Raw genomic sequence first — 72,089 nt, forward strand, 5'->3', positions numbered from 1 at the left:
GAAAGCATTTGCTGAGTAGGAACCACCCAACTGTGCTTCATTAGTTTGTTTGGCTGCATTTGAAAAGCTGCATTCTGCCTGGGTTACAGAAAGGATAAACCTTGATTCCTATCCATTTTAAATATTGGTTAGACTCAGCAGTGTCATTGTTCACTGGGTGAACACTCAGAGTGAAGTGAGAAGTGAACACTCACTGGAAGTCAAGAGTAAGATTTTTGGAATTAGGGAGCCCTGGGTGAAAGACCAGGCTCTGCCACTCTATTAGCCTTGTGATGGGAAAGCCTTCATTTCCCCTTTTGTAAAATGGGGGTAAGAGTGGTACTTATCTCACAGGTTGTTCAAGTGAGATACAGGTGTAAGTTGCTTTCAGCACAGTGCCTGGCATGCAGGAAGTTTGTAAATCATGACAGCTATTATTACATCATTTTTTTGGGTAAAGTTGCAAGGTCTCTGCTGATAGGACTTTTGGGAGAGGGGGAGCCAGGAAAGGGATGATGAAGGACAAGAAAGATATCCCTGCCGGCCACCTGCCCATGACTGTGGTTCATGTGATCAGTGACATGAAGCTACTGCAATGAAGCAAGTGACTGCAGATGGACAGGGGTCTTTCCACTGCAGCCAAGTGGGTTTCTTTAATTTTTTTTAAGATTTTTTTTTTTTTGACGTGGACCATTTTTAAAGTCTTTATTGAGTTTGTTACAATATTGCTGCTGTTGTATGTTTTGGTTTTTTGACCTGGAGGCATGCCTGATCTTAGCTCTCTGACCAGGAATCAAACCCACACCCTCTGCACCCCCTGTGTTGGAAGGATAAATTTTTTTTTTTTTTAACTTTTTATTTTGTGATGGGGTATGGCTGATTAGCAAGGTTTTGGTAGTTTCAGCCCAACAGTGAAGGGACTCAGCCATACATGTACATGTATCTGTTCTCCACCAAACCACCCCTCCCATCCAGGCTGGCACATAACATTGAGCAGAGTTCCATGTGCTACACAATAGGTCTTTATTGGTTATCCATTTGAAACATAGCAGTGTGTACATGACCTTTCCAAAGTCCCTAACTACTCGTTCTCCCCCAGAAACCATAAGATCATTTTCTAAGTCTGTGAGTCTCTTTCTGTTTTGTAAGTTCATTTGCAACATTTCTTTTTAGATTCCATGTATAAGTAAGTTAGCCACCCAGTCGTGCCGGACTCTTTGTGACCCCATGGACTGCAGCCCCCGAGGCTCTACTGCCCATGAGATTTTCCAAGCAAGGATACTGGAGTGAGTTGCCATTTCCTTCTCCAGAGGATCTTCCCGACCCCAGGGATTGAACCTGGGTTTCTTGCACTGCAGGCAGATTCTTTACTGACTGAGCTACAAGGGAAGCCAATTCCACATATAAGGTATGTCTTATGATATTTCTCCTTCTCTGTCTGATTTAGTTCACTCAGTGTGATACTCTCTAGGCCCATCCATGTTGCTGCAAATGGTATTATTTCATTCTTTTAATGGCTGAGTAATATTCTATTGTTTATATGTACCACATCTTTACCCATTCCTCTGTCAATGGACATTTAGGTTGCTTATATATCTTGGCTATTGTAAATGGTGCTGCAATGAATATAAGGGTGCATACATCCTTTCAGATCATGCTTTTCTCTGGGTATACGCCCCGGAGTAAAATTGCAGGGTCATATGGTAGCTCTAGTTTTGGGTTTTTAAGGAACCGCCATACTGTTTTCAATAGTAGTTGTACCAATTTATATCCCCAACAACAGTGCAGGATGGTTCTCTTCTCTCCACACCCTCTGGAAGGAGACATCTTAACCGTTGGTCCAACAGGGAAGTCCCAGGAGGTGGGTTTCTAAGGCAGACACTTGGTTGCTAAGAGTTGAACAAGTTTCTGAGTTAGTACTAATATTTTTCCATTATTTAACCCTTAAGAAAGGATTAGTGCTAGAGAAAGGAGAGGAAAAAGGAGATGCAGCTTAGGGAATTTACTGTCTTTAGTGACTATAGGACCTTGGAAGGAGCATAGCAGGTTCACAATTTAATATCTTTACCTAAATTTTGGTTTTCTCATCTGCAGAGTGAAGACAACCAGCTCCACCTTACAGTGTTATTGCAAGAGTGAAATCAGAGAATGTGTATAAAATGTTCCATGCAATGACTGGCTTACTGTAAACAGCAATGAATGACACTTCTTTTTTTAATGGTGTGCTCTTGTCCTGCCAAACAGGGTGTATAATCTTTTTGGAGGAAACGAAGACTCTGACTAGAAAGAACAAAAAACATTATATAGATTCGTTACCTTGATAAGAGACAAATTTGTAGAGCATATTCCCTTATGGCTGAATTTTGGAACAGGATTTTCCAATCCGTGGGCTCTTTCCCCTATTCCTGGCAACATGGTACTCTAAAAAGTTTCACTTGCTCATCAGATTACTCATTAATTATGGCCTATTTAACTGGAAAGAGTCAGTAAAATGGTATTGCATTTCAGCTTAATTTAGTAGTTTGCAGTAATATTTTGAGGACTGTCACTTACTGTTTCTGCAGGTAAGTAAGCTTTAAAATGAAAGACAACAAAGTAGTTTTAATCACTCTGCTTTATTGAAACAGGTGCATTGGAATACCCTAGAGAGTTTGTTGAAGCACAAGATGGCTGAGTCCCACTCCCAGAGATTCTGGGGACCACAATCTGAGAACATCTGGTTTAAGCCAAGGCTGATTTCTCTGCACTTTCAGCTGTGATAGTAGTGGGGCTGAAAGATCCCTGCTTGGCTTACGATAAACTTTGTAGATTTTTTTTTAAGTTGCTCAAGCAGTAATTTATAGGTTCTTTATGTTAGGAACATTTTTTTTTTCTGCCTCAAGAAAAGTTACTCAGAAGGAGTGTAGGAAATAATGGACCATTGACCATATTTTGGGGCACATACAAAAAAATTGATGTCTGTGTTACACATTGGTTAAGAGCTTGGGCTTCGGAGTTGAGAAGACAAGGAACGAGACCAAGATCTACCACTTTCTGGCTCAGTGGCTCTCCACACTGTTTTCTCATCTGTGAAATGGGGTAAAAAATACCATATTCATCACAGAGAGCCAGGCTGAGCTCTGAGTGTTACATAGCAACTTTCCACTTGCTATCTGGGTGGGATGGGAAAGCGGGGGAGGCTTAAGAGGAAGGGGATATAATATGTAATAATAATATAATTATGACTGATATGCATTGTATGGTAAACACCAATACAACATTGTAAAGCACTTTTCTAACAATTAAAAAATAACAATTAAAAAATAAAATACCTATGTTTCTCCCAGGTTTAAAGAAGGAAATGTACATAAACTGCTTAAATAAATGTCAGCAGTTTTTTCAAAGGGATGTAAAAACTCAGTATTGCTTAAGACTGTGAGAGCCACTGTTTGTATTTGTTCATGGCACCCTTTGGAGAGCCTGAGCACAAGTGAATGCATTCTCTCTGAGGTCTAGGTCAGTTAGGTCTGTGAGTCTGGCTAGAGAGGGATTCCAAAGGAGTCTCTCACAAGTTATCATTCCATTTTTTCTAGAAAATTCAGATTGAAGAGTTTTGTTCTCTATAATAAAAAAAAACACAATAAACTCATTGGCTATTTGTTAATAGACTGTGTATGCTTTTAACTTAATGAGTAATTTGGGGTTTATCATTAGTTACTATTAATCCATGAGCAACTTTGCCTTGTTTAGAACATTTTAGGATGGATGCAAGAGCTTGAGAACTTTAGGGATCATCTGGTTTAATCCTTTCAGTTGACAGATGAGAAAATTGTGAGCCTTTGAGGTCAAGTGGATAATTTGGCTGAGGACACAACCACAAATTTAATTTCTACTGGATGCTACCTAAATGCTCTCAGAAAGAATGGCTTATGATGAACTATTCTAAAACCACAATTGTTTTAGTCTCCTGCAACATGCAATTTGTCTATATCTAACACACCCTACAAGAAGGTAAATTCATTTAATTTCCCAGGGTTACACTATGAAACAAATTTCACTCATCAGAAAATTTCATGGAATAAAATAGCCGTTTTATAAGTGCATTATTGAAACTGTTTCATAACCACAACATGCAATTGGTAGCACATGCTTTGAAGACTTCCAAGTCAAAATGATCATGGGGCTTCAACGTCTCATTTTTTTCCAGGTGTAAGTATACACTGGACTGTTTTCCGAGGAATATCTTGACCCTTTCTCCAAGTGCTCATTTTTGCACCATAAGTGTCATTTTCTCTACAGATTTTCAGTTGGTTAATTTTTGGTAAAAGCAATTTCAACTCATTTTTCATGTGATTGGTTAAAGTAAGGGATTTGTACTCCTATTCTCATAGGAGAGCTTAACTTCCAACCTTCAGCTGCCAATGTCTTATGAAAAGCTTGACAATGAGAAATATATATGGAGTTTTGCCTGAAGGTTATGTAGTTCACTCATTACTTTATAAATACTGATAGTGACGATGATGATGATAGAAATTGTTAAGAATATACTATGTGTATCTTCCCTGGTAGCTACACTGGTAAAGAATCTGCCTGCAATGCAGGAGACCCTGTTTCGATTCCTGGGTTAGGAAGATCCCTGGAGAACTCCAGTATTCTGGCCAGTTGTCCCCCAAGTTCAGCATGCAACACATCACTTGAGGGCTTGTTAAAATACCAGTTGTTTCTAATTCGGTAGTGATCTGAGAATTTACATCTCTAATAAATTCCTAGGTGATGCTGATTCTGCTGGTTTGGGTGTTCAAGAACTACTGCTTGCCATAAACATAGGAGGTCGGTGTTTCAATCTGTATTTGATAGATGAAGAAACAGGCATTGAAGTTATATAATTTGTTTAACACATAGCTAATAATTGGTGAGTTGGGATTTGCAAACTTGCCTCTTTGATTTCGAAGTCTGTAATCTTAATTTCTGTGCTAGTTGGTTTTGCAATAAGACTTTCTTTCTGGGCAGAATAGTAGGATAGGACTTGATTTCTCCCAATATTGAGGTTCAAATACATTAAAAAGTGTGGAAGTTTTGAGATGGTTCTCATTAAAACCAGACTGTTGGGCAGAATCATATGATCCCTAGAGGAAATTTATCAGGAAGGCAGAAATAACTAGATTGGTGAACATGTCCTTTATGTCATAGGCTATGGGACAAAGGGGAATCTTGGGTCCAGCTGAACAATGTGTCCAATCATGGAATTTGCCTTCACTAGTCTTCTTTATTGGGGCTGTTCTGACAGAACTGGATTCTGTGTATAATTTGAGAGTGATCTCGTGCTTAGGGACTTATGCTCTGAGATAGCCTCTATTGAACATAGAGAAATGGCATCTCATTATGTCATAGTACTCCGACTTCCATTTTCATCTGAGGAAGCAGTGATCAGGCGCTAGGGACTGTAGACAGTATTGATGAAAGGGATGGGGTTGGTAAGAAGCACAAGTGTCTGGGGAAGACTCTTGTCACCGTGAAACTGTACAAGCGAGGAAAACGGCTCTATTATGTAACTGGTGAAGTCCTTGAGTCATGAAGATCAACTTTACTGCCTACCATGAAAGTGAAAGTCACTTAGTCATGTCAGACTCTTTACAACCCCATGGACAATACAGTCCATGGGCTCTCCAGACCAGAATACTAGAGTGGGTAGCCGTTCCTTTCTCCAAGGGATCTTCCCAACTCCGGGATCAAACCCAGGTCTCTGGCATTGCAGGCAGATTCTTTACCAACTGAGCCACCAGTGAAGCCCAAGAATACTGGAGTGGGTTGCCTATCCCTTCTTCAGCGGATCTTCCCGACCCAGGAATCAAACCAGGGTCTCTTTACCAGCTGAGCTACCAGGTAAGCCCACCTAACCATGAAACGGAATTAATTAAAACAGCATTCCAAACCCACTTCTGTAGAAGGCTACCTCAGAGGCCATTAGTGATCTTCCAATTTTACCACCTTACAATCATCCCACTAAAACTCAGATTCACTGCAGTGGGCACAGAAAACTTTCAAGACAGCTGGGATAGGACTATGAGATGGGGTGGAGGGTCAAGCTGTCCTGGAATGAGGCTGAGAGGTGGCCCCTGAGTTCCCTCTCCACCAGCAGATAGAAGAGGATTCATTTATAGACATAAATATCCCCAGAGGTTGCTAGAAATATGTAGAGAAGGGGAAGCCTCCACTTTCTGATAATCTGAAAAGTGAAATCTCAGAATCACTCTATTTCAGGGTGTAAAGTGAATCATTTATTGTTTATTTCACTTTCAGGTTGATGGAGACTGCCATATAGCAGTCATGTAATGTTCAATCCCTGAAACAGGGCAAGAGTTCCAGCCTCTGAAGTTAATTCTGCTTTGGTGCTTAATGTTGTCTTCAGTACCCCATTTATGAGTGCCATTCTCTGAACGGCCAGCATGATTCTATAGTGCTGACCAGAAACTTTGTTCAGGTTTTTACGTAACAGCTTATAGAAAAACCAAAATGAAATTTTTGGCCAACGAAACATATGTGAATGGACAATTTGAAGTTTGATTCATCCTTCTTTGGTTTCTGGAGTCTGAGTCAGATTTGCCACTTGTGAATAGCAATTGAGCAAGATTTTTTTTATCATACCTTATTGAGCATGTTACCATTTTTCCTTTGTATATTTATATACCTTTCTTCTGTTATTTGGTGTACACTTTCCTACCCATATAACTATTTTGAAAGAAGAGGGAACATGTACAGAAATGGAAAAAAGGGAGGGTAGAAAATAGGTAGAGGAGAGGAGAAAGGAACATTACCTATTTTACAGAAGACGTTTACATAGAAAAGCTTAATGATGTATTAATAAATAACCCAGTCCTAACGTGAGGTGACATCCCAATTTAACATGAAATATAGATGAGATAGCTTTACCATCTGAGCCACCAGAGAAATGCAGACCTGGGTTCAATCCCTGGGTTGGGAAGATCCCTGGAGAAGGGAATGGCTACCCAGCCCAGTATTCTTCCCTGGAGAATTCCATGGACAAAGGAGCCTGGCAGGCTACAGTCCATGGGATTGCAAAGAGTTGGGCATGATTGAGCGACTAACATAGATATAGCTAATAAACTGTTGTTTTGCAAAATATACAGCAGTGATGAGCAGTGTATAAAATGAACCAAACTGAATCAATGGGAAATAATGATTGATCGATTTACTCTCAGAGAAAAGTAGATGTGCATTTTCTATGATACTGCTGTCCAAAGAGGGCAATGTTTCTTAGGGCAAAACACGTAACAGCACCAAGTATGGTCATTACCAGATCATTTGTTGAAATTAGAATGCTGTTAGCAGCAACCTTCAGAAGGTTGCTGAAAGTCAGCTTTAGGCTGACTTAGGGGACACGAAGCCCGTCCTTGAGCCCAGCTAGGTTACAGTTGAGTTACATTCATATATGTGAATAATTAATTCTGCCTGAGGGAATCCAGCATATCTTCATAGCAGAGGGAGCCTTTAAATTACTCTTAATGTGAAGGTCTTCAGGTAAGGCTGAATAGAGGAAGCTATATACAAAAGGCAGAGGCATCAAAGCACTCGGTTGTTGGGACAACCTTACAGCATTTCGTACCACTTCACTAGAACATGGAATTAGGCAGGAACATGTGCCCAGAACCCGAGGGCATCAGGCTTTCAGAAAAGTTGCTGATAGTAGTAGCTCTTCTTCTTTCACCTCATAATCAGTCACTTCTTTGTTCTCTCACAAACCTGAAGATTCCCATAGAGCCTTCCTCCCTTATACCTCCTCTTAAGTTCTCTTACTATTCACTTTATATTGACTGAGTAGTTCTAAGTTATAACCAACAAGCTAGATGCTAATTTCAATATAGCTGGTTCATCCAAATTTGAAAATGGGTTGGTTTGCTATGGGGTTTGTCTGCCATAATCACTGGAGTTGTTACCTTTGGGACATCTCTCTTTTGGAAATACTGCTGAGAAAATTTTGTAATTCAGATACTTCTCTAAATAAATGTTACTATGAATCAATCACTTTTGTGTTCTTATTCTGCGGATGTTATTGAGGCTTAACTGATTATCACTGTCTTTACTGAGCTGAGCTCTCTGTCAGGTTCTCACAGGTGGAAGACAAGCCATCCAAAGCAAAAAGGTCAGCTGTAGGCCAAAGATGGGCTTTCAGTCAGAAGGGGAAGACTGGCACGCCTGACATGTCCAGGTCACCATTTTAGAATGTTATGATTACCATTTTGATATACTGCCATAAAAGCATAGTAGTTGAAATGTTCTATTAACCACCTGTTGGGAGTTTTATATGATTAGGTTAAATGTGCGGAAAAAATGAGACATTCTTTAAGAAGTAATTTTGTAGGAAAAGTCAGATGTACAAGGCAATGTCCATTTATTGTGACACCTTTCACAAAAGGTTTTATTTGGCAAATGGCAGTACTACTCCACTGAGGTAGATAATAGCGACTGCTCTAAAAAACTCAGGTGGAAATTGTACTGTTATTATCTACTAGGTCCTAGGCATTCGTTCATAATATGGCTAATTCTTTTAAGCCTACAAGGTGGATTTTTATTATCCTCATTTCCACTGATGAGCAGACAGACTCAGAGGTTGACTGACACAAAGCCAGGCAACTGAAAGAAAAAGCCAATGTTCTGCCTCTTTCCAAAGTTTCTACTTTTCCCTATTATGTCGATGTTCCCTAAAAGCAACAATAGGCCTGCATCAAAGTTATCACAGGATTCTAGTCTGTTTAGGATTGTTCTCCTAACTCTGTCAGCAAAAGCCAGAAAGGTGGTAGTGCTTCCAGGAGACTAAATAAAAGCAAGGGGAAAGCCAGTACTACAAACATTCCCTGCTGCTGCTGCTAAGTCGCTTCAGTTGTGTCTGACTCTGTGTGACCCCATAGACGGCAGCCCACCAGGCTCCCCCGTCCCTGGGATTCTCCAGGCAAGAACACAGGAGTGGGTTGCCATTTCCTTCTCCAGTGCATGAAAGTGAAAAGTGAAAGTGAAGTCACTGAGTCATGTCCGACACTTAGCGACCCCATGGACTGCAGCCCACCAGGCTCCTCCATCCATGGGATTTTCCAGGCAAGAGTACTGGAGTGGGGTGCCATTGCCTTCTCCAACAAACATTTCCAAATACATAAGTATCCCAAAACACATAAAAGAAGGTAGAAGAATAAATGATGTCCTGTCAGAATAATTTAAGAGTGATCTTGGTTTTAATTTTGCAGGGTATTTTTATCTTCCTCTCACCCTTTACTTTTAAACTGAAGCTTCTAAAAACATTCAGTTGGAAGCCCTCCAAAAAGAAACAGTATTCTTTCTTATACTGCTGATTAAAGTATAACCTGGTAAGTTTTCTAAGGGCCAAAGTGGCAGTGACAAAAGCTTTTATAAACTGGCATACTCTACAAGAGCATTTCCACCTTCAAGAATTCACCTTAAGGAAATATTAAGAACACATAAAAGATTTAACAACACAATGTCCTTGAAAGCAGTTTATTAGTGAAAAATTGGAAACACCCTAAGAACAGCAGTTTAACAAAATGTGGCACAGGGGATGAAACACCATGCAGCCATTAAGAAAGATATAGAAACACATTCTGACACGGCAAGATAGTCATGGCACCGTCAAGTGAAAAAAAAGTTACAAAACAGTATGTACAACTTGATCCCATTTTTAAAAACCTACAAAAGCAGAGAAGAATCTCTAAGTCTATACACCTAGGTAACAGTAGCGCTCCCTGGATGGTGGAATTGTGATTTTTATCTTTATATCCTTTTTTCCCTCCTTTTTTATCAATGCACTTATGACTTGTATTTTTTAAAAAAGCACTTGCAATTCTTAGAAGGTCTCCTTTAAAATACAGAGAGCAGAGCTTAGCAGCCCGAGCACCAGGATGGTCATGTTAGTCTGATATGACTTTAATGACGTCAAACTGTGACAGTGCAGAGTGGAAATGTGGGTGGTGGTAATGCTTACCCTTCTTCAGACAAACACATCCATCCCTAGAAACCCTTCACATTAATCAAGTACAGGCATTCTAAGTAGTACTGTCCTTTCTTATAGGAAGGATACCTTATACCTTCACACCCACTTGTAATGCAGCCCAGAGCAAGGCTCCTCTACACTTGAGATAAACGTTGTTGGTATACAAAAGGCAGGGAGAATTTTCAAGTGATGTCAGATAGCAGGCCTGAAGGTAAAAGGCACATTATCTTTATTCTACTCAAGCCAGTCTCAAACTTAGGAGGGTAATCACCTAAACGGCCTGTAAAGACAGAATGCTGGGTCCTACTCCCAGAGTTGGTTTCAGTGGAACTTGGATAAGGCTTAAGAGTTGCATTTTTTTCTTTCTTTGACAAATATTGAGTATATACTCTGTGCCAGGTCTCATGCTGAGAGTTGGGAATTTAACTGTGATCCAAAGAATTAACAGTCTCAATCTCAGGAGCCTACATTCCAGAGTGACAGATACATACATACTAAACAAATAATTTAAAGTAACTAATTACAATTAGTACTAGAACACAGTAAAGATCAGAATTCAGTTTTTGTCTTGAAATGTATTTAAAAATGTTACATGGGAGAACTAAGACTAGTTTTATAGCCCCTTGAAGACAACATGTACCAAAAAAGGTACTTGGACATACAAATTAACATTTTTAGCAAGTTCCTCGGTGATGCTGATATTGCCTGTCCTGGGGAGTCTCACACTGGGAACCACTTCCCTACTGAGCAGTTTCCCATTAGGATGTGGGAGAAAGGGCATGTGTGCTGTGGACAAATACCACACCCCCACTTCAGTCTCACCACGAGGTAAGGGTCACTTAGCCATCTGGAGAAGGGGTTGAGGCAAAGTTGTGCGGTGCTAAGTCGCTACAGTTGTGTCCGACTCATTGCAACCATATGGAATGTAGCTTGCCAGGCTCTTCCGTCCATGCGATTCTCCAGGCAAGAGTACTGGAGTGGGTTACCGTGCCCTCCTCTAAAGGATCGTCCAGCCTGGGGATCGAACCCTTGCCTCTGATGTCTCCTGCACTGGCAGGCAGGTTCTTTACCACTAGCGCCACCTGGGAAGCCCCTGAGGTAAAGCTGGCTGTAGGTCACATTGCAGAGCCTCCTATTATTAAGGCTTCTCACTCAGACCTGAAGTGCTACATAATACGGAAACATATTTCAAACTTTCAGGTGTTTGGGAGCTAGGGAAGATATTTTTAAGGAATCATTTAAAAAAAGCATGGAGGCAAGCTGGACCTTCCTGGGTAAACAAAGCTGCTGCTTTTAGACCTGTGCTCTTTCATCTTCTCCATGTCCTCCCAAGACCAGCTCCTCCGTTTACATCCTGCTCCTTTGTTCTGGTGGAGAACAGCAGACTATGAGGATGAACTCCAACCCACTAGCGACCCTGGCCTCAGGTTTCCTATTTCTCACATTATTCAGAGTGAGGCACATTCCCATTTCTGAGACCTAGTCTCCTGCAATATGAATTCTTCTGATCAGCACCACAAAAACAATTTAATGCAATGACCTTTTTTGTTAATTACCTTCAGGACAAATAAAAGAGATAATCAGTTACTTCTGTTTGTAAAAAGAGCCTACGATTATTTCCAAGTTTACTATTTCATTCATATATGCATCCTTCACATTACTGTATCTTTAGATTAAGCTCAGGGCCACAGAGATTATTTAAGTAATTCTAAATTGCACCATGAATTAATAGGCTTCCCAAGGTTTTGTTCCATGCCTAAGAACCTACAGACCTTTACCTGAGTAAAAATTAAACCTATGACCTTATAAAATAAGCCCAAACCAAAATAAATCCAAAAGACTCCAAAGAACCAAACAAAACTCCACTAAACTAAAAAACAATAAACATAAAAATAAATTTACATATTGTGCTGGATTTGTGGTGGACAAAGGCACAAAAAAAACCTTTGAACTCTTAACATTATTGAAGGCTACTGTACATTATTGGGTTACAATAAGCAACATTCATTTGATGGAAAGCAGAAGGTTCTGATAAAAATGTACACTGACTGTGGCGAGGTTAAACCTAGATCTTGATCTGATTTAAAGAGGGTGCAAGATACAATCAATAAGGAATAGAACAGAGCATGGACAAAGAAGATGAATCTCTGATTCACAGTTGTAAACAAGGCCAACAGTCAGGAAGCTACAGAAGCTAACAAGGGGAAAAATTTTTACAGCACATTTCTACAGTGTGCCAAGCTTTTTCCCCCAAGTTATCTAACATACAAGATAGTTATAAAATCTACAGGTATAGGTTTTATAGATATTTTATTACTATTTTTAAAACTTTTTTTTTTTGCTATAAAATCCTCACAATAACCTTAAGGTGACATAATTATTATCCCCATTTTACTACCAAGGAAATGGCAGTTTACATGACATCTGAGCTGAAGCTCAAAGAGCACAGTATGTGAAGAAGACTGGATTTGAACCCAGGACAATTTCACTCCACTACTCATATTCTTTCCCTTTTACTACTCTACTTCCCATAAGCCTAATTTACAGTTGCTATTAAAGCTGACCTGATCTTTTTGTATGATCTTCTAAAAGCCTAAATCTGGATTTACATAATAGATGGTGCTCTGGGTTGGCCGTTGAGCTTCCTTTCTGGGGGGAAAAAGCTTCACCCAAGTGGTTTTATGGCTAACTAACCAGTGTGAGCAGCTCTGGGGATTAACAGTATGGAAATTCACAGGGTGAATCAAATCATCTTTCACAACTATAAAACTGCAGAGAAATTTGTCTCAGAATAGAAACGTAACAACTACTGTTAAAATTTGAACTGTAAACTGAATTATAAACATGTTCACCAAGCTCTCAAGAACTCTTAAACACCATTTTAAAACATCTTTTGTGCTTAATATTCATTTTTCAAAGTACCTAAACATGTAATTTTGACACATTAACATTTCCTAAAGAAATTAACTACACCTTTATACTTAACGTGTAAGCCAGATTGAACCACTCTGAGCTGACAGAATGTGCTACGTTCTCTCAGCTCCAGGCCTGGCGTAACTTTTTCCTCTGTCTGGAACACTTCCTCTCCAAACCATCTCCACTACCCAAATTTGAACGAGGTGACTCCCAAAGCTCCAAAGTATCACATTTTCCTTCTATCATGACATTGACTCTGTTATATGACCATTGCTTACTTATTTTTCTGTATCCTCTACCAGTCTTTAAGATCTGTAAGGGGAAGAACTTAGTGCATCTTGGTCAGGATCGTATTCCAAGCTGATCAGCATAGTGCCTAGCACCCAACAAATGTTTGATGAATGAATGAAAATGAGAGCAGAAGTCCTGACATGGTAACAATCTGCTGATTCCTAGCAATAGCCCACACAGCAATTTTCTGATTCCAAGTATATTACTAATTGTTTCATTAGTGTGTGAACTAGAGAGCCTGATCAGGATAACCTAAGTTCATTAGTAAATTTTTAAAATTTTATTTGTAGGCTTAAAGTAACCAAAAGTACACTGTTTGCATACAATTTACTCTATAACAAACACAGCTGTGCAAATCCATATTTTTATAAGGATTTCTTGTTGAATAAGAACAAATTCTCTTTACTGTACTATAACATCTTAACACATCCAATTCTGATTATGGATTAAATGGTGCCAACTGAACAATCTTAGAAACATTGGTTCAGTGAACTGAGTTTGTCCCAGATGATTTAGAATCTTAACTGCAAATGTATTAGAGAAATATGGTAATACTTCTTGAGGACTAGTTATTCTTAGAAGAAATCATTCAGTAGTGTTTAATAAAAAGCCCTCAAAATAGCTCACTGAAATAGAATACTGTCATCATTCAATGACTGCTGGAAAATAAGGTAAACATGGTGTAACTAAATTTTGTTTATGAAAACATTCAGAAACATTTTTCACAAAAGAGGTTTATATCCTAGAGCTCTTTTTAAACCAAGTTAAAAACAAATTTTAACTTTATTCTTTGGTTATTAATTATACCTAATAAATGAGTCACTGATACCAATTCACAATAAATTTATTTTACATAAAAGAAAAAGCTTGCCATTAATGAAAAATCCAGTAGAAAACAGTTCTTCTGCTTTAACTTGGGGCTCAAAAGTAGAAGCTACGTATTAGTGAAACCTCAGTAGAAAGAGAATTTTGTAACAAAACATTCTTGGCATGAAAGCTCTAACATAACTTTTGTAATGAAATATTCACCATGCGATTTTATTGGCAGAAAGGCCAGTTTCTGATGGCTGGTATTTTCTTTTCAGTTTTTTAAGACATTAACATGAAAGATACTTAAACCTGCTTTATTAAGAGTTAACTGTATATAAATATGGTATCTTTCAATAGTCCACCTATTTAATTGAGCAGTTCTAAGTAGGTAATTGGCACCCTGCCCTTCTGGTTTCCCCTTTCACCCATTAGCCAGTCTGAATCCATTCCAACGACACTGAAAACAGTGATTACCTACAAAATAAAACATTTCCAGTTATTAACTATATTAATAAATAAATACACAGAAAACTAATCATATTTAATTTGTTTAAGTTGTAAATTATTCACTATAAACATTTAAATATTATCATAAACAAACACATCACATTATAAACATTATCATCAATGTGAAAGATAAAGGGTTTTATTAGAGGCAGTTTTAGAAATCTAATTATTTAGCAGTTAAAAGCTTTAAATATTTCCGTGATGTTCTATTTTGTTAAAAAATAGTAGTTAAAAATTTATAAAATGTTAATACAATCATCTGCAATCTATAAAAACATTCATAATAAACTATTTCTAAATAAGTAATGATGAATTTGCATTTTGTTATACTGGAAGGTTAAGTCAAACTATGACACAGTTTTCTTTTTATATCCACATTACTCACCTCATCTGCCAGAAGTGATAATTCAGTACTGTTTGCAGCATCATAATCATAGAGAACCCTGGCCTTCCGGCTGCCACTGCACTCCTTCAGGTCAGTGAGGTTGGAAGGAGAGGTGATTACTAGGCTACTTGTTGAAGTCAAGGCAGAGGAACCAATCACATTTGATGAAGCAGATGGTATAGGTGCCACAGAAGTCTGGTTGTTGTTAGAATGATAATTGGATGGAAAACTGTTGAAAAGAAAATCTCCAATTATGTATACAGGGCCAAAGTTTCTGCATATCACCACTTGGTGGCAGTATTTACCTTCTACCAACCTCCACAGGCTAAAGATTTAAAAGATGTTAATCTTTTAATGATGAAGGGTGCTATTTAGATTACCCCTCTTGGGTCAATTACATTAGAGAAAATGCAGGTTATTTTTAAATATAAAATCCTTGAAAGTCTGTTTCAAAGTCATCTTTACAAGTATAAACTTTAAAAGGTTTTAAAAAAAGTATCTATTTTTCTCCAGAAAAATGATTCATAATACTTCAATTTTCTACTGTATGTTTTATTAACCTTTTCCTTCCTTTATGAATTTTTAAATTCAAAAACCAATGAAAAACTTACCTAAATGTCAGATACTACCACAGATTAAAGTTTTCAAGCTAATTCTTTGAGAAATATTTGACCAACAACTCTTTTTTTCATAAAATAGATTTTCACATTTTCCTGTTTATTCAAATATTTACTGAGTATCTCCTTGTCCAGCATCACTAGAACAAGCTGAGATATAAAGATGAAACAATACCATTCTTTTATGGATTGTAGACAGGTGAAGGGATAGACATTCAAATAATATGTTATGACTGATAACATAATGAATACTCAACAGAAGAATAGGGCGGATATCACAAATTCTTGTTTAAGGGGAAAAATAAAAGTTTTATTAGAAATTAGTGAAATCTTTTTATCAATGTGCTTACAAACACTTTAAAGATAATTCTAATTTTCAGTTTATTTTACGCTTACTGTTTCTCATACTAAATAGAAAAAAACGTAACATGACTGGCCAATAATCATTCTAATCCAACCACTTCTAAGGTTGAAAACAATCCTATTAAAATTCATTGCTTTTGTTCAGTTGCTAAGTTGTGTCCGACTCTTTGGGACCCCCATGAACTGCATGCAGCATGCTCTTCCCTGTCCTTCACTATCTCCCTGAAAGTGAGAGTGAAATTGCTCAGTTGTGTCCAACTCTTTGCAACCCCATGGACTGTAGCCTACCAGACTCCTTGTTCCATGAGATTTTCCAGGCAAGAATACTAGAGTGGGTTGCCATTTCCTTCTCTTTAGGATTAGTGTGGTTTGATCTCCTTGCTGTCCAAGGGACTCTAAAGCGTCTTTTCCAACACCACAGTTCAAAAGCATCAACTCTTCAGTGCTCAGCCTTCTTTATGGTCCAGCTCTCACATCCATATATGACTATTAGAAACAGCATAGCTTTGACTATAAGGACCACTGTCAGCAAAGTGATGTCTCTGCTTTTTAATACACTGTCTAGGTTTGTTATAGCTTTTCTTCCAAGGAGAAGCATCTTTTAATTTCGTGGCTGCAGTCACCATCCACATTGATTCTGGAGCCCAAGAATATGAAATCTGACACAGTTTCTACTTTTTCCTCATCTATTTGCCATGAAGTGATAAGACCAGGTGCCATGATCTTCACTTTTTGAAAGTTGAGTTGTAAGCCAGCTTTTTCACTCTCCTCTTTTTAATCAAGAGGCTCTTTAGTTTCTCTTTACTTTCTGCCGTTAAAGTGGTATCACTAGTTAAAATATAAAATGCTTCATCGGTAAAGGTAGGTGAAATTAATCTCTTCATAAAATGGAGTTTCCTTCTTTATGACTCCTGGGCCATCTAGAAATCAGTCAGCAAAATCCTTTCTCCTTAACCTCTTCTCTAAACCTTCCTTTTACCTCCTGATGCTGTGTTTATCTCCCACACTCCATGTATCATTGAGCCTAGAGGTGGAAGCTGTAGGAGTTGTATGCTCATTTCCATTCCTATATTCTTCTCCGTCACCAAGATTACTCCTACCAAAATTTTGAATTTCATGTTATTCAACTATCAACTATCTCTTGTTGCAATCATCTACAGTTGTCTTATTTTTTTTCATCTTTATCTCTAAATTTTAGTTTCTGGCTCACTGCCAGTATATCTTAATTCTTGGTGATTCTAAGAATTATTTGAACAATTCTTAGATTGTTCAAATAATTGTTAATCTAATTATTTGAACACTTTGGCCTATCAGAGCCATGGGCTCTTCTCTCCTAGTGATTCTGTGCCTGACCCTAATTCAGCCATCCATTACCAATGCCTCATCTAGACTTTATTAATTCCAAAAACTATAACCCTTATAATAATCGTATTTTCCAACATTCCATTCTCTGACCATCATCTTTTTCCCTAGTACTCTCATTTCAACAAGCCTATCTCAGATTCCAAGCTGGAATCAAGATTGCTGGGAGAAATATCAATAACCTCAGATATGCAGATAACACCACCCTTATGGCAGAAAGTAAAGAAGAACTAAAGAGCCTCTTGATGAAAGTGAAAGTGGAGAGTGAAAAAGTTGGCTTAAATCTCAACATTCAGAAAACTAAGATCATGGCATCTGGTCCCATCACTTCATGGCAAATAGATGGGGAAACAGTGGAAAGAGTGGCTGACTTTATTTTGGGGGGCTCCAAAATCACTGCAGATGGTGACTGCAGCCATGAAATTAAAAGATGCTTACTCCTTGGAAGGAAAGTTATGACCAACCTAGACAGCATACTAAAAAGCAGAGACATTACTTTGTCAACAAAGGTCTGTCGAGTCAAGGCTATGGTTTTTCTAGTAGTCATGAATGGATGTGAGAGTTGGACTATAAAGAGAGCTGAGTGCCAAAGAATTGATGCTTTTGAACTGTGGTGTTGGAGAAGACTCTTGAGAGTCCCTTGGACTGCAAGGAGATCCAACCAGTCCATCCTAAAGGAGATCAGTCCTGGGTGTTCACTGGAAGGACTGATGTTGAAACTGAAACTCCAATACTTTCGCCACCTGATGCGATGAGCTGACTCATTTGAAAAGACACTGATGCTGGGAAAGATTGAAGGCAGGAGGAGAAGGGAATGACAAGAGGATGCAATGGTTGGATGGCATCACTAACTTGATGGACATGAGTTTGGTAAACTCCTGGAGTTGGTGATGGACAGGGAGGCCTGGTGTGCTGCAGTCCATGGGGTTGCAAAGAGTCGGACACGACTGAGTGACTGAACTGAACTGATCTCGGATCTATAGTCCTACCACAGACCTACCATCTATTATCCTACCAGCATGCCATTTGTGTCCAAGGTAAATTATCAGAATCACCCCCCTTGCATATACCTTCAAATCCTATGTCCTTTACTTCATACTACTCATTTGGTAAAGATCTCCCTAATTATCTATTCAGTATCCATGTATCTATGACATGAAAAAATACAAAATCATAGTCCAGTCTCACACTCAGCGAGTTCAGTAGGAACAAGTGGGTCCACAATGCTGCCTGGCAACTACACATTTCTCTAAAATCTATCCACTTAACATTCTCCTGATGACTTTTCATGCCCCTTTATCCATCTGTAAAATTTCAGCAATTCTCCCTTAACCTTTATAATCAGCTGGTGAATTGCTTCCTTTTAATCTTAAGAGGAGAAAAAAACAATCAGGAAACTTCCACGCTTTTGGTCATCTTTCCTCGTACTACAGATGAGCTGTATCTATGCCCCTAAGATTATTTTAAGGTAAATTTTTCTACCTGGGTATAATATGGCCTCTCAAGGATATCACACTACCAATTCTTCCCTTTCTTTTCAATATAGTATTTTCTCCATTTAGTGTATCATTCTTATCAGAGTATAATCATGCTTTTATTTCTATCTTAAAAAAACAAGACAAAAATGGGCTAGACTCTACTTCCTCCTCTGGCTAGTGCTTCACTTCTCTATTCCTCTTTACAGTAAAACTACTTGAAAGACTTATCTAAACTTACTGTCAACAGTTTCTCTCCTTCCGCTGGCAAACAAGCTTTTGCCCACACTGTTCCATTAAAGCTACTCATCAAGGTCAGCAATGACTTCAATGTTTTAAATACAAAGGTCTACTAACAGCCCTCTTTTCACTTGAACTATCTACAGATCACAGTGAAACACTCCTCTTGCCTTTTACAGCTTAATCCAAGGCCACACATGTGGTTTCTGCACATGCACTTCTGTCCATGGAGATTCTCCAGGCAAGAATACTGGAGTGGATTGCCATGCCCTCCTCCAGAGGATCTTCCCAACCCAGGGATTGAACCCAGATCTCCCACATTGCAGGCAGATTCTTTACTATCTGAGCCACCAGGGAAGCCCATGAGTAATGAAGTAGGTAACCTATCCCTTCTCTAGGGGATCTTTCTGACCCAGGAATCAAACTGGGGTCACCTGCATTGCAGGTGTATTCTTCACCAGCACGCTACCAAGGAAGCCCCTCTCTCTATGTACTCCCTTGGTAAGTTCATCTAGTCTCACAGATTTAAATATCCTTGATATACTGACAAATGTCTAATTTATCTAATTCACTCCCCACCAATATCCAGACTTGCATATCCTGAAACTGATTATCTCCACTTGAGTGTTTCATTTCTCAAACTTAACACGTCTAAAATTGGGCTCCTGATATACCTGATGTGCCTTCCCCGCACCCAACCTGCTCCTCCTGGGGTATTCCCCACTTTAATGAACCAAAACTCTAATTCTTTCAGGTGCTCAGGCCAACACCGGCAGTAATTCTTGACACCTCTAGGTCTCATATATAGAACATTTATCAGCAAACCCTTGCTGTTTTTACCTTTAAAAACACACCCAGGGTTTGAGCACTTCTACCATATCTATCTCAATCCCCCCATCCAAGCTTCCATCATCTCCTGATTGGATTATTGACCAAGTTACTGCAATAGGCTCCCAATAGGCTTGTCAGCTCACACTCTTACCCTCTAACATCCTCAACAGGGCAGCAAGAATGATCTTGTTAAAAGCTAAAATCAAATCATGTCCCTCTTCAGCTCAAAATCCTCCAGACTTTATCTCCAAGTAAAGGTCAAAGTCCACAAAGAGTGTTTTCCAAAGCCTATATATCCTAGCTCCCTGTTTCCTTGATTAATCTTCAGCTAAGCTCTCTCTTTTGTTACCTGAACATACAGCCATGTTCCTGCTTCTGAGTTTTTGTACCTCCTCTCCTGGAGCATCTCTAATAATAATAAAGCTCGTGTGCTTTATTTTCTCACATCTTTCAAATCTGTCTTCCCTGACTATGTAAATCTCTACTTTCCTGCTCTATTTTTCTCCAGTGCATTTATCACCATCTAATATACTATGTAATTGATAAAACATATTGATTTTCTACTCCCCTCTACCCCTAAATAGAATGTAGGTTCCATGAAGGCAGGAGTATGATCTATTTTGTTTATACGCTATCCTTGAGGTCTAGAATAGTGCTTTTAAAAATTAAAAGCAAATGTTTCTCTGATGGGTAAAAGAGTTCTAATGATAAAAAGAACTAATTTCTAATTCAAGTTTCACTCTGAAGTTAAGAATACATTTCCGAGCATCCCTTCCTCAGTGAATGCAGCCTGTATATACATTTCTGGAGGGGGAAAAAAAAAAAAGATAAGCTCTCTCAACACAGATGTGTTTGTATATCCAGACAGGATTTTTTAAATGTTTAACCATGGAATTTTACTTTTAAACTTACCAGTATAATTAATTTTTGTTTAGCCACTGAGTTCTACTGATGTTAATTTTGGGGAATTAATGTAAAAAGAAAAACAACAAAACACCAAACAGAAAAACCCCGAAAGACCATCTTCACCTGCTAAGAACTTTTACTGCTAAATTAAAACAAAACTCTAAACCTCCTGCCACTGTAGCACAATACGTAAACTTTCCCACTATTAAAAATAAAATATATTTACTAATCTTATAACCAGTTCTTCTGATTCCTCATCTGTATGTGGATAATAGTACCTACCTCAGAGCATCAATGACTAGATTTTGTCTGAATGGCTGAGTTCCAAGCATTTGAATGGCTTTAAGGAGAATGCAAGGATGAATGATTTTAACAGCAACCCCTATGCTGCACTGCTAGAACATCAGGACAATATGAACAGGAAGTACTAGGCTCCTTGGGCTTAAAATTGGTTTTGTGGAAGTGACTAATTTTGTTCTATGCCTAGTTTTGAAGGATTACTATGCAGAAAGGAAAACCAAAGTGATGAGGGTTTTTAATTTTTTCTCCTTATTCCTTGAAATAAATTCTCTTGGTATTCCTCTTTCAAATGTTACATATGACTCCCCTGCTTTCATGGTTCCTCATTATATAAATCTCAAACTCCTCATTACTTAAAGGGCATTCATGAAATGACACTGCTTCATTATTCTAGCCTCATCTCAGTTCAGTTCAGTTTAGTTGCTCAGTCGTGTCCAACTGTGACTCCATGGACTGCAGCGTGCCAGGCTTCCCTGTCCATTACCAACTCCAGGAGTTTACTCAAGCTCATGTCCATTAAGTTGGTGATGCCATCCAACCATCTCATTCACTGTCATCCCCTTCCCCTCCTGCCTTCAATTTTTCTCAGCATCAGGGTCTTTTCAGATGAGTCAGTTCTTCGCATCAGGTGGCCAAAGTATGGGAGTTTCAGCTTCAGCATCAGTCCTTCTAATGAATATTCAGGGCTGATTTCCTTTAGGATGGACTGACTGGATTTCCTTGCAGTCCAAGGGACTCTCAAGAGACTTCTCCAATACCACAGTTCAAAAGCATCAATTCTTAGCTGTTCAGCTTTCTTTATAGTCCAACTCTCACATCCATAATGACTACTGGAAAAACCATTGCTTTGACTAGACAGACTTTTGTTGGCAAAGTAATGTCTCTGCTTTTTAATATGCTGTCTAGGTTGGTTATAGCTTTTCTTCCAAGGAGGAAGTGTCTTTTAATTTCATGGCTGCAGTCACCAGTATCATCTTTTAGGATTTGAAATAGCTCAACTGGAATTCCATTACCTCCACTAGCTTTCCCTGTAGTGATGCTTCCTAAAGCCCACTTGACTTCACATTCCAGGATGCCTGGCTCTAGGTGAGTGATCACACCATCATGGTTATCTGGGTCATTAAGATCTTTTTTCTGTAGCTCTTCTGTGTATTCTTGCCACCTCTTCTTAATATCTTCTGCTTCTGTTAGGTCCATACCATTTCTGTCCTTTATCGAGACCACCTTTGCATGAAATGTTCCCTTGGTATCTCTAATTTTCTTGAAGAGATCTCTAGTCTTTCCAATTCTATTGTTTTCCTCTATTTCTTTGCACTGATCACGGAAGAAGGCTTTCTTGTCTCTCCTTGCTTTTCTCTGGAACTCTGCATTCAAATGGGTATATCTTTCCTTTTCTTCTTTGCTTTTTGCTTTTCTTCTTTTCACAGCTATTTGTAAGGCCTCTTCAGGCAGCCATTTGGCTTTTTTACATTTTTTTCTTGGGGATGGTCTTGATCCCTGTCTCCTGTACAATGTCACGAACCTCCGTCCATAGTTCATCAGGCTGTCTATCAGATCTAATCCCTTGAGTCTATTTCTCACTTCCACTGTATAATCATAAGGGATTTGATTTAGGTCATACCTGAATGATCTAGTGGTTTTCCTACTTTTTTCAATTTAAGTCTGAATTTGGCAATAAGGAGTTCATGATCTGAGCCATAGTCAGCTCCCAGTCTTGTTTTTGCTGACTGTATAGAGCTTCTCCATCTTCGGCAGCAAAGAATATAATCAATCTGATTTCAGTATTGACCATCTGGTGTTGTCCGTGTGTAGAGTCATCTTTGTGTTGTTGGAAGAGGGTACTTGCTATGACCAGTGCATTCTCTTGGCAAAAGTCTTGTCAGCCTTTGCCCTGCTTCATTTTGTACACCAAGGCCAAATTTGTCTGTTACTCCTGGAATCTTTTTTTTTTTTTAAGTAAACGATCTCAAACTTTTGTTGTCTTCATAATAAAACAAAATATGAAGCTCAAAATTGGATCACTTGGCCCTTTCTCTTCTTATTGCCTCCCAACTCAAAATGTTTGCATCTCTTAATAGCCAGCATTCTATTTGATCTACAGTTGGGCTCAACATATTCAAGCCTCAGTACAATCTTCTTTGTAGTTTTAGCCTTTTTCCGGAAAATCAGCTTAGTCTGCCCACCACAGCCACTCTGCTTCCTGTCATAATGCCGCTTTCCCTGGGCATATAAAGAATACTTGCCCTTCTTGTACTGTGTCACTTTGTGGGGCTGGTGCTTCCCACACTTCTTACAGAAAGTCCGGCGGGTTTTTGGCACGTTCAACATGTTTGCAAGAGCGATACCAGCACAAAAAGCCTCCTGGAATCTTTTAACTTCCTACTTTTGCATTTATTTCAGTCCCCTATAATGAAAAGGACACCTTTTTTGGGTGTTAGTTCTAGAAGGTTTTGTGGTCTTCATAGAACCATCCAACTTTAGCTTCTTCAGCATTATTGGTTGGGGCATAGACTTGGATTACTGTGATACTGAATGGTTTGCCTTGGAAACGAACAGAGATTATTCTGTTGTTTTTCAGATTGCATCCAAGTACTGCATTTCAGACTCTTTTGTTGACTATGAGGGCTACGCCATTTCTTCTAAGGATTTTTTTACTTAACAGTGGTGGATATAATGGTCAACTCAGTTCAATCACCCATTCCAGTCCATTTTAGATCACAGATTCTTAAAATGTTGGTGTTCACTCTTGCCAGCTTTTGTCTGACCGTTGTCTAATTTACCTTAATTCATAGACCTAACATTCCAGGTTCCTGTGTGATACTTTTCTTTACAGCATTAGTCTTTACTTTCATCACCAGTCATATCCACAACTGGGTGGTGTTTTTGGTTTGGCTCCTTCTCCTCACTCTTTCTGGAGTTATTTCTCTGTTCTCCAGGAGCATAGTGGGCACCTACTGACCTGGGGAGTTCATCTTTCATGTCCTATCTTTTTGCCTCTTCACACTGTTCATGGGGTTCTCAAGGCAAGAATACTGAAGTGGTTTGCCACTTCCTTCTCCAGTGGACCATGTTTTGTCAGCCTCATCTACTAACCTTTTTTTTTTTTTTAAGGCTTCTTGATTTTTTTTATTACTAAAAAAAAAGCTTCGTTTTTAAATTTAACTTTCTGATTGTGCTTTCAACACTTTCACAACGATTTTCTGCTCAATAAGAACAGTGTGCTTGATTCTGTCATGGACACATATAACATACACGGAACCACCATAAGCCCAGCTGATAAATTCCTTCATTTTAGACAACCTGTTAAGAACTTTAGGTCACAGCGAATTCCTCGAAGTTGGCCCGGGCATATTCCACATGTAGATTCTGCTGCTTTCCCAACCTTCTTAGTATAAACAATTCTATTACCAGGGATTTGGGACAGCCTGGTTTTGTTAGAGGTGGTACTATAGGACAGCCTACAATGGTTATGTCAAATGCTGGCCCATTCTCAGTGCCTCTCAATACTGCCCCTGGAAGAGCGCCTATCCCATTGTTAACTTGAACACTGTGATCCAACCAGAATGAACTACTGTCAGTTCCCCGAGCCTGCCACACTTTCTTTCCTCTGGCTCTTTCACATACATATTCCCCCTTTGCCTAGGATATTCTTCCCTGCCCTTTTCTTCATCTAGATTATTCCTACTAAAATACTTTTATCTGTGAATCTTTGCTAGACTCACGAGTTACAGTTAGATGTCCCTTACAGTAATCTGAACTTCTCTATCTTTCCACTGATCACATGGCCTGTCCACCTATGGCCTATATACTTCTACCTAGACTTCGTTTGTTTTGAGAGCAGAGACGACGTCTGTCCTGAATACCATTTTATTTTCAGTGTCACCTTATAATGTGAGTTCCATAAACATAAGCAATTTCACCTGTTTTGTTTGCTGATATAATCCTAGAGTACAGAACAGTGCTTGGATATGACAGGTGTTCCATAAATGTTTAATAAATGATTGGGCTATGTGCTTTACATATGTGCTACAAAGAATAATACCACACTTAATGGTATCAATGGGTGTGAAGTCTTATAGAACACTCTAAAATTTTTTCTTTTTCAATGGTGAACAAGTAATGAAATATAAATTAGTTTATCTCTAAGGGCAACTAAAAATCAATAATTTTATTTTCCTCAACTACCTCCAAAGGTATACAAGAGAAAAGTGAACTTCAAATGCTTTTAAGCTCTCTTTACATAGCAATAAAAAGGTATTCCTCTTAAATTATCTTCTCATTCCTGTTAACATTCTTCTGTGCCAAAAGAGTTCAAAATGTTTTTATTTCAGAAGTATGATAAACATTTCCCTTAAAAAAAAAATCTGATTTTAAGTAAGCTAATAAAAGCCTTTAATTCTATTTTCACCTATTATTAGTTTAAATGAAAAAAATCCAAATTTCCTCTCTTATCAGGAGGTTCATGTATGAAAAGGAAATTACCACCTTCCCAGTTGTTTTTGAAGGTCTAACATGTATTGGTAACACTGTGCGTAGTAAGTCATCTGGGCTTCTACAAAGTCATTCAGACAGCGAAGGTGATGGGCCTGTAAAGGAAAGTTACAGTCACTTCTTAGCTCTAAAATCTACTTAAAAGTGGCAAATGCTAAGGGGAGACAGAGTACAACACTGTACTCAGGGTGAATCATCAGTATCTAGCATTTTACTATAATATGTAATAACAAACTGTTTAGCCAAAAAAAAAATAAAACAAACAAAAAACAAATGGATTTGATGATGGTGAGAAAACTAGGTGATAAGGTATAAAAAATTTTTTAAATATTTCTTCATACATCTTGAAAAATGCTACAATTTAAGTATCTTGATAAATGACTGAAAAGGAAGTTCAGTTTCTACTCCAAGAATTTCCCTAAGACTATCAAAGCCTTTTGCTCCAAATCAATTTCTAAGGAATGAACACTCACGTGTGTACTGCTGATTCCCTCCAGCAGAAGTCTGGTAATCTCTGCCTGACGATCAAATTCACTTTGAGTTATTCTTAATTCCTGTTCAGACTTAAATTGTAACACAGTTTTAGAATCTCATTAGAAGGCTTAGTCCATGCTATGCACACTCATTTAGACAGTTAAAAATCCCCCAAACAAACCCCAAAGTCTGGCAATTCCCTGATTCTACTTTGTAGCTAAACTGGTCCCTGGTTTCTAGACCTTATTTCTTCTCTATTACTTAATCTAGATAGAACTGATTCCTTACTGGTACTTAACTCAAAAGAATCAATGTCAAAGGTTAACGACATAAACATAAAAGCCTAGGAAAACTATGGGACAGTCAATATATTTTCAAACATTTTCTAGTATAAACTTTGGTAAATTTTACTGTTTTATGAAACCTTAAGATTACCAGTTAACATGTATAAAATATTTCAAAAAATTCTGTTACTACTATAGTTACTTGACTTTGAAGTTAAATATAGGTTTCATTCTCAAATGAAAAAACTTCAGGATGAAGTGAGGATTTTAACTTCTTTTGTTTAGTTATCAAGCATATACTTGATTCTAGGGACACAGTTCTAAGGTTCCTTCAAAGGATTCTTTGTCCTACATAAATGTCTTCTACGGTTTTCTTTCCAAACTTTGCATAAAATATGTTTTAAGCAGAAATATTATCTATAAGATATGCTAGGATTTTTTTGCAAGTTATGAGTGACCTTTAGTCAATAGTGTGCTAGTAACTGGCTCTTTACTGGTTGGGGGGGGTGGGCGAAGCGGGGGGAGGGAGGGGAGATTCTCTAATGTGCTGAGTTTCAATGGTATATATACTTCCACCACAGCTAATGTCAAGCTACCAAGATGAAGTAAATGACCTCAGAGCTAGAGAGAGATGTATACAACAGCATACCATTACCAGCTTTAACTATCTGATACAGGTTTAGTGCTGGGACAAAACAAGTCACTTAAAAAAATAAAATCTAAAAATAGTAAGTACTGGTAAAAAATATCCTCACAAATCTTTAGTCAGAGTTGGTCGGTAATGAGAATGAAGAGGAGAAAATAAAATCTTAAAGATCACTCAAAATAGCTTATTCCCCATGGGGAATTAGCATTGGTGATAATATCATTAAAATATTTTCTACTACCTCTCCAGGATAAATTGCTTACTCCCCCAACCAAATAATTACAGTATTTCCAAGACTGTAGTAAGTATTAAAAACAAGGTGCGAACTCTTTCCCTTTCACACCCTCTCCTTTACCCTCTGTGGTGGCAATACTTAACCCAGTGAAGCAGTCAACAATGAAGCAGCTGCAAAAGAGATAGCAGTTGCTATAATCATTCTTATCCCATTGCCAAAACACATGGCAGAGAGGACTAAGACTTGACCACTAGAGGAGACTTATGGAAATAAGCCTGAATTACTCAGTAAGTTGAGTTAAAATTAAATTTACTTGACCAAAACCAGAATACATGGTACTCTGATAACAGGGCTGAAGCAGTAAGTTTCCAGTATGTAGCAGAAAAATGTCACAGGAGAATAAAAAAGTCAATGTTCTTCCTAAAAGAAGTGTTAAGGAAAACCAATTACTTCAGTGTTACATTTGCACCATTTACTTTTCTACTTGGTCGAGAGGTTTTGACAGATAGAACCAAGGCACTTCAGAAATAAATGAGGCTTATTCCACATAGGTTTGACTGTGAAAATACAATCTGACAGCCTTTAGTAGAAATGGCAGGAAAGTCTACTAAATGGTAATGCTTCTGTACAAGGTGTAAGTAAGTAAGCTAGGTAGCAGGTTAAAAGTGACTAGGAAGCTTGAGTCTGAAATGGAAATGCTTTAAAGCTACAAACACTGAATAAAAAATATAAAATGATCTTAGGAAGGATGAAGAATCAGTCTCCTATGTTTTAACAAAATTTAATTATTTGTGAATAAAGCACCATATTATAAAGCCTAGGAAGTCATTCTTCAGTACAATCTAGACTTTATATTTTAGAAAAGGTAAATGACAGGAAGGAAACAAATCGTGTTTCTTGAACAAGTTGCAGTGTGTGTTTGGGGTAGCTGCAAACAGTCTAACGTCTCAAACCATCTCTACTTCTGACACATGTAATTGATTATAATAATTAGAGAGGTTGGCGTAACTGAAATTAGGTTCAGCACAAATAATTTACTTCGGAAGAAAATAATCCATATTAGAAAGAGACAGAAAAAGGGTTTACAGAAAGACAATGAGTTGAGAGTTTTTATTCTGTCCTCCAGAGGATCTCATTCTCCAACTTAATTTTATAATTAGGATAGAGTTCTAGCGAAAAGATCTTCTACTGCTTAGAATTACTGTTACTCGACTAACTGATCTAAAGCATAGCTTGGGTTAGAGAAGCAAGAAGAGTTCTTTTAGGATGTAAATTGGAAATAGGGCAAGAATGTGTTGGTTTGTTATATCAGGACTGGGTTACTTATTTTAAGCCAGAAATTCTGGTCAAGCTTCTAAGGCTATGAAGATTTGCTATGATTTGCTATGAAATCTTGGTCAGTGTTATCTACTTTTCCTAGGGGCTTAAACCTTAATATATTCCAGGAATATGAAGTTTTAAAATTACACATTTTTAAATTATAAAAATGACAGAAGTGAGAATATTTTTCAAAATCCATTTTGATGTTATTTTAAACTTTTTAAACATATACAAGCATAATAATGTAAATAATGTAAATACGTGTTTCATGAGTTTCTTGATATCATATCAACCATTTCCCAAATTTGTAGAGACTGCAAGATCAAATCTGCAAAAATTTTTTGATGTACCTGTATGTTAACCAAAGTGGAAGAGACCCTTTCTTGACCAAACTACTTTCTCTTCCATGTTATTCTGTCCTCTTTTCATGCTAGAGGTTCAGGAAGAGATCAGAGGCCAGGGTGTAACCATAACTAAGCTGATGAATGGATTCCATGAAAGGGAGTGAGGCCATGGGCGTTAGTCAACAATTTCACATTGGATTTCCAAGTCATGCTCCATAACCTATCCCTGAAACAAGACTGCATAGTCAGCAATCCTATAAAGTCAGAAAATAAGTTTAAGTTTATAAAACTATTTAATAGTCAGGGGCCCAATTAACACCTGGGCTCTATCCCCAGGATTGTCCTCATCTCAAGGTCAGATTCTAAACATGAGAAGTAAATGAAAAATGCTTCTGAAGACCTCAAATTGCACTTGAAATAAATCTGCACTAGTCATAATTTTATTTCTTAAACTTGCTTATTTGCTTTCCTAACCAAGAGAAGATTAGAAATGGTAGCAGAAGTAGAGAGACGGGCAGTAATGGTGATATGGACAGTGTCTAAAAGTGACCGTCTGACAATGAGGGAGGAGACAACATACTTTAAAAACAAAGAATCCAACTGTTGCACAGTACATAAAGCATGTTCATAATAATAAGCCTAACTGTAAGCAAAGTTAAATATATGTTATCCTGTATTTAATTTTTTATAAATATTTTCAACTCGAATGACAGAAAAATTAGCATAGGAGCTAGAGAAAACAAGCTTCAGTTACCTTGAAAATTCGTTTGTGTGACATGATATATTCACTTCTCTGAAGATACATAGTGTTAATTATAATTCACATAATTATCATATGAATAAACCAAGTATTTAAGAACTGTCTTCTGGTAAGGCACTGTAAGGATTACGCTTAATGTAACAGATACCTGATATTTATCAGAGTGTGTACAAACAACATCTCTGAAGCACTGTTCTACTACTCTGTGGAACTACTACTAGCCAAACAGATCTGAGCTTTTCACAATAATTTTCAGATTTTATAAGACATACTAACAAAGACTGTGATTGGCCCCATAGTTGTTGCCCAATATAGATTTACTGAATGAATGACATTTAAATTCTTGTTTCATAATTCTGTAGTTTAATAATTTACTTACTTTTGTCACTTCCTCTGCCCAAATCTAGCCAGCATTAAAAATTAGAGAAAAATATAGAGCATGAAAGAAAGTTGGAATTTAACATTTTCTACAGCTTAGTATAGAAAAATGTAATATTTTAATTCACATGGCATACTTTTTCCAGAGTCACATTAACAGCTTAAACAGTAATAGTTAAATCAATAAAGCTTAATATACTGTGAAAGTATGCCTTCATATGTATTAATAGTACTGATGTTTGAGTCTTATACTAATTCTAAATTAATAACAGGTTTCCAAAACTGGGAATATTTAACGCCTCTCAGTTCTAGTATTCTCATCAGTAAAATGAGACGTTTAGAGTATACGATTTCTAATTTCTCATTTAGGTTCAAAATTCTGCAATTTTAGGAAGTTAAAATAAAGCAAGGATAAATGGACACAAAATGTTGATAGAGCCATGAGGGGAGGCAAAATAAACTTGAGAAATGATGAACTTAAAGTTACCAGAGTTAAACATAAGTAGATGACATAAGTAGTAAAACAAATGCCTAATAAATGAAACAAAGTCTTGATAACTGTTCAGCATGATTTAAAATGACATATATACTAAACTACCAATGAGTGAAACAGTCTCCTACTTCTCATTTACCTACATATAAATAGGACAATGGAAATAAATGAATGCATTCTCTTGCTATCTAAGGAAAGCCCTAATTTAGCCAGGGCTTCAATAATTGCAGTAGTTTAAAAAACAAATGCATTTTACATATTCTGTATAATAATCTTTTCTATTACATGTTTTTCCCCCTCCTTTTAGTACAGTGCTAATGAAATAAAAATAGTCAATTGATTTAACAAATAAAAACTGCCAATTATTTACTACTTAACAGTGGATTCCATCTACTTCTATGCAGTAATACACCCAGGAGTATTATGACAAACACTGTACCTATAAATCTTTTCTGGCTAACACTTATGAGTTTTGGGACAATGTTTAGATTTTACTAATTTCTATCTTGCTAAAAAATTAAATATGCTTAACACCTCAAAAATTTCCTCAAATCAAGCTCAATAAAATATATAGGATACTACAGAATAATTCTCATTACTAATTCAAAGCTATCACTATTCAGCAACTCTCCTAAGTCAATTAACACATGGCTCAGTGGTAAAGAATCTTCCTGCAATGCAGGAGCTGCAGGAGACATGCGTTTGATCCCGGGGTCAGAAAGATCCCCTGGAGGAGGAAATGGCAACCCACCACTCCGGTATTCTTGCCTGGAGAATCCCATGGACAGCAGGCTACAGTCCATGGAGTCACGGAGAGTTAGACACGACTGAAGTGACTGAGCTTGCCTGCACAGTCCTCAACACTACAGAAATACCTAAACTACTAGGGTTTGTCTTGGCCTGGAATTACAAAGAAGAAATTAATTCTATGTTGAGTTTGGGTGAAAATTAAAGTAAACATTGAAGGTACTGTGAAGCAAAGTAAATTTGTATACCTTATACTTTTCTCTAAGTTAAGTAAATTTTGTTAATTTTGTCAATTAATATCTTTGAATAACTATGTCAGTCAACATAAAAAATTAACATCTTTTATTGTGTATAAAAGGCAATATATATTTATGTATAAATTCAGACTCTAAGATGTGAATTTGGTGGAGCTGAATTTGTCAACTAGAACACATAATTTTTGTTCTTCAAGTTCCAGTATTACTTCAGCTAGCATTCTCTATTTTTTGTTAGACTAATGAATGCATAGCTTCAACTATTTTGGACTTTTACATGTAGATAATAGCAAGAGAAGGCACTTTATTCAAGATGTAGAAAACACAGTAGGCCAACAAACCTTCAGCCATTTTACATGCAGGAGGTTGAGCATGTAAGAGAAATTTACCATAATGTTATCTCCTTCAAGGCGTGCTGAGTTTAGTTGCTTAAGTGCATAGGTAAGAGACAAAGAACACATTATACCAATGAACAAAGTGAAACAAAGTTACTTTTGCACAACACACAAACAAGTATTAAGAGCTGATAAAATGGCCTTCTACTTAAAAAAAAATCCAACTAAGTAAACTTTGTTTTGTCAATTAATATCTTTTAGTATCTATGTCAATTAACATAAAATTAACATCTTTTATTGTGTAATAAAAGGTACTATGTATTTATGTATAAATTCAGACTCTAAAATCTGAATTTGGTATAGCTGGATTTGGCAATTAGAACACATACTTTCATATTATGATAGCTATTCAATTTTTTTCAAAAGATTCAAGTTTTCAAAGATAAAAAAACATGGTTGATGCTTGATTTTAAATTGGAATTATTTGGGGAAGATGCATTACTTTAAAAACTGCCACAATCACCTAAATTTTTATTGAATTTTCACCTATGCAAGTCCTTCTGCCTACCCACAATTTCCCTATTCAAAGATCATTTCTATTTTATTAGTATATGATGCCTTCAACCACGTTCTCTTTCAATCAGCCTCAGCCAGGTCTTGGCATACCCTGAAGAAATATGAAAGGCAAGTCAATCCTTGTATTTTTAATAAACTTTAAATTCTAATATGTATACATTAAAGTTAGGATTATATGATGGTTCTATAAATTCACTTGGTTTTTACATTAAAGGCACATACTGCTGTAAATTGTGGAATTGATGCCTTTCAACTGTGGTGTTGGAGAAGACTCCTGAGAGTCCCTTAGACTCCAAGCAGATCAAACCAGTCAATCCTAAAGGAAATCAGCCCTGAATGTTCACGGGAAGGACTGATGCTGAAGCTGAAGCTTCACTACTTTGGTCACCTGATGTGAAGAACTGATTCACTGGAAAAGACCCTGATGCTGGGAAAGACTGAAGGAGGGAGGAGAAGGGGATGACAGAGGGTGAGACGGTTGGATGGCATCACAGACTTGATGGTCATGAGTTCGACCAAGCTCCGGGAGTTGGTGATGGACAGGGAAGCCTGGTGTGCTGCAGTCCATGGGATCGCAAAGAGTTGGACACAACTGAGCGACTGAAGTGAACTGGACTGCTGTGGAAATGATTAGATGGACAGAGGGACATATTCACTATGTTAGTGATAATGTATTTTCCATCATGTTTGGATACCTGAAAGCAGCAGACGTCTAAACCTCTCAGTATCAGAGAGCTTTGAAACCAGATGATTTTTTTCTTTCCATTAACAACACTCTAAAATGATTTTTTAAAAAGCTTATGCAGACTAAGATTAGGTTAATAATGTCAGTGCCTTATAACTTAGATGAAGAAGTTATTTGTTTTTGCTCCTCTGTTATAAAGTTTATACTATTTTCAAAGCTATACTTTTGTTCACTGTAAAATATTCAGGGAGGTTTTCTCTTTTCTGCTCATTGGTATATTTTTGAGAAATGTCTTTGATATTGCTTTACCATTCTTCAACGTATTAACTAATAAAACAGGTTAGTATAGTCACAATATTGAATACAGGCGTTAAATATTTTACTGGTAAGGCTAAATCACCAAAAAATTCAATCTACTATGCTAGATTGTAAACTGAGGGCAGCAGAGATTTTGCACTATTTATATACTAACTCCTTCTCAGCAAAGCAACTTGTACAAAATTAGCATTCAGTAAATTTAGAATTTAAAAACAGGTCACAAGAAACTAGGAAACAAATTTTTTAAAAAGTGCTGATATGCACAGGTCTCAAACCTTACTTACAGAGAAACTGATCACAAAACAATCTGAGGAAATTTATACAAGGAAGTAAAATCAAAGAAAGTCTGAGGTTAGAGTAACCTCCTTAGCCACCAACTAGGAAGCACGAAATGTGTCAAAGAAGGAAAAAAAAAAAAAAGCAAAACAAACTCCTAGTGGTTTCAATTTTTCTCTGTTCTTCAAGAAAGGGAAGAGAAACACAGGGAAAGGAAAAAAAAAGATCACAAAATACAGGTGTGCCTCAAGGTTTTATGTGATAATAAACTAAGAGGACTTTTCCTTTCCGAAGTATTTCAGACTTACTGCTAATAAAGTTTGAAGAAAAGCAAGTTAGTTATCTAGAGGGAAATAATACAAGTAAAATCAGGAAATGGGAATTTTCATCTAAACTAATAATTTTAATATTGAGCTACAGCTAAATTTTGTATCATGCATTATATAAATTCTAGAAAAGCTGTGTACAAACTAAATTGTTGAAAAAGTCATTTGTATAATTTTATTTTTAAATGCAAATTCTCCGAAAAAATTTTGTTCTCAACAATACAATGCACAGAGATATTGTCAGCATCTTTTCTGGATATATCAAAAGGAAATATACATTTTAATAACAGTGGTAAAATAATTTAGAATAATCATAGGACCTTGTTTACTGTTGAAACAATGAACTTTCTGGAACTTTTCCAAGTAAAAAGTAGACCATTGTTATCTTGTAATGGTGCTTGTTAAACAAAGTGCTGACATTTGACAATAGTTACTCCATCATCACTAGGCACATAAAGGCATTTCAAATAAAGATATTCTGTTCAAACATTTCATTCCAAATAAACCTTATTTAACATTTTTTTCTGATTATGAAATTAGTATCTTAAAAAACAATTCATATTTTACTATATAAGTTTATTATTAGCAACTTTAGAGAGGAATATCCTATTTTAGAGTCTCTTGCCATCTCTGGCATTTAGTTTTAAAGTTCTGATTCTGCAAAAAGCCTGTTCAGGGAAGTTAGGCTATTCTTTATGATGAGGTCATGTAAATTCTGAGGTGAACTAGCCAGTGATTTTGAAATTAATGTCTTGTCAAAGATAGTTCTCCAGCAGTAGCTAATTAAGAATCTTTAAAGGGCAACTGTCTAGAAGAAAATAATTTATTCTGCTCATACGAACTGTTGGGGTAAATTCTCTAAGACATCACTCTCCAATACCAAGTCACTAGTTTTAAATTTCACTCTAAGCCAAGTCTTTTCCAAAACAATAGAGCCACAACAGACTTCTACCAGCACCGTGGTAATATGCTCCTAGGCAGTGACTCTTGATGCCAGCAGTGGTAGTGAGCTGGGAACAGAAGGCAGTGGGAATGTCACGTCTCTTAACAAAACATATCCTTTTGCTCGTTAAGAATGAACTTGTTAGCTTCATCTAATAAATTCAAACTTGTTTATATTGTTCTACCCTAAAGGTGCCCTAATTCAAGTCTGATTAATCTCTTCGAACTTTGGAAGAGACAAACTATATTAAATTAGAGGCTTTATAAATAAAATCTTTTAAGAAAGTTTTACATATATATCTACTTATATGTTTTCACACATACATATATAAAATCAATGAACTACTTTATTTAACACATATCCCTTCACTCCTAAAAGACCACTATGAAGTTGCTTTTATGAAAAATATACCAGAATTTATTTATCTAAATGGGTTTCCTCTCCTTCAAAACAGCCACCTGGGAGGTCACGCTGCCACTGTCTGAATGTTTTTGGAACTATTCTTGGTGACAATTCCTTCAGTCAGTTTGAATCACATGTGGAAAGGTAGTCATATCTAATTTTTAAGGTACACATAAGCATTCACAAACTTGACTCATTCTCATCTTAATTACTATCTATTTTTGTCTTTCAAATATAATAAATCTATCTCCAAAAGACTTATTTTCCATTACCATTGAGGTTATTTGCAAAATATGACACAGCTTTTTAGGAGCTCTTGTAATTTTTATTTTTTTTTAGCAACAAGTGGATCACTAAAGTAAGTATACTGACATCTCTTGATATATGATTATTGTCACTGATTTGAATGTATTAAGCCCTGAAAAGTCCTGAAAAGTTTAAAAAATACAAAAATAATTTCCTAAAGTCCTATTCTAGTCTTAATGATAGACTGTAGCTTGCATAATATATAAGTAAAATCTTTGAAAAGACTTAATAATAGCTTAATAACTTAAGTTATTAACCTAAGATTTTTTTTATTTAAAAACAAAACAAAAACCAGTACTTACTGATGCTCTAGTTTCCGCGGCTTTTGCTTTTTTCAGTCTTGTTTTTGCAGCATCCAAATCCAGTCTCTTATTTTGTAATAGTTTCCTTTCTTTCTATAAATATAGGAAAGAAAATAAAGCCTAATGACATTAAAAATCCAGTTAGAGCACACACATTTAAAGTACTATTCTCCCATTAAACACACGAATCATCTGATGAACAAAGATCTATGATTCCTAAATTGGCCATGAAGTGACCTTTCAGGCGTCTGACACCATTTTCTGACTATCTGCAATCTAAAAACGATAGAGACATTCTAGATACCTGGGAAAGATGGCAGGTGGTGGTAGAAACAAAGGAATATTAGTTTTAATATTCTGTGATTTTGCTCTTATTTGAGGAATATTTGGCAATATCTTCTTGGTTGTCATAATCTGGGGACCGATGTTACTGGCATCCACTGGGTAGAAGCCAGAGACGTGGCTACGTATCTTACAATGTAGTACAGTTCTTATAACAGAGAATTACTCCACCTAAAATGTTAGTAGTGCTCAGCTTGAGACACTGTTTCAGCCTGTTACAGATAATCTAGGAAGTGCCTAAAGTGAAGAAGGTAGAGGCCCTGGGGCAAAGCTCCTTGCAACCCTGTGCTGTAGTACCAAAAGCAAATCTGCTATTCCGAAAACAGAATTTCATCTATTAGAACGAATCATGAACAAATGTTAGTATGGTATCTTAGAATTCCTCAGGGGAATGCCAAGCTTCATAATATGCTAGTTTACAAGAATTTACTGTTTGCTTTGTTAGTTCTTAGATTCCATGTATCAAATTTCATCCTGTTGACAATCTCTTTTCAATTATATTTCTCTTTGTGATTTTTCCTTTGTCTCAGGCCAAACACTTTTTATACACAGATTCACTGTAAACATACTGAGTTTCTATAATAAATTATATATATTAATAAATATATTTATTATATATATAATATATTTATATAAGTATAAATATATATAATAAAATAAATAAATGAAAATTAAGTTTGAAGTAGTATTTACAATAAAAACCTTAGGAAAAAAATATCCACCTAGGACACCACTCTCCATCATTTAAAACACTAAAACTTAAACTAAAAAAATAATAGACTAATAGATTAGGTTTGGGAAGTGATTTTTTTTCCCTTATATTTCAGCAATAAAACACACCTGTGTTAAAAGAAGATAATAGACTTCTAGGGATACAAAAAGACAGGAAGTCTAATAGCCAGAAATACAGCTTCCAGTCATGATGATTCTGGCTCCCAGTTTAAATGTATGGCTCTACTAAGAACATAATTTGTGCCACATTTTAATAATCATTCCAGGAACTTCTATCTAGATTTCAGTGCTGGTAGTGAACAAGAATGGATGTAAAGACATCTCAATAACACTACAGTGACATAGAAGTGGAGTTTGTATCATTAATAATCCTCTATTTTGGTTAGTTTTGTATTCTGTTGGAATATACATCTTGCTAGATTATTTAGTTCTTCTGATTATTTAATTCTTCTAATCTGCTATATCTACAAAGTCATTAAGAGGGCAACTGCTCATTAAAAACTGCAAGTTTTTACCTGTAAGTATACACCTAAATTGTTTTACTAAAAAAATGAACATTTTCCAACTCACAGCAATTGTTTTGTAATCGCCTTCTATAAAGTTTCTTAACGGAGTGAGAAAATTTAAGGCTGATGTTTGAATCAGCTCTCTGTCTGCTGTTCCAATTCGTTTTTGTGTTTCTCCACATTTAATAAGGGCGTTACCTGCAATGGAGAAAAAGTTTGTTTTTTTTTTTTAAACACTGTATGGTAATGTCAGAAAATCATGTTAAGATAAATCAGCTACCTGATCTGCCTTAAAGTTAGTTGTTACTTGTTTACTTAAGTAAAAATCAAATAAAATTAACTGTAGGTAAGATAGTTTTGGGCTTCCCAAGTGGTGCAGTGGTAAAGCAGCCACCTGCCAGTACAGGAGGTGTAAGAGACGCGTGTTCAAACTCTGGGTCAGGAAGATCCTCTGGAGGAGGAAATGGCAACCTGCTCACGATTCTTGCCTGGAAAATTCCACGGACAGAAGGAGTCTGGTGGGCTACAGTTCATGGGGGTCACAAAGAGTGAGACATGACTGAGTGACTGAACACACACACACATAAAAGGTAGTTTTATTTTGAAAGTAAATTTAAGATTATAAATATGTAAGTGAAAATGACAAAGATAAATTCTTTATCATATCATAGTTAACTGTACTAACTCTACCAATGGGACAAAAGAGGACAGATACACTTAAAAATATTTATGGTCACAGGTCAAATAGTACAGATATGCTTATAAAAGTATAATTCTTAAAATATATTAATAAGTAGACCAGGTAAAAATTCTTTTGTTTCTATATTTATGTACTTATTTCAAGTGTCTATAAATAATAGTATACATTTGTATCTTAAGTTTAAAAAAAATCTGTTCAGCAGCACACACTGCCTAGTATTTAAATAGGACAAATTCAGTGGAAAATAGAGAAAAAGAACTCCAAGGTTGGTTCTAACTGCAAGTAGGACCAATATACCTCTAATAAGCTTTAGTTCTGTGGATCTTTTTTTTTTTCCCCCCTGTGGATCTTAATTCCTTTATGTTCAGATGACATTAGATCTAATTTGTAAGAAAGGTAATAATATAACATGTAGTTAAGAGCTCAAATTCTGGATACAGATCTACATTTTAATTACTAGCTCTGTGTGATCATAGATGAATTATGTAACCTCTCTAAGACTTAGTTTCCTTGTCCTTACACAGAGATAACAGAATTTACAAGTAGGATTTAAGTGAGGATTTACTAAAATAATATTTATACAGTGCTTAGCCCAGTTCCTGGAGTATTCAATTGTTAGCTATTATTAATTACCAATAAATAGATTCACAAAGCCCAATTCCAATTATCAGGGTACATTCAATGGAATTATTAGAGGTATAAACAGGTAAAGCAGGTTAAAAAGGAAACAAATTTAGAAGGCTTTTGAATGTTTTTTGCTCTACTATACCTTCAGCTTGGTGAAGGAAACAGCTGGGTCCTTCATGTACCGTTATGACCCCTGCATCTAACTGAGTTTGGCATAAGAAGGCAATTAACAAATCTGATCAATATATATATAAAGTCTTCCTGAAATTTACAGTTAAAATTTAGAAGTAAAACTATAGAAATTTAAAGCATTTTCAGACTTCTGAAAGAATTATATTTTGAAGAACATAGTGTAAAAAAGTTTCAAAGTTGTACATCTGCAAGCTAGTTAACGGATTACCACCATTCAGTACTCAGTACTCAGGTCCTTCTGACATAAGGACTACTAAAACTATGTTCACTTAGTCTCAGAATTTATGTGCTATTATAAATCAGGTGGCTTTCCTAGGAGGTGCTAGCGGTAAAGAACCAGCCTGCCAATGCAGGAGACGTAAGAGACGCAGGTTTGATTCATGAGTCAGGAAGATCCCCTGGAGGAGAGCTTGGCGGCCCACTCTGGTATTCTTGTCTGGAAAATTCTATGTACAGAGGAGTCTGGTGGGCTATAGTCCATAGGGTCGCACAGAATCAGATATGACTGAAGCGACTTAGCACACATGCACACATAAATCAGGACTATATATGTAGAAAATCACTTAATTTACCTATCATTTCACAATCCAAATAAAGACCAATTTCTCGCAGAAGTCTTAACAAGCACTCAGGGATAACCACTGTTAACATTTTTGTGGTATTGACATTACTCGTGTAATAAAAGCACTAGTTTAAACACTTAGTTTGTGCCATGCACATTATAGAGATAAGTCCTCAGGAAAGCTTTAAAAAGAAAAATCAACTCGAGGAGACACAAACAGAAACTGCAATATATCACAAGAAGTACAACAAAGAAGTTGCAAGATTCAATGGGAATACCTATTTAGACCTAAAAAGATAATGTGAATTCTCAGAATATACGCTTAAATATATTAAATATTAAGTCATACTGTATATATTTGGTGGTTATGTTTATCACTTCATCTAAAATTTTAACACAAAATATTTGAAGTTAAAACTGATTCTACTAATACTAGATAAATATTAATGATGTCTCTAAGTAAGTAAAGATCTAAAAGTAAAGATATCTCTTGGCAGACATTTGCCTTTCACTTACCATATGCTGTTCCAGGGCCAAACTCAGTCCCTGCATCAATCATATATTGTCCCAAAAGTTCTGGGTTGTTTATACGACTTGGAGCTTTTCTATCCAGTTTTTCATAAACAAATTCTTCTATCCTGGCATCTAGAAAAAAAGTTTAAATTACCAACAATTTCAAAAAGCTATTTGAAAGACTGTTGTTCCCCTACTAGCCATTTATCACTTTGTAAAATAAATAAGAAATTAGTATGCTTTCAAGTATGTATCTTAATATATAATTTTTCATTTGCATGTTAGAGTATTATATAACTCTAAGAAACTTACATTTTAAAAATATGATAAAATATGTTGGCACAAAAACATTTAAAAATGAAGTGTGTTTCCCTGGTAGCTCAGACAGTAAAGAATCTGCTTACAATGCAGTAAACCTGGATTCAATTCCTAGGTCAGGAAGACTCCCTGGAGAAGGAAATGGCAACCTACTCCAGTATTCTTGCCTGGACAATCCCATGGACAGAGGAGCTTGGCGGGCTATAATCCATGGGGCTGTAGACAGTCAAATACAACTAAGTGACTAACACTTTGATTTTTCAAGACTATTATAAATATTTTATGGGATTTTAAGTTTCAGAAAGCGTTGGTATTCACTTAATATCTAGTGAAGCGGCCTTAGACCCATTCATAGTGTCTAATTTTTAATTTTTGAATATGTGTTTACAATTTTAAAATCAGGGATTTCCAGCTGTAAAAATATGGATATAACGTACCTAGACAAATTGAAGAGTTGTATACTTCTGCCACTGTTACTGTGCTTTAGTTTGCTTATATGCTCAATCTCCCTCTTAGAGGTTAAATACTGGGAGTTTAAGGAGTGGAATAGTCCAGACTTGGAATAGTTTACAGAGATCAGCAATACGATTTCTTGGCTTAATTTTATTTAATTATGTTTAAAGTATATAAATATCTGAGCATGTATTCATTCAAAAGATTTTATCATTAAAAAGAAGTTTAAAACACAAAAGGTTAAGAGCAGTAGTAGGAGTTAGCACAAATGAAAAGGAAAAAAAATAATTAAAATCTGAGTAAACACTTGGTTATCATATTTAAGAAATTCACATTGACATTGCTTCCAACAGTGAGATATTTCAGAGATAAATAAGAAAAAAGTAAAAGTTTCCAGAAAAAAAAATGCTTAAATATAAATTAAAATTATGATCCAAAAAGAAGTTAAATAGTTTCCTTCTAAGCACCTTACATAATTCCTCCACAAGCTTCACACAGTGCACTGAAAATTTCAAAAATAAGTTGAACCAATAACAGAAACACTTCAGAAGTTGGCAAAAGTGTTCATTTTAATACACAAAATATGCGGTTGGAACAATACTTGGATTTGTGGTAGACTCTGGTGCAGCATCAGAAGAGTTTTTAAGTAAGAATTTAAAAACCTTTAAATTAGTTAAAACCAAAAAGAGTCAGTTGAAAACAAAAACCCTTGGAAAATGTTAACTAAATCTCAGAATTTCATTTTCTGACTGTGAGAGTGATTCATATCTTTGCCACCTGTCTATCCACTTGGTCAAAAGTTTAAAGCTGAATCCCATTTGATTTCATTCAATTAAAAAAAAAACTGGTGTATTTTAAATAAATATTTCATTCAGGGTATCAAAAAGTCATAATAAAATCTTAACAAGAAATGCAGGCAATTCCACTATAATGCAATGTACACTTCTGAAAAATTCTAGGTTCTGGAAAATCATACACTAAAAATAACAGGGCTTACAGAAAAAAGATTCGGTCTAACCACTTAAAATCTGTGTAACTTTATAATGAGAGCACAAAATAAAACACAAAAACAACTGTTACTAAACACTGAAATAAAATTATGTGAGCTACGGTAGTTCTTTCTACTGATATCCTTTCCAACATTGTTGGAAATGTCCAACAATGTTGGTGACATTATTTGCCAACCACAAAAACATGCTGTAGGATAGACTACATACTGGAGGAACTATGGCTAGAGCTAAAAACAAGAGGAAAAATGTCCACTGCTTTTTTTTTTTTAGGTGCCATGGCATATTATTTAAGTAGCCTTAAATGAGGAAGAAATAACACACAGTGTCTAAAGACAATAGGCCTCAAACAATAAAAGGACTATTTTAAAGTCACCATAATTTAACTAAAATGGCACAGTATTATTAATATTTTGTATAGTGCTTGAGCTTCCCCAGTGGCTCAGCATTATAGAATCCACCTGCAACGCAGGAGATGTGGGTTCATTCCCTGGGTCTGGAAGATGTCCCGGAGAGGGAGATGGCAACCCACTCCAGTATACTTGCAGGGAAATTCCATGGACAGAGGAGCCTGGTGGGTGCAAAGGGTCTGGGCAATATGGTGCTTGAGGTTATAACAGCAACAAAGTTTAAAGCTTGGAGGTAGTATCTGAAAGAAAGGTTATGGCATTTCACAAAATGATCACAATAACACTGGGGAAAGGGGGAAGGAAAGCAGGAACTGTTATTGTTGATTTTGTCCTTTAGTTTTTATCTGTAAAGCTCCCCGTCAATACACCTTGTTCTAGTTCAAGTTCTACTTTTAATTAGTTATGCTACACTGAACAAAATGCTAACTTGTGAGTTTCAATTAAAACAATCATTGTGCATCTTATATGCCAGGTTATTGAGTTAGGTGATCTGAAAAGCCTTATGGAGTTGTCTGAAAATCAAATGGGGTAATTTGTGTAAAAACGTAAAACTTAAACATAAATAGTTGGTAACTGCCTAAGTTTCTATGTAATTTTCCTTTAATTGTATAGGGGCATTTTTTTCTTAACCACACAGGGGCAGTTCTCCCCTGGATGAGGAAGGAATATTATCTTCACAAGTTTTCATAACTCTTAAAATTCAAAGCTGCTGCCTGAAATTTCAAGAGGATTCTACAAAGGCCTTAAAAACGTTATCTGTCAATTTGTTAGAGGATACCCAATGAAGTGTTTATCACCCTCTTTACCAAAAACACACATACAAAATAACACAGACCTCAAAGCCATAACCGGAAAATGTTTTCCAACAGCCATTAAAACTTAAAAAAAAAAATTAAAAAAAAAACCTATTAAAAGTATCTTTTAATAAGATTAGTCAATAATGTAGACAAAAGGTAAAAAGTTTCTTACTTGGATTTGGCTGCAATAACACTTCAGTTTGTTTCATTATTTTTTCTGTCCATATTTTGGTACATTCAGCTTTGCTAAGGAGGTTCTCTAAGTGAGCATCCAATTCTGTCTTCTCTGCCTGGCCAAGTTTTTCTTCTGTGAACTGTTATTGATTGTATAATAAAAAAAAAAAATTAAATATACCCCAAATACATTTTAGGAATCTATATCAGTAATTAAAAAGAAAACTCAAATCCAAACAATCCTGGACATACAAATAATTGTTCTTAAACTGTTGCATATGCAGGCTACTTTTTGCCCCTCTGGTAATATATCCATACCTCTTAGGATATGATAATGCTAAGGCACTTAGGATAATTGTATCCCATAGTTAATATGTACCCTCAGTTCTGCTAAAACGTATGGTGTGAATGATAGAAAATTTGGCATACTATTTTATATATAAAGTATATAAATATTTCTTACATATAAAGGTAGGATACCAATCATAATGAGTAAACATTTTTGAGCCAGCTGGATCTGAATTCAAATCCTGGCTGTACTGCTAACTATGTGACCTAAACAAGCTTTTGAATATTTTTTTCCTTGGGTATCTTTCATCGTAAAAGAGACACAGTACATATCTTAAAGTACTTTAAGAATTTAAGTAAGGGTATGTATGTACATCACTTTGTTCAGTGCCTGGTAATTATTATTCTGACTTTAAAAACAGCTACTATGTTTAATGTGGCTTTGTATCATCGGCATTTTAACCACATCTAGTTAGACAGGTTTCTATGGGATGTTCTGGGAAATTATCATTCAAGTTGTTTCTTCAAGATATGTTCCAGCAATTGATTTATGGACTAACGTTTGGAACATCCTGCATTGCAGGTGGATTTTTTACCAACTGAGCTATCATGGGAGCCCAATTCATATTACAGAGGCATCTTTTTAAAGATCATAAAATGTAGCTAAAAAGACTCAACATATCAATTTTTATTATCTTGAGTATATTTGTTTCTGAGGAAAGGCAGCACTGCCCATAGAATAACAAAGAGGTAAAAAGTATTTCTGTGTAGATTTTATGGAGACTTCCGGACACTTTAATTAAATACTAGAAGCAATGACTCAGGTTGTTTATCATGAATAGTTTTTCTCTAGAATATGTGGTTTCCCATTAAAACATAAGTAAATCACTATCGCTAACTCTGTACTCATTAGTCATGACTTGTCTCTGGTGGCTCAGACAGTAAAGAATGTGCCTGCAATGCGGGAGGTCTGGGTTGGATCCCTGGGTTGGGAAGATCCCCTGGAGGAGGGCGAGGCAACCCACTCCAGTATTCTTGCCTGGAGAATCCCCACGGACAGAGAAGCCTGGTGGGCTGCAGCCCATGGGGTTGCAGAGTTGGACATGACTGAGCGACGAAGCACACAGCACACATTTCTGTATAACAAAATTTAATGTTCACTTTTTTTCCCTATCATTTCTTAAAATACCTTCTGTAGTTCCATTTTTCTGAATTTTATTATCTGTTTCTTTCAGCATCCTTCTTGGTCTAATACTGATTTCAACTGATTATCAGTCAGCATTTTTAGCTCAAAGGTCCTTTAGAATGTTATTCTTAGACTTCTGTTACACTCCTACTAAAGGTCTTATTCAAGGCCTAGGAATAGCTGCAATAGTTTTTGTAAAACTTTAGGTCTTTTAAAGACTTGCCTGTAGCCAACCCCTGGGTGGAACTGAGAATAGCAGGGCAGACAGTAATTCCACAGCAATTGCGTAGGCTCATACAGTTGCAGTGCACTGTAACTGAGGATGGGAGAGGCACTGGGAAAAAATCAAAACCCTGACCCCAAGGGCAGCTAGGTAATGACGCAATCTAATTCTTAAGAGAGATGCTGGTGTTTTTTATAGATCCCTGAACATTCCAAGAAACAGACCTGCCAAAGGTATACATTAAAATTTTACATATTAGAAATCTACCTCCCATGGTTAATTAGATTATTTCACAGATGAAGCAACCAATAGGACAGAAAGGAATACAGCCGAGTGAACACCATTTATAAAGGATGATCGGTAGAAAAAAATTCTCCACTTAGCTCCTTAGTAAGCAGGTATATCTAATATTGTATTTGTTCATTCCTTTCATTCTCTTAACAAATATTTATTAAACACCCAGGTATATGCTAGGTATTATTCTAAGCACATGGGTTTCAACAGCTAGAAAACAGACAAGCTTTGTCTCTAAGGAAACTTAAATATTGACAAAGAAAGACAACTAACAAGTACATACATAATTTGACAATAAGGATACAAAGATAAAAAGATGGTGGACAGAGGACCAACACAGGTGTTCCTATTGTTTCTTGATCCAGTGACAGTGAATTTATGGAACCCTTAAGTATGAGTGAGACAGTTTGATTATAGGAAGCCTGTTTAGAAAATAGTAGTTCTCAACAACATATTAAAAAAATCATACACCATGACCAAGTGGGCTTTATCCCAGGAATGCAAGGATTCTTTAATATCCGCAAATCAATCAATGTAATACACCACATTAACAAATTGAAAGATAAAAATCATATGATTATCTCAATAGATGCAGAGAAAGCCTTTGACAAAATTCAACACTCATTTATGATTAAAACTCTCCAAAAAGCAGGAATAGAAGGAACATACCTCAACATAATAAAAGCTATATATGACAAACCCACAGCAAGCATCACCCTCAATGGTGAAAAATTGAAAGCATTTCCCCTGAAATCAGGAACAAGACAAGGGTGCCCACTCTCACCACTACTGTTCAACATAGTGTTGGAAGTTTTGGCCACAGCAATCAGAGCAGAAAAAGAAGTAAAAGGAATCCAGATAGGAAAAGAAGAAGTGAAACTCTCACTGTTTGCAGATGACATGATCCTCTACATAGAAAACCCTAAAGACTCTACCAGAAAATTACTAGAGCTAATCAATGAATATAGTAAAGTTGCAGGATATAAAATTAACACACAGAAATCCCTTGCATTCCTATATACTAACAATGAAAAAACAGAAAGAGAAATTAAAGAAACAATACCATTCACCATTGCAACAAAAAGAATAAAATACTTAGGAGTATATCTACCTAAAGAAACAAAAGACCTATACATAGAAAACTATAAAACACTGATGAAAGAAATCAAAGAGGACACAAACAGATGGAGAAACATACCGTGTTCATGGATTGGAAGAATCAATATTGTCAAAATGGCTATTCTACCCAAAGCAATCTATAGATTCAATGCAATCCCTATCAAGGTACCAACGGTATTTTTCACAGAACTAGACCAAAGAATTTCACAATTTGTATGGAAATACAAAAAACCTCGAATAGCCAAAGTAATCTTGAGAAAGAAGAATGGAACTGGAGGAATCAACCTGCCTGACTTCAGACTCTACTACAAAGCCACAGTCATCAAGACAGTATGGTACTGGCACAAAGACAGAAATATAGATCAATGGAACAGAATAGGAAGCCCAGAGATAAATCCACGGACCTATGGACACCTTATCTTTGACAAAGGAGGCAAGGATATACAATGGAAAAAAGACAACCTCTTTAACAAGTGGTGCTGGGATAACTGGTCAACCACTTGTAAAAGAATGAAACTAGAACACTTTCTAACACCATACACAAAAATAAACTCAAAATGGATTAAAGATCTAAATGTCAGACCAGAAACTATAAAACTCCTAGAGGAGAACATAGGCAAAACACTCTCCGACATAAATCACAGCAAGATCCTCTATGACCCACCTCCCAGAATATTGGAAATAAAAGCAAAACTAAACAAATGGGACCTAATGAAACTTAAAAGCTTTTGCACTACAAAGGAAACTATAAGTAAGGTGAAAAGACAGCCCTCAGATTGGGAGAAAATAATAGCAAATGAAGAAACAGACAAAGGATTAATCTCAAAAATATACAAGCAACTCCTGCAGCTCAATTCCAGAAAAATAAATGACCCAATCAAAAAATGGGCCAAAGAACTAAACAGACATTTCTCCAAAGAAGACATACAGATGGCTAACAAACACATGAAAAGATGCTCAACATCACTCATTATTAGAGAAATGCAAATCAAAACCACAATGAGGTACCATTACTCGCCAGTCAGGATGGCTGCTATCCAAAAGTCTACAAGCAATAAATGCTGGAGAGGGTGTGGAGAAAAGGGAACCCTCTTACACTGTTGGTGGGAATGCAAACTAGTACAGCCGCTATGGAAAACAGTGTGGAGATTTCTTAAAAAACTGGAAATAGAACTGCCATATGACCCAGCAACCCCACTTCTGGGCATACACACTGAGGAAACCAGATCTGAAAGAGACACGTGCACCCCAATGTTCATCACAGCACTGTTTATAATAGCCAGGACATGGAAGCAACCTAGATGCCTATCAGCAGATGAATGGATAAGGAAGCTGTGGTACATATACACCATGGAATATTACTCAGCCGTTAAAAAGAATTCATTTGAATCAGTCCTAATGAGATGGATGAAACTGGAGCCCTTTATACAGAGTGAAGTAAGCCAGAAAGATAAAGAACATTACAGCATACTAACACATATATATGGAATTTAGAAAGAAGGTAACGATAACCCTATATGCAAAACGGAAAAAGAGACACAGAAATACAGAACAGACTTTTGAACTCTGTGGGAGAAGGTGAGGGTGGGATATTTCAAAAGAACAGCATGTATACTATTTATGGTGAAACAGATCACCAGCCCAGGTGGGATGCATGAAACAAATGCTCGGGCCTGGTGCACTGGGAAGACCCAGAGGAATCGGGTGGAGAGGGAGGTGGGAGGGGGGATCGGGATGGGGAATACGTGTAAATCTATGGTTGATTCATATCAATGTATGACAAAAAAAATAAATAAATAAATAAAAATTAAAAAAAAAGAAAAAAAAGAAAATAGTAGTTCTATGGGAAGGATCATGTATTTAAGTACCAATAATAAATTCTGATGTTTACTTGCTTTTTTCTGAGAGCAAAAAACAGTCGCTCTGCATTTTGAATCAAGTACTCCAAAAAAAAACCTTGTTACATAGGTAAGAATCATAAATTAAGTGAAGAAATTGAGAATGGTTTAAAATTTTGCCCTAAAATGTCAGAGTTGGAATTTAATCTCATATCTGTTTGAATCATAGTCTTATTATACTATGAGCTACCCTCTCAGTAAAATACTTGATTTCAAGCAACTGATATTTTCTATCACCATTACCTAAACATATCCTGTGATTCCTTATTTGTTCATAGCACTCTGGTGAGCTGTATCCTAAAGCTTACCTCTCCTTCCTACATAATATTCAATCACCATCAAATTAAGGATTAGTTTAACTCTAGCTAAAATAAATAAAATAAAGGGGAGGAAAAGGGACATAAGAGCATTGCTAATGCTATCACATATTTAAGTTGCAATTACAAAAATTTATATTATTTAAACATACAACTGTAAAAGACATATTTCCCTTAATTTTTATCATTGTGGGAATTTAAAGGTTTTTTTTCCATTGTTAATCACAAGGTATGACATTACAATAACAAAACAGTACAATATTTAGTACATAAAATTTCCTCTAAAACATTTTAAAGAATACATTAAACTACAGAAAATGATGAGTTACATCAACTAAATTAAGGAGAATTATTAATCCAGGATATTTATGGAGGATACATATTTTTTTTCTACTGTATGTGAGATATTATTTAGCATATATATATTTAGATGTATATATAACGTGGCTCTTGCCCTGAAGGATTTTGATTTTGTTGCTGTTGTTCAGTTGCCAAGTCGTGCTAGACTCTTTGCAACCCTATGGACTATAGCACACTGGGCTTCCCCATCCTTCACTATCTCCCAGAGTTTGGTCAGATTCATGTCCATTGAATCAGTGATGCTATTTAACCATCTCACCCTCTGTTGCCCTCTTTTGCCTTCAATCTTTCCCAGCATCAGGGTCTTTTCCAATGAGTTGGCTCTTCTCATCAGGTGGCCAAATTATTGGAGCTCCAGCATTAAAATTATGATGGTATCTTTATCAGAAGGACAATACTTTTTTTTTTTTTAAAGAAAGATCCCTTTCCTAATTGTCAAAAATTTAAAATTTTACCCTAAAATTTTCAGTTTTCAAAATCCCTAAGTCCAAAATCATTACTGACTTTGTAGTCAATTAGCGATGACAGTTTTTCATTGTAAACCACATTTGATTTTAAGCACGTATTAATATTTTAATGATTGTATAGCAGTACCATTTAATAATCAAAACCTTCTGTGAAAAACAAGCTACAGTGAAAGTCAGAAAGCAAAAAAATCATAGGAATTCAAACATCATGTTCTCTAAAATGTAATATAATGTAGTATTCTTTCATATTTCAGTAGTAACAGTAAAACGACTTGGGAAAGTTCAACCCCCTCTTTTTATATATTTTCTCTGAACATTACTTTAAGAAAAGGATTGTCTTTGAGTCAGCCACATTATGCCAGGTACTATAATCCTTCCTTTACTAGCACAGACACATAGCCTATAGTATGAAATAAGGAGCCTGGATTCTATGCTTTGATTTACTAGACAGAAAAAAGGACAAGTGAAAATGCTGTGTGATCAAAGACATCTACTAACATAAACTCTAACCATCAATTCTCTGGGTAAAGTAATAGTTTAAAAGACATCTAAACTTCTTGGAGGCAAATGTATAACACAAACTCTGAATGTATTAGTGAACTCTAAACTAGATTCTTCTCAATTGGTTCTTAATTTTGGCTGCTCCTTGGAATCAAGGGAGCTCTCAAGAATATTGATGCCAAATCAAGTCCCAAGGATTCTAATTTAACTGGACTGAGGAGCAGCCTGTCAAGATTTCTCAGGTAATTTTAAGTGTAGCTGAGACCGAGAACTACTGTTTTAAGCTCAGACGTAACTATTTTATATCAGGTTAACAAACCATCTTCTATCTAGTTGTTTACTAAATTACTGAAAATAACACCAAAGCATGTGAACACAGTTTTGGGTAACACTAAACATGCAGAGTTTTTACAGAATGAGAAAATATATGGCCTTTGAATGCACTGTGTTTATTAGAATTTCAGAGACATGGTAAAGTTACTGCAATTAAATTCTGTAAAAGAAATGTAACACATATATATGGAATTCAGAAAGATGGTAACGATGACCCTATATGTGAGGCAGCAAAAGAGACACAGATGTAAAGAACAGACTTTGGACTCTGTGGGAGAAGGTGAGGGTGGGATGATCTGAGAGAATAGCATTGAAACATGTATATTACCATATGTGAAACAGATCGCCAGTCCAGGTTCAATGCATGAGACAGGGTGCTCAGGGCTAGAGCACTGGGATGACCCAGAGGGATGGGATGGGGCGGGAGGTGTGAGGGGGGTTCAGGATTGGGAACACATGTAAATCCATGGCTGATTCATGTCAATGTATGGCAAAAACCACTACAATAGTGTAAGGTAATGAGCCTCCAATTAAAATAAATTAAAAAAAAGAGAAATGGAATTTCAGAATTCATTCATTAAAAAAAAGAAATGGAATGAGAGAGAGTGGAATTTCTTCCAGATAGGATTTGACAGGAGTTGGTGAAGGCCAGCATCAGAATTTATCTTCTCCAGCCTAGATACACTATTGTGCTTGTTAAATTAGATGGAAGATAAAGGTTAGAGTTACAACTAGTTTAGAGACTTTTTCCTCATCAGAAAACAGCTGGTGTTCATGAATTTTATAGTGCAACTTTAGCAGTTAACAAAGTTAGAAAACGAACTCCCTTCCTTTAGTAATTTAGTATGAAAATATTATACAGATATAGACAATATGTATCATTTAATGGTGGTGAGCAAAGTTTTTCGCTTCAGTATCAATTCTGAATTAAAAATGTACCCACTTGAAAGATTTATCAAATGAAGAATAATAATTTACAAAATGGAAATTTACTACAAAGAATAATTATGACAAATTGAGAGTACATTATGAAGTCCCTGAGGGCACTAACTGGGGTGTCATTCATCTTTGTATTCTTCAATATCAAGTACTAAGGAGGTACTCAATAAATATAGGTTCAATTAATGAGTTTAATATTTTAGATTAGCATTAAATCAACCCCAAGGTCAGCATATATAATGTTAGAAAAAAACTAATGAAAACAATTATTTAACATGTTAAATGATTCAAAGAGAAAACTCTGCATATAGCTACTATTTGCTTGGCTAAAATGACATAAAAATTAAAACAAAAACAAACAAAAATCATGCTGGATCCTGTGAGAGGGGAATAAGATGGAGAGTTGATTCCTTAGGTCATATGATCTTATTAATGACATGAAAGCCATAGAGTAACAAAATTTTAGACCTCTCAGAGACCCTACATAATAATTCATTAGAAGAAAAATGCCACATGATCACACAAAATTTAAGAATGACACAGGAATTGCCACAGAATTCATGTCAAGTTCTTGCGGTCTCACATGGACCTGAAGTTGTATTTTGAGGGAAGGAGAGGTTACAGAAAGGGAGCGGAGGGCATTCAAGATGAATTTAACTGTGTGAACAAAAATCCAGAGTTAGAAAAGTACAAGATATTTTTGAAATTAAAAAATAATTTGATGGAAATACAGTGTTTCACATGAGGAGAGGAAAGACAAGGCTGAAAGGAAGTATTCAATTCTCAATTAAGGAATCTCTACTGAAAAGATAGGATTTTAATGGCTTTCAAGACACTTTACCAATTTATCAAGGATAAATTACCTGATCCTTTTGTATTCTACTGAAGAAATTACTAACAACAAAAACACCCAAATGAATTGTTAGGGAATGATATACCCCTATTCATTTATACATTTACCTTACTTTTTAAAGTACTGATGTATAAAAACATATTTTAAAAGAGTGAGAGTTGAATGATGAGACTCATTTATATACTTAAGTAGTCTGATTTTATGTTTTAAAATAGGGAACATGTTTAATTTTTAAGTTAGAATTTGTAAGTAAAATGAAAGAATATGGCAGTTGTTTAACCAGAGAATGGCCTATTCCTTAAGGTGTAATTTGATTTAAATAGAATTATTTAGAAATATCAAAGCTAAATTCCATCCTGACTGTTCTTTTTGCTTATACTGAGTAACTGGCCTAGCTCTTACACTATTCTTAGCATTAAACCTGGCACTTTGACACTACACTGATGTCAACTCAATTTAGAGTAGGAACTCAGTTACTGACTAAATACCAAAATGAGAAAGCAGTGTTTTGTTGAAAACTACACACAGCACTCCAAATTGCACATTACATTTTGGAACCATCTTTATTTCCTTACATATTTTAAAAAATTTCAGAAAACGTCAAACATGGAAGTATAATAGTATAATAACATCTCATGAACCCATAACCCAGTATGAACCCTTTGCCAATGTTGTTTCAACTACCCACCCTTCCTTCTGAAACATTTTAAAGCAATTCTCAGACATGATAGTTCACAAATATTTTAAAATGTACCTCTAACAGACACAGACTTAAAATAAAAAGACGTATCAAAGGAGCCTGCTCCTCCTGAAATTTTTCCCTTCGTAAATGGCTCAAGCCAAAACCTCAGAGTCATCCTTGACTCATCTTTCTCTCATACTCCAGAGTCAATATACTGTGCAATACTGGTTAGGTTTTGAACCTCCCCTGCTATCATTCTTATTTAAGTCCTATCACCTTTTGCCTGTCCTATGGCCACAGCTCCTTAACTAGTCTCCCTAATATCCCTGCAACCTCAGATTCTACACTTGCTACTTCTGCCTGAAATGTTTTTACTCCAAAAAAATTGGGATCTGTCACTTTTTGCATTTGAACCTATTAGAAAGGCTTGCCCTTACCATCATGGCAACAACCACTCCTCCTGCCCTTAACCTATACCTTTTGGCCTTTTTCTACATCACCGCCTGATGTATTTACTAGTTTGTTTTTTCCTGTTAGACTGTAAGCTCCAGGAGCGCAGACATTATGTTGATTATGAAACACTAGTGTCCAAAATAGTAGTGACACACAGGCATGCAGTAAGCACTTAAGTATTTAAGACTGAAAATTATTTGATAACTAACAGATTAGAATTTTAAAACTTCTTCCTAGAAAATTTAAAATGAGTAACTGAAACTTATTTGGAAAGTACATCTTGAGAGTTTTGCCAGATCTTTAAAATCAAGTCTATCAATTATTTAAATCAATTTGTAACATATATGTCCTATTTAAGAAGTTCGGATTATGTACCTGAAAACATCTAGAAATATGTATGTATGTATGTATTTATGGCTGCTGGGGCCTGTGGGATCTTAGTTCCCTGACCAGGGATCTAACCTGTGCCCCCTGCAATGGAAGCATGTAGTCTTAGCCACTGGACTGCCAGGGAAGTCCCTCTAGCTGTATTGAAAAGAGTGGCATTACCTAGTGCCAAATCTGCATTCAGCACCTAGAATCACAGGGAATCAGCATTAAAATAACACCAAAAGCTCACAATATTGGCAGCCATTACCCTGATCTAGTTCTACCATTCTTTGCCAAAAATGGTGCAATGTAAGATCAACTGTACCAATAAAACTGGAGTAAAGGGGACAAGGAAAGTAATAATGCAATACACATGGTTTACATTTCAACTTGGCATATTACATAAGAAAACTATTTTTGATTTTTCTTTACAAAAGAGAATTTTGTTGCTACTGTGACTGTCATTAACTTAAAACACCAGACTGTTTACAACCCGTGTTGTGGTGAAATTTACATCTGCTGGTAGATTTAACTTAGTTGGCATAATGTGGGTGATGACTGTAGAAAACTGTCCAAGTTCCCTAGTACCGACACTTCCTTTATTTCTGAATACCACGAGACAGTCAACTTTTCCCCTTAAAGTGTTACTTGAAAAATGTCCCTGTGACTATAAGCACAACATGAATCTTCTTCTCGCTCACTGTCCTACGGTCAGCGCTTCCCATTTCGAAAGTGAGAGGAAACCCCCCAAGGTCTGGGGCTTTGGCAAAGTCCGGACGCCAACTGGCGATCTCCATTTCTGCCACGGACAGCCAAGACCGGGAACCTTCCTCTGAGGGTGAGAGGACGGCAGGGAACTGCGTTGGCAGCTCCCTGGGTTGAGGGGCAGGAAAAGGAAACTTCCTTCTTGAACTCGGCGAGGAGAGAAGGAGACGAAATGAAAAGGTGGGGGTGGTGCAAGAATGGTCTCGACTACCCCGCGGACTCGCAAAGCCTCCGCCCGCCCGGGGAGGGAGGGCACACGAGCGGCGGCGCCGTGGGGTCAGAAAGGCCGGCGGTGCCGTGCCTCGGCCCGAAGCCGAACTCAAGGTGTCCTCCAGAGAAGGGAGGAAGCTCCGGGCCCTGTCCCCACTCCGCCTCTCTTCCCCGGGAGCGGCGGTTGGGCAAGAAGGGGGAGGAAAACCGCCGCCAGGCCCAGAGGGACACAAGGCCGCGCCCATCACCCGGGCCTCCGGCCGCGGCAGGCCAGTCGGGCGGTCGGCGAAGCCGGGTGCAGAGGGCGCGGCTGTCTCGGGCGACCCCTCCCTGTCCCTTCCGGGCGTCGCCACCCCTTCTTCCCGCCGTGGTACCTGCACTGCACGACTGAGGAAGGTGCCTGCGTCGGCCGCCAGCTTCTTCACGTTGAAGTCCATGATGTTCATCCTGGGCGTCAGCCGGGCGGAGCAGCCGGCTGACCTAGCGGGGAGACGGAGGCGCCGCGGCCGGGCTGGGGCGCCGGGCGAGAGTGGCGGGGGCAGACGTGGTAGGTGGAGGTAGGCGGCGCCAGCCCCGCCGCCGCAGCTGTCGTTTCCGTGAAGGGGGAGAGAGAGGGTGGGGCGAGGGGAGAGAACAACCGCCTCGAAGCCGGCCGCGCGTCCAGGCGGCAGCGGCCGAGACCCAGGGCCTGTGCCGCCTGGAGTGATGCCGCTAACGTCGGCGGGCTTCGCGGTGGGCTTGCAAGACACAGAGCAGGGCCCGGGCCTTGCCCGGCCGGGTCCCCAACGGAGGAAGCGAGAGCGGGCCTCGGGGCGGGGCCTTTATAGAGGTTATCGCGGGAACAGCGACCCCTTCAGGAGCGCCGCGGCTGAGCGGCTGAACGCGCCCGGAGCTCCGCCAGTTCCGCTGGGGGGAGGGTTGCGCTCGTTGCTAGGGGCGCGCCTCCGGGCGGCTGTGGCGCTCGGTGTTTGTACTTAAGCCCCTGGGAACCGCGAGCAGAGAGAACCCAAGCTCCCCGTTTTAAGTGAAAGTATGGAAATTGTGGCATAGAATTACAGTATGTGAAATTAGAACCAACAGTTCCCTGTCATCTTGAAGCACCCGCGCCCTACTGGTTCCCTGACGCCTGGATGGCACGCGGCGAACGTTTGCAGAATAGAGTTGAAGTTAAATGTTCCCACCGAACCTGTTTTTCATTTATTCGGCATTATCGACTATCCATCTTGTACCAGAACTGAGTCCTGTGCTTCAGACACCGTGCTGAACAAGACTGTCCCTGCCCTCAGGAAGCTCTCAGTTCGGTTATTCGACGACTTTCAGGGACAGCTCCCATCCCCGGGGCCAGTTCTGTTTCTCTGTGCTTGCGCAAGGGCTTTGTGACTGAGTGACCGTGGACACGCTGGGCTACACAATCAACACTAGGTGCCTACTTGGTGCAGAATACGGCCCCCGAGACACTAAGTGCGGGATGGAGGACGCAAAGAAGTATAAAGAGGGTGAGTGAGAGAGAATAATGCTGAACGATTTAGCGAGGCGAATGTTAATAACTAATGAGAATATGATGTGAATTTTAATAACTAATGGGAATATGATGTGAAATCTGTTCAAAACCCTGCAGTTCCAAGTATCTTCTAAAAAAGCTTTAAGGATACAGCCTATGCTTGAACTGATTGAAACAGATGCAAGAACGGAGGCAGAGACGTTATTATTTCAAAGAAAAGGCTATTTTTGTGTGTGTGTCGCAGTGTCCTTGTGTTACATTAGAGCTGGAAAAATGCAGGCCCAGCAGGCAATGAAATGAGTTCACATTCATGCTTAGTGTTTTACTGAAAGAGCAGTCACGGCAGTAGTGGCTGTGTTAAAGGCACAAAGATTGGTTCCAAAGTATTACAAGGAAGAGTAGATAACATACAAATAATTGTATTCTTTGTGGTGATAACAGAAACAGTCACTTCTTTCTAAGGTAACTACAAAAGAATGAATCTACCCCATCTCTCTTTCTTTTCAACTTATCTTGCCAAAAATATGGGAAAGGAAATATATAATCAGGAATTTTTTATTTATTGTCCAATTTAGACTTTTACGTGGAAAACACTGTATCTCTTTGCAGATGTCTGTCTTCCCAGTAAGTATGTTTTGTCATATTCTCTGTCCATTTCTACCAAGTGATCTCAACACTGCCTGCCTTCACCATGAGAGGAAAAAACTCTGAATCCTCTTCCTCAAACTTGTAGATATGCTGACTTGAAAAAAACCTTTATTTGTTCCTGTTGAGCCCTCTATAATACTGTTTCTCTCGTTTCACTGGTAAATTCATTAAGACTAGTGTGTTGTTTTTATTTCCTTACCATCTTAGAATTTCCTACCTAATTCCATGTAGTTGGTTTCCACTTCTGTAACTATACCTAAACAATTCCTGAAGTTGCCAGTTATCTTCCTGATAAATCAAACAGCCTTTTCTCAAACTTCCACAGTGACTGTACCCAGCCTCTTCCCAATAACAAACACACCCCTTTCCAGGGCCTATTGTTTCTTGGTTTCTCTGCTATCTCCTGGACTTTCTCATTCTGTTTTGCTGACATTTCTGATGGATGTGCTGTAAGAATACCTGAAAGCTCAGTGTTTAGCACTTATTTTTTGTTGTTCTCATGGATTAGTTGCTTAATTGAAACTTCAGTTGTACGATTTCATTCATTCATTTAGTAACTATTTTTTGAACATCTCCTGTGTGCACATGGCATTGTTCGTATGACTGGGAATATAGCAGGCAACAAGGCAGACAGCCCTTGCTCTCATGGGAGCTTATAACTAATCCCATGAGACAGAACTGGACATGGAACAACGGACTGGTTCCAAATAGGAAAGGGAGTACATCAAGGCTGTATATTGTCACCCTGCTTATTTAACTTATATGCAGAGTACATCATGAGAAACGCTGGGCCAGAGGAAGCACAAGCTGGAATCAAGATTGCTGGGAGAAATATCAATAACCTCAGATATGCAGATGACACCACTCTTCTGGCAGAAAGTGAAGAACTAAAGAGCCTCTTGATGAAAGTGAAAGAGGAGAGTGAAAAAGTTGGCTTAAAACTCAACATTCAGAAAACTAAGATCATGGCATCCGGTCCTATCACTTCATGGCAAATAGATGGGGAGACAGTGGCTGACTTTATTTTTCTAGGCTCCAAAATCACTGCAGATGGTGACTGCAGCCATGAAATTAAAAGATGCTTGCTCCTTGGAATGAAAGTTGTGACCAACCTAGACAGCATATTGAAAAGCAGAGACATTACTTTGCCAACAAAGGTCCGTCTAGTCAAGGCTATGGTTTTTCCAGTCATCATGTTTGGATGTGAGAGTTGGACTATAAAGAGAGCTGAGCACCAAAGAATTGATGCTTTTGAACTGTGGTGTTGGAGAAGATTCGTGAGAGTCCCTTGGACTGCAAGGAGATCCAACCAGTCCATCCTAGAGGAGATCAGTCCTAAATGTTCATTGGAAGGACTGATGTTGAAGCTGAAACTCCAGTACTTTGGCCACCTGATGCAAAGAGCTGACTCATTTGAAAAGACCCTGATGCTGGGAAAAATTGAGGGCAGGAGGAGAAGGGGATGACAGAGGATGAGATGGTTGGATGGCATCACCGACTCAATGGACATGGGTTTGGGTGGACTCCGGGAGTTGGTGATGGACAGGGAGGCCTGGCTTGCTGTGGTTCATGGGGTCACAAAGAGTCGGATGTGACTGAGCGACTGAACTGAATTGATGAGACAGAAATTGAATAAGGAGTTATAAGTATGATGAAATACCAAGGGGAGTCCAGAGTGCTTTTAAATGTTCACTTCCAGCTGTACCTAGTAACCTGAATTTTAATTTGGAGGCTTGGCTTTTCTGTAAGGATTTCAGATCACCTTTTAATGCTTTCTTTTTCTGTCCCCCATAGTAACTTCTTACTCCAAATAGTTCAAGGTACTAGGAAAGCAATCTTGTAAAGTTAATACAAAGTGCTGAATATCTGAAATTCTCCCCAAAGTTTTCAGCTTAAAAATGAAAAAATTCTTTATAAAAATGACATTTTAGGTAGTATGATATGTATTTTAATTTTTTTTTTTTTGTAGTGGCTGGCAGACAGTTTCATTACCTTATGTTTAGACCAATGATATCGAAACTTCATGGGGTGTGCAAGATGATCCACTGGTGTGCAAAATATACATTAGAAGTTTGGTTTGCATATATTTTTATCTAATAGACAATTTTGTTTCATTACTTTTTAAAAAATATGAGTTGACACTGGTGTTCCCACCTTGCATTTATCGATAGACACATATCACAAACTGTAAATGAAATATCTTATGGGAAGAGTGGGAATTCCACAACTTGAAAGAGTTGAAATTAGTACTTTGTTTACTAATATGGTCACATAATACATGTGACTGGTTCCATGTCTTTGTAGATTATCTATTTAAATAAAACTTCAGTAATGGACAAGTAGCCTAAAGAGTTTCCTCAAATATATCATCATTAAAAGTGTTGATACAAGCATAAGTGAACAAGAAATGCCGGAATCTATACTTCTACTTGTTGAATTTATCAGTAAGATTGTTGAAATATGGCTTAAAAGATGATAATACTTGATTGGAGCTTTCATGGAACTCAGAATCTAGTGGGGGAACCGGACCTATAAAGTAAAACAGTGTGTGAAGGAAAACTATAAAAACTTGTTTAAGATTGACACCCCTATATGCAAAACAGGAAAAGAGACACAGAAGTACAGAACAGACTTTTGAACGCTGTGGGAGAAGGTGAGGGTGGGATGTTGCGAAAGATCAGCATGTATATTATCTATGGTGAAACAGGTCACCAGCCCAGGTGGGATGCATGAGACAAGTGCTCGGGCCTGGTGCACTGGGAAGACCCAGAGGAATCGGGTGGAGAGGGAGGTGGGAGGGGGGATCGGGATGGGGAATACGTGTAAATCTATTGCTGATTCATGTCAATGTATGACAAAACCAACTGAAAAAATAAATAAATAAATTTAAAAAAAAAAAAGATTGAGCAAAGGGATAAAGTAGAGAGAAAGTGCGTATTAACTTATCAGGATAGGAGAGGTGATAAGACTTCTTGAACTGGCTTTTGATTGAGTTCATCTGGTGGATTGAAGCATGAGGGTGGGGAGAGATGTTCAGACTTTCAACTTAGAAATACCAGGTTTCAGGCAGTGTAGAGAATGGGTTGGAGAGGAGGCTAAGACCAGTAGCAGACTGATTAGATATCTATTGCCATACTCCTCTGTACTCTTATTTTGAAATCCTGCATTTGGAAATCTTGTTTTGACCAAAACTCCCCCTCATTTCCTGCTTTGATCTCTGACTTCTTTACTCATTTAAATATGTAATCATCATCATCAAGTCCTACAATCGCATGCTTTATTCTTAATTGTCCTATTTTTAACTTTCACCAGCCTTCTCAGTTCCCTTTATTTTTCTAACCTATCAATCTACAGTCCTGGATGAATGTTTTTTCTGTACATGCTCACACACTGCCAAACATCCTTAGGAAGAATTATACAACCTTGTAGATGGATGCTAATATCAATGCATGACTTCTTACTTCCGTTGAACTTTTATAACTGCCTAGAAGCGTCTACTTTCTAAGTAACATTTTCACATACTCTGCAGAGCCTACTGCAAAACTTTGCCAGTCTCCTAAAATGCCTGCCTTATCCTCATATACTCTTATTTTTAGCCTTTGATACTTTTTCTCTTTGACAAAGAAACTATATATCCTGAAGCTATATGGAAGGAGCTCCTTCAATAAAATTCTCTTATTTCTGCCTCTTATCCTTCTTCACACTCCTCCCACAAATACTGCTGGATATTTCAAAGGAAGTATCCTAGATGTTCCCTTCTGAGTAGAGCTACTGCTCTCTTACTCTTGGCTGCATATTGGTATCACCTGGAGAGTTTAAGCAGCCACTGATGCCCAGATCACAACCCAAGAGTGTGGACTGGGCATTTGGATGATCAGAAGTTCCCCAGGTGATTTTAAATGTGTGGCCAAAGTTGAGAATGTACATATCATCCTTTGAGAACTTGGTCCACCAGTTTGTACCTTCTGCCTACAGATAGATTTCATTTCTCTTCTTCTGAGCAGCAATGATTTTTTGATCAGTTTTATATTTTTATGGCTTACATTCCTGGAAGCATAGTGGAATTCTCAGATACTTTCTGAAATGAACAAAGTAATCAAATCAAGATGTATTCAGTTCTTTTGTGACTCCTCTCCCCCAATCTAAATTTCCAACTACAGATTTGGTATTTCCAGTACTGAGCCTGTTTTAGTTTACTTTTTTTTAAAGTTACTTTTCTTCTTCAGTTTCCTATAACTTTAAGTTGAATTATATGCACCGAGTCACCTAAGCTAGAATTCTGATCCTTTTTATTTCCTCTTATTTCCCACATCTGATTGATTGAGTGCTGGCAGTATCTTCCCTCTGAACTATTTCTTGTCTTTATCCTCTCTTTTAAAATTGAGGTATAATTAACATTTAACATTATTTTGGACTTCCCAGGTGGTGCTAGTGGTAAAGAATTCACCTGCTAATCCAGGAGACTCATGGGACTAGTGTTCGATCTCTGGGTCGGGAAGATCCTCTGGAGTAGGAAATGCACCCCACTCTAGTATTCTTGCCTGGGAAATTCCATGGGCAGAGGAACCTAGAGGGTTACAGTCCATGGGGTCGCAAAGAGTCGGACCCGACTGAGCGACTAAACTGAACTGGAGTGAGTGTCCTTCTTTGTCTCTTCTAACAGTATTTGTTTTAATGTCTATTTTGTCTGGTATGAGTATTGCTCCTCCAGCTTTCTTTTGATTTCCATTTGCATGGAATACCTTCTCCCATCGCCTTACTTTCAGTCTGTAAGTGTCCTTATATCTGAGGTGGTCTTATAGGCAGCAAGTATATGTTTTTTTTTTTCTTGTGTGTTTACCCAAGGGCTGATTTTTTTTTTTTTTCTGTCTGGATGATCTATCCACTGATGTAAATGGAGTATTATATTAAAATTCTCTACCATTGTATTGCTGACTTTTTCTCCTTTTCAAGTGAAAGTCACTCAGTCGTGTCCAGCTCTTTGTGACCCCATAGACTATATAGTTCATGGAATTCTCCAGGCCAGAATACTGGAGTGGGTAGCCTTTCCCTTCTCCAGAGGATCTTCCCAACCCAGGGATCAAACCCAAGTCTCCTGCATTGCAGGCAGATTCTTTACCACCTGAGCCAAAAGGGAAGCCTAAGAATACTGGGGTGGGTAGCCTATCCCTTCTCTAGCGGATCTTCCCAACCCAGTAATTGAACCAGGTCTCCTGCATTGCAGGGAGATTCTTTACCAACTGAGCTATCAGGGAAGCCCTTTAGGGCTATTAATTTACATTTAGGTGCTCCTATGTTGGATACATAAATATTTACAAATATTATATCTTCTTTTTGGATTGACTTCTTTATTATTATGTAATTCCCTACCTTGCCTCTTATTATATATAGTCTTTGTTTTAAAGTCTGTTTTGTTTGTTATGAGTATACTACTGAAGGTTTCATTTGGTTTTCATTTTCATGGAATATCTTTTTTCATGTTTTCACTTTCAGTCTGTGTGTCCTAACATCTGAAGTGAGTCTCTTGCAAGCAGCATAATATGGATCTTTATTTTTTTTTTTAACCCACTTATCCACTCTATGTCTTTTGACTGGCGAATTAAGTAATTTACATTTAAAGAAATTATTGATAGGTCCTTATTGCATTTTCTTAATTGTTTTCTAGCTATTTTGTATTTCCTCTCTGTGCCTTTATTCTTTCTTTTCTTGCTCTCTTCTTTTGTGGTTTGATGAGTATCTTTAGTGATATTTATTTCTTTCTTTTGTGTATCTATTATATGATTTTGTTTTGTAGTTATCAGGAGGCTTACATATAACAACTTATATATCAATAGCCACCTTTTTTAAGTCAGTAATTTAAACTTGATTGCATTCTAGAGTTCTGCATTTTTACCCGTCTCTCTCTTCATTTTATGTTTCTAATGTCCAATTGCCATCTTTTTATCTTGTGTCTCGCATAACTAATTATTTTAGTTATAGTTACTTTTACTACTTTTGTCTTTTAACCTTTATACTGGCTTTATATGTTGTTAATACACTACCTTTACTATGTATTTACTTTTCTACTGAGATTTATTCTTTCATGTTTTCATGTTACTAGTTATTACCCTTTTTTTTCTAGCTTAAAAATGTCCCTTTAACATTTCATGTGAATTTGATTTATTGATGAAGAACTTCTTTAGCTTTTACTTGTCTGAAAAATTCTTTATCTCTCCTTTAATTCTGAATAATAAATTTTCTGAGTAGAGTATTCTTGGTTGTTAGTTTTTTCTTTCTGTGCTTTGAATATAATGTGCCACTTCCTTTGGCCTGCAAATTTAGTACTGAGAAATCAGCTGAAAGTCTTATGGGGGTTACCTTGTGTATAACAACTTATTTTTTTCTTTCTTCTTTTAAGATTCTCTCCTTAGTCTTTAACTTTTGACATTTCATTAATAATGTCCCTTGGTGTGGGTCTCTTCGGGTTCATCATATTTGGAACTCTCTGAGTTTCCTAGGTCTGGATATCTGGTTCCTTCTCCAGGTGAGGGAAGTTTTTAGTCATTATTTCTTCAAATAATTTTTCTGCCCTTTTTTCTCTCTCCTTCTTTTGGGACCCTTATAGTGCGAGTATTAATCTGCTTGATGTTGTCCCATAAGTCTCTTAAGTTTTCTTCACCTTTGTTCATTATTTTTTCTTTTTCATGCTCTGATGGGGTGAATTCTTCTGATTAAGTGACTTGTGTTCACGTTGACACACGTTTATCTTTCCTTCTGCTTCATCTAGTCTGCTGCTTAACTGTTCCAGTTTATTTTTCAGTTCAGTTATTATATTCTTCAATGCTGTCAATTCTGCTATCAATTTTCTAATATTTTTTGACGTTCTCACTGTGTTCATCCATTCTTCTCTAAAATTTGGTGAGCATCTTTATGACTATCGTTTGAATGCTTTATCAGGTAAGTTACTTATCTCTGTTTCATTAAAATTTTCTTCTAAGGTTTTATTTTGTTGTGTGGTATGAAACACGTTCCTCTGTTTCTTTATTAAGTCTCTGTTGGCTTCTATGCATTAGCTGAAACAACCACCTCTTCCATTCTAGAAATAGTGGCTTCGTGTAGGAGGTGAACTTGGTCATTCAACTCTGCTGTAGGTCTTGGTTTTCTCTCAAACCTTTGTAATTATCCAAGGAGCCTATTTTTAATAGTTCTCAGTAGAAGAGGGTATGCCAACACTTATCAATGTCCCAAAGTGGGGGATTATGGTCAGCATGTAGATTCAGGCTGATTGGAAGCCAGATTCTCATAGATAGCAGCTTTTAAAGTATGCAAATATATCCAGTTCTGTGGGACCACAAGCGTAAGCCCCACTGGTCACTAGAACTAGGCAATCTGGAGGTTTCCCCTGAATGGCAGTCATAAAAATCAGAGCTCTAGACAAGTGTATAAGCTCTTTTTTAAGAGATACTGGTGAGACATAGTGAGTGAGAGGCAGAACATAAACATGGCATCCTCTGGCCTGTGTTCTCTGAGAGTAGCTCCATAGGCCCTTAGGTGTGTGCCAGACCTGAAGCTTGCCCATCTGGCCAAAGCTCCATGATAAGAAAATAGAACTCTTTCACAAAGACTGGGGATGTCTTTCAGCCTCTTGTCTGTGTAGTACCTTGAGGGTGGTAGCCTATCAGGGACTGTGTCTCTGATTGTCACAGTCCTATGTAACCTAGGAATACAAGTCTGCTGACTGTAAGAGGCAAGCAGTCAAGGGATGTCACCTGGACAGCAACCTTAAAAACTAGGATACTAGACATGAAAACCAGGGGAGCAGTTATGTGTGAGAGTTCCCCTTCAGGAGATACTAGCAGTCTGGCATATGGCAGAGGGAGAGTGCAAAGATAGCACTTGCCCTCTGAGGTCTGTGGAAGGGATTGCAGTCATGTGTGTTTAACTAGAGGAAGCCTGCTTCTAAGGCTTCATTTGTGATGATTCACTAGTAGGCCTTTTTCACAGAGAGACTAAGCTTCTGTGTCTGTTGTCTCTTCCTGTGCTCTGGGCAGTGGTATCTGTTTCAGAACTCTTTTTCTGTTGATTACAGTACTTGTGGGACTTGCAAGCATATGCCTCACTGGCCACCAGAGCCAGGCCATGTAGAGGTGTCCTGTGTAGAAGCTGCAAAAATTGGGGTGCCTGACAAAGGTAGACATTCCATTCTGGGAGATACTGGTTATTTGGAGTAAGGCAAGAGGGATTATGCAAAGATTCTATCCACCAGTTTGTAATCCTTGAGAGTACTTTCTTAGGTCACTAGATATGTGTTAAGCCAGAAGCCTGCTCCTCAGGATAAAGATTCTGGACTAGCAAATAGTCTCATTTCACAGACTGGGAACATCTGTCAGTCTGCTGTCTGAACAGTGCACTGGGGTGGTAGCCTTCCTACAACTGTCTCTCTAATTGTTATAGTCCTGTCAGGCCCAGGAACACAAACTCCCCTGGGCTCCAGAGCCAGCAATCAAGGGGCATCCCCTGGGCAGTATTAGGGTCACAGACTGTATAAACACTCCCCTCTGGGATTCCCTGGTGGCACGAGGGTAAAACATCTGCCTGCAATGCGGGAGACCTGGGTTCGATCCCTGGGTTAGGAAGATCCCCTGGAGAAGGAAATGGCAACCCACTCCGGTACTCTTGCCTGGAAAATTCCATGGGTGGAGAAGCCTGGTAGACTATAGTCCATGGGGTTGCAAAGAGCTGGACATGACTAAGTGACTTCACTTTCTTTCACTTTCACTGGAGATACTGATAATCTGGAGCACTCTAGAGGGACAACGTGAATGTCAGTTCAGTTCAGTCACTCAGTTATGTCCAACTCTTTGCAACCCCATGGACTGCAGCATGCCAGGCTTCCCTGTCCATCACCAATTATCGGAGCTTGCTCGTTTTATGTTTATCAAGTCGGTGATGTCATCCAACCAGCTCATCCTAGTCCCCTTCTTCTCCTGCCTTCAATCTTTCCAGCATCAGGGTCTTTTCTAATGAGTCAGTTCTTTGCATCAGGTGGCCAGAATATTAAGAGTTTCAGCTTCAGCATCAGTCCTTCCAATGAACATTCAGGACTGATTTCCTTTAGGATTGACTGGTTGGATCTCCTTGCAGTCCAAGGGACTCTGAAGAGTCTTCTCCAACACCACAGTTCAAAAGCATCAATTCTTTGGCACTCAGCTTTCTTTATAGAAACATGAATGTGGTGCCCACTGATTGTAGTGAGGCAGAGTTGGGGAGTATAAATATGGTACCCACTGGAAAAAGAAAGAGATTGTGTCCATTGGCTGGAGCAAGGCAGAGGGAGAATACAAAGATCATGTCCACCAGTCTGTGTCCCCAGGGAACATTTCAGCAGTCTCCTATATGTGAGAGTTAAATTAGATGCCTATCCATCAGACTGTTGTTTTAACATAAGTAGAGTGAGGCTTTTTCACTTTGTTATCAACTATCTCTGATCTGGGCCCTGAGCAGGATGAATCCTAGCACTCGAGCCTTTTAAAAGCTATTTCTGAGTCTTTTGGTTTCAGTGGATGCAAGCCCAATTTGTTTTCAAAGCTAGATGTTTGGGAGCTCATCTGTCAGGTACAGATCTTAAAAACTGGGGTGGTGGATGGGGGGTTTAAATCCTTTGCTCCTCAGTAAGAAGCTCTGGGTTTGAATTCCCTCCTGATTCTGGGTTGTGTGCCAGGGGTGGGCTTTATGGTGAGATTGTGTCCCAGCCTCTCCTATCCATTTCAGTGTGTTTTTCTTCTCATTTGCCTGATATGTAGTTATCATTCAGCTAGCCTCCTTTTTTTTTTTTTTTTTTTAAGGGAATTATTCTGTATGCAGCTGTAGTTCTCTATGTGTCTTGGGAGGAAGTGAGTTCAGGATGTTCTTATATTGCCATCTTGAACCCATCCTCTTTTTGAAAATATTTTTAAAAAATTGAAACAATTTTGAACTTACAAAAAATGTTGCAGTGACCAGTTTTTATATGAATTTCTTTCTGGACTTAGAAGTTCCAAGATCATTCAGATATCCTGTTTGAAACCCTATCAGTGGGAACACAAATCATGATTGTAAATTCTCTTGGGAGACCTTCCCCCAACCCCCTTTTCAGAGCTCATTCCATGATAGAAAATCTTCCTTGTCATCTTGCTGTGCTGAGGATTGACTTTTTCACTGAGGGTACAGAACTTCCCAGATCTTTTTATGGGGAGAGAGCATGAGGAGGGGCTCATAGTTTCTAGTTTCTGCTTGTACCAAGGGCCCAAATTCTTTTCTCCAGATACCATATGAAATTAAAGATTCAAGGACCTTTCTCAACCCCCTTCCCACTCAAGACAGGGTCATATTGTGTGCTCACAGCTACAGTGCTCAGTTCTTTCTTTATTTCTGACACTTAAGTATTTCTGTCTTTTTTGTAAACTCAAATACATATTAAAATATTTTTTTCCACATTGCTAGGTGTTTGTAATGGAAGAACTTTCATGTTATCTAGTCTGCCTGTATTAGTTAAGGGTTGACTGTTCAGCTCAAGTTACAGAACCTGGATACAAAAAATAGGGATTTATTTTTTCTCCTAATAAGAAATTCAGAGGTTGGCAACTTTCTATGTTTCTATTTTGCTATTCTTAGCATGTGGCTTTCAGCCCCATGTCTCAGGATAGTTCCTGTATATCTAGGCATCATACTAATGGCTGAAAAAAGAAGAAAGGCGAAGTCAAAAGGTACTTGCCAATGGAGTCTACTTTCTCTCTCTCTCTCTGTCTTTTTAAATCAAGAAAATTTCTTTTTCATAAGCCCCATCTGGTAAACTTTATTTATATCTCTTTGACTAGACATGGATCATTTGATTCCTTGTAAAAGCAATAGAATTTGGTAAATTCAGTCTGCGCTGTTGAAAAATACCCGTTTTTAAAAATACAAGGCACATTGTAATGCTGAACAAGATGGGGGTACTGTTACCAAGAAAAAAGAGGAGAATATTTATAGGACAAGCAACTGTCAATATCTGCCATGCTTCTGTGGGGCAAAAACTAAAAGTCTCCCGTTTTCTTTCTGCTACACTGCAACTTTCTCTGTTTTTAGACTGTTGTTAAACAGGGCCAGCAACATAACCCTTGTTCAAGAAATAGGAGAAAAGTGCCCAAGGTACTAAAGTAAAATTAAGTTTTTCCTTCTGTGATTTCTCAACTTTCATAGTGTTTTTAATTTGCTACCTAATGTCATTCTAAGCAAAGAATAAATAAAATTTTAGATTGTTAGCATGAATTTTACCTTGTATCTTCATATTGTACAATGGCAGTTTTAAAATGCAAATATAAGAACATTTAACGCGTGTATAATCATTGAAATTACACAATTTGTAATTCTAATTGTGTCCATTTTTATTTAATTCTTACTGAAATCATGGAAATGCTGCACAAATCTAACTCAATTTTAAAAATTCATTTCTTGATTTATGCACATTCTACCAATGGCTTAATGATGAATAAGGAAGGTCTGAAAGGAAGAGGAACTGTAGATTGCCCTTTCCTTCTCTCATCATTTTCAGTGTCAGTGGTTGGATGCTTCCATTGGTCTGCCAGAATTCTTTATTCATGGAGTTGTCAACACTATGTGAATGTGGCTGCAAGGACCAGCAGTGAACACATATATCTGAAAGTGCTGATACGGAAAGATTTCTAAGATATAATAATAAAAAAAACAAGGTGTGGAGCAGTGTGTGAGTCTTTGTATATATATATATAAAAAGAATGTGTTTGTTATGTATATATAAGTACATTGTATATGCACAGTTTTTAAATAATAAGAATTTTAAGAAACTTTTCACAGTGGTTATCTTTGGGGAACAGGTACAGTATGGTAAGGAGTGGGAAGGGTTGAGGGTTTTCACTTTTCATTTTGTGTCTTTCTTTACTGCTTGGATTTTCAGCGTGTGTGTATGTGTCTATGCAGACACATATATAACATTTTGTTTATATTTTAATTTTTTTAATTTAGAGTAGTGATTTTGTTGATTTAATAAATGTGATGCATATTCATTAAAATATTCAAATGGACAGAAGAAAGCAATCACCAACCCAAAATAACCACCCAGGAAAAGCCAATGTCAACATTTGGAGAAAATCCTTTTTTATATAAATATAGATGAAGAATGAGTTGAGAGAGACCCTGAAGGAAAGATAAAAAAAGAGAAAGAGTTATAAAAGGTAATAAATTAAATTTACTTGAATTTAATGGAAACAAAAAACTGTAATGAAAAATGAATAGCTAAACTTCATTATTTCTTTTCCACAGCAGGTATTAGATCCTAAAAGATCCCTCTTGGAGTCACTGGGGTCATTTTGTATGAGTTTTTTTTCCCCCTCCTTTGACTACCTGTTTCAATCTTAGACATTGTCTATTACCTTAATTATGTAAATGATGAGACAATGAGAACTCATATTTTTTTTTTACTTTTCCTTTGTCTCCCTCAAATTTATACTGCTTTTATTATTTTTACTTTTCAGTAGAGGGTTAAATGGCAAGTAGGCACTAATGGACACTTCAGTGTCACTGTAGTATGTAGAAAAACAGGCCCTCTTACATACTGCTGAAGGAATTATACATTGATGAAGACATTGGAATGATAATTTGCATATTTATCAAAATTTAAAATATGTAAACTCTTTGACTCAGCAATTCCACCTGTAGGGATCTATCCAAAGACATGTTTGTACAGAGATAGGTATACAAAGATTTTTTTTGTAATACTGTTTTTAATACTAAAAAGTTGGAAACAATTTAAATATTAATCAGTAAGGAAAAATATGCATATGACACCACCCTTATGACAGAAAGTGAAGAAGAACTAAAGAGCCTCTTGATGAAAGAGGAGAGTGAGAAAGTTGGCTTAAAGCTCAACATTCAGAAAACTAAGATCATGACATCCAGTCCTATCACTTCATGGCAAATAGATGGGGAAACCGTGGAAACAGTGGCTGACTTTATTTTTGGGGGCTCCAAAATCACTGTAGATGGTGATTGCAGCCATGAAATTAAAAGACGCTTACTCCTTGGAAGGAAAGTTATGACCAACCTAGATAGCATATTAAAAAGCAGAGACATTACAGTGCCAACAAAGGTCTGTCTAGTCAAGGCTATGGTTTTTCCAGTAGTCATGTATGGATGAGAGTTGGACTGTGAAGAAAGCTGAGCATCGAAGAACTGATGCTTTTGAACTGTGGTGCTGGAGAAGACTCTTGAGAGTCCCTTGGACTGCAAGGAGATCCAACCAGTCCCTCCTAAAGGAGATCAGTCCTGGGTGTTCATTGGAAGGACTGATGCTGAAGCTGAAACTCCAATACTTTGGCCACTTGATGCAAAGAGGTGACTCATTTGAAAAGACCCTGATGCTGGGAAAGATTGAGGGCAGGAGGAGAAGGCGATGTCAGAAGATGAGATGGTTGGATGGCATCACCAACTCAATGGACTTGAGTTTGGGTGAACCCTGAGAGTTGGTGATGGACAGGGAGGCCTGGCATGCTGCGGTTCATGGGTTCACAAAGAGTCGGACATGACTGAGTGACTGAACTGAACTGAACTGAAGGAAAAATAGTTTTATGACTTATAATACATTCATAATTTGGAATATTATGCACTTGTTAAAAGAGTGATGATAAATATGTACTAAAATGAAAAAAGTCTCAATTATATTAAGAGAAAAAAGCAAGTCATATATTATACTTACTGTATGATTCCATTTATTTATTATAAGATAATATACATATACATAAAAATTTATACACCTGTATTGGTACAGACTGGTACACAGAGACAGAGACAGGGGAAGGGACTGGGATGATAAAGAGGAACTTTAACATTAAACTATTATTGTATTTACTTAAACTGCTTTAGTGTTTTACAACATAAATGTATACATTGTATAAAAGAGAGGGAGGAAGAAAAGAAAAAAAATGACTCATTTCTTCTCAAATATTTAATATGTGAGAGTAAGCTACCTAATTAATTTTGTCTAGTATTTCATATTTAAGGATTGATATGATGAGTAAATCTGCATTATATTTCAAGTGAAAAAACAAACAAACTAGCTTCTGACACAATCCACATAACTTGCCATAGATGTTAGCCAAAAAGCCAAAACTCCCTCAGTTCAAAATAACGTTTCTTTTCTATCATGCTTAGGATCTTGGAATAATTTAATTCACCACAGTTGTTCTTCCTGAGTGAAAGTCCTAGGCTAATAGCAATGTTACTGTCTTTCAAAGAGTTTCTAGAAATATATTGGTCTTTATGCCTACATTTTCACTGGAAAAACTGTACGTTCCACTATAAAATAAAAGCTTGATTATAGTTTTATTTTATACTTTAGTTAATGATAATACTTCATGACTTGGGATAAAGACTAAAAGAGTAAAATAACAGGTTGGCCCACGTTGTTGTAATTTAGGTTAATAAGACTCATTCTTGCAATAAGCTTCATATACTGAAAGATACGTATCAATTATTCACTGATGCTTTGAGAGATGGGAATAAGGAGACAATATCATCAAGTACAAAGGTGTGAGTTTTAACTCTTAAATTCTCAAGGAAAATTTCAAACTGATCTACTTATCTGTTGCTTCCTTTCCTACACTTCCCTCATAGCTCAGTCAACAAAGAATCTGCCTGCGACGCAGGAGACCTGGGTTCAGTTCCCAGATTGGAAAGATCCCCTGGAGAAGGAAATGGCAACCCACTCCAGTATTCTTGCCTGGAAAATTCCATGGACAGAGGAAACTGGCAGGCTATAGTCGATGGGGTCGCAAGAGTCAGACATGACTTAGCGACTGAACTGCAACTAACTTGTTGCTTACTAATCAGATCAATTAACGAACACGTATTACAAGCAATGCCTTGGTAAATTCAGTAGAAGACACCAGCCAATACAAGACTGTGCTTTCTATCAAAGGACAGGGCTTCCCTGGTGGCTCAGACTGTAGAGTCTGCCTAAAGCTCAGGAGACCCAGGTTTGATCCCTGGGTCAGGAAGATCCCCTGGAGAAGGAAACAGCAACCCACTCCAGTATTCTTGCCTGGAAAATCCCATGGAAGGAAGGAGCCTGGCAGACTACAGTCCATGGAGTCAGACACAACTGAGTGACTTCACTTTCACTTTCACCTTCTATCAAAGGACAGGCACACATAAGATATTGTTGTTCAGTCACTAAGTCACGTCTGACTCTTTGGGACTCCATGGACTGCAGCACGCCAGGCCTCCCTATGGAAAGTCAAATCTAAGAAAGTCTAGTTTTGAATGCATTTAAGTGATTGTGCTAGAGTTAAGGATATCCAGAAGTCTTGCTCAGAGGCAGGGAATGTGATCCTTGTTCTCTGAGGACATATAGTCTAGTTTTGTTCATATGCAAAGGAAATCTACACTGTGAGGCTGTGTGATGCCAACTATTAATTGAATGGAACAGGTAAGTATTATAGAAA

At 37.3% G+C, this 72,089-nt stretch overlaps 2 protein-coding genes across 3 annotated transcripts; both read right to left on the reverse strand.

Annotated features, from left to right (window-relative positions):
• Positions 1 to 9,469: 9,469 nt before the first annotated feature.
• SH3GLB1 (SH3 domain containing GRB2 like, endophilin B1) lies at positions 9,470 to 55,255 on the reverse strand. Of its 2 annotated transcripts, XM_043875559.1 has the most exons (10): positions 54,839 to 55,255; positions 43,206 to 43,347; positions 40,052 to 40,180; positions 37,519 to 37,652; positions 35,875 to 35,967; positions 31,747 to 31,833; positions 25,944 to 26,033; positions 25,465 to 25,565; positions 14,886 to 15,114; positions 9,470 to 14,467 (listed from the first exon to the last, which is right to left on the reverse strand). In XM_043875559.1, exons 1-10 carry the CDS (start codon positions 54,908 to 54,910, stop codon positions 14,360 to 14,362), a joined length of 1,185 nt encoding a protein of 394 aa, XP_043731494.1. In that variant the 5' UTR covers positions 54,911 to 55,255; the 3' UTR covers positions 9,470 to 14,359. The 2 variants fall into 2 exon arrangements, with proteins under 2 accessions (XP_043731494.1, XP_043731493.1); XM_043875558.1 differs by lacking the exon at positions 31,747 to 31,833 and having other exon boundaries at positions 14,010 to 14,467.
• On the reverse strand, positions 22,820 to 23,473 carry LOC122676383 (60S ribosomal protein L36a-like). The gene has a single exon (XM_043875561.1). The coding sequence runs from the start codon at positions 23,305 to 23,307 to the stop codon at positions 22,987 to 22,989; it is 321 nt and encodes a 106-aa protein (XP_043731496.1). The 5' UTR covers positions 23,308 to 23,473; the 3' UTR covers positions 22,820 to 22,986.
• Positions 55,256 to 72,089: the final 16,834 nt, after the last annotated feature.

The sequence above is a fragment of the Cervus elaphus genome, chromosome 20 (genome assembly GCF_910594005.1).
Source record: "Cervus elaphus chromosome 20, mCerEla1.1, whole genome shotgun sequence".
Taxonomy (NCBI): domain Eukaryota; kingdom Metazoa; phylum Chordata; class Mammalia; order Artiodactyla; family Cervidae; genus Cervus; species Cervus elaphus.

Excerpts from the sequence above, each read along its gene's own strand:
- SH3GLB1 (XM_043875559.1), bottom strand. The coding sequence starts at position 54,910 with ATGAACATCATGGACTTCAACGTGAAGAAGCTGGCGGCCGACGCAGGC. Across the intron at positions 26,034-31,746 it reads TGCATGTAAAATGGCTGAAG|TCTGAACAGGAATTAAGAAT; the intron begins GTTTGTTGGCCT and ends TTACAATTTAAG. Across the intron at positions 25,566-25,943 it reads AGGGAATCAGCAGTACACAC|GCCCATCACCTTCGCTGTCT; the intron begins GTGAGTGTTCAT and ends TTTCCTTTACAG.
- LOC122676383 (XM_043875561.1), bottom strand. The coding sequence starts at position 23,307 with ATGTTGAACGTGCCAAAAACCCGCCGGACTTTCTGTAAGAAGTGTGGG.